Below are 72,089 nucleotides of genomic sequence, written 5' to 3' on the forward strand. Positions count from 1 at the left end.
GGAACAGAAAAGACTTACAACATAAACCAAATGTTTATTTTTTGTAAATAGACTCATATCCAGAATATATAAAGAAGTTCTACAGTGGTGTTGTTTGGTTGGTTGGTTGGTTTTTTTTTGGTTTTTTTTTTTTTTTTTACTGTTTTTTATTATTATTATACTTTAAGTTCTAGGGTACATGTGCATAACATGCAGGTTTGTTACATATGTATACTTGTGCCATGTTGGTGTGCTGCACCCATCAACTCGTCAGCACCCATCAACTCATCATTTACATCAGATATAACTCCCAGTGCAATCCCTCCCCCCTCCTCCCTCCCCATAATAGACCCCGGTGTGTGATGTTCCCCTTCCCGAGTCCAAGTGATCTCATTGTTCAGTTCCCACCTATGAGTGAGAACATGCGGTGTTTGGTTTTCTGTTCTTGCGATAGTTTGCTGAGAATGATGGTTTCCAGTTGCATCCATGTCCCTACAAAGGACACAAACTCATCCTTTTTTATGGCTGCATAGTATTCCATGGTATATATGTGCCACATTTTCTTAATCCAGTCTGTCACTGATGGACATTTGGGTTGATTCCAAGTCTTTGCTATTGTGAATAGTGCCGCAATAAACATACGTGTGCATGTGTCTTTATAGCAGCATGATTTATAATCCTTTGGATATATACCCAGTAATGGGATGGCTGGGTCATATAGTACTTCTAGTTCTAGATCCTTGAGGAATCGCCATACTGTTTTCCATAATGGTTGAACTAGTTTACAATCCCACCAACAGTGTAAAAGTGTTCCTATTTCTCCACATCCTCTCCAGCACCTGTTGTTTCCTGACTTTTTAATGATTGCCATTCTAACTGGTGTGAGATGGTATCTCATTGTGGTTTTGATTTGCATTTCTCTGATGGCCAGTGATGATGAGCATTTTTTGATGTGTCTGTTGGCTGTATGCATGTCTTCTTTTGAGAAATGTCTGTTCATATCCTTCACCCACTTTTTGATGGGGTTGTTTGTTTTTTTCTTGTAAATTTGTTTGAGTTCTTTGTAGGTTCTGGATATTAGCCCTTTGTCAGATGAGTAGATTGCAAAAATTTTCTCCCATTCTGTAGGTTGCCTGTTCACTCTGATGGTAGCTTCTTTTGCTGTGCAGAAGCTCTTTAGTTTAATTAGATCCCATTTGTCAATTTTGGCTTCTGTTGCCGTTGCTTTTGGTGTTTTAGACATGAAGTCCTTGCCCATGCCTATGTCCTGAATGGTATTACCTAGGTTTTCTTCTAGGGTTTTTATGGTATTAGGTCTAACATTTAAGTCTCTAATCCATCTTGAACTAATTTTTGTATAAGGAGTAAGGAAAGGATCCAGTTTCAACTTTCTACTTATGGCTAGCCAATTTTCCCAGCACCATTTATTAAATAGGGAATCCTTTCCCCATTTCTTGTTTTTGTCAGGTCTGTCAAAGATCAGATGGCTCTAGATGTGTGGTATTATTTCTGAGGACTCTGTTCTGTTCCATCGGTCTATAACTCTATTTTGGTACCAGTGCCATGCTGTTTTGGTTACTGTAGCCTTGTAGTATAGTTTGAAGTCAGGTAGCGTGATGCCTCCAGCTTTGTTCTTTTGACTTAGGATTGTCTTGGCAATGCAGGCTCTTTTTTGGTTCCATATGAACTTTAAAGCAGTTTTTTCCAATTCTATGAAGAAACTCATTGGTAGCTTGATGGGGATGGCATTGAATCTATAAATTACTTTGGGCAGTATGGCCATTTTCACGATATTGATTCTTCCTATCCATAAGCATGGTATGTTCTTCCATTCGTTTGTGTCCTCTTTTATTTCACTGAGCAGTGGTTTGTAGTTCTCCTTGAAGAGGTCCTTTACATCCCTTGTGGTTGGTTGGTTTTTGAGACAGGGTCTCACTTTGTCACCTAGGCTGGAGTGCAGGACTGCCATTACAACTCACTGCTGCCTCTACCTCCTGGGTTCAAGGGATCCTCCCCCTCAGCCTCCTAAGTAGCTGGAACTATAGGTGCATGCCACCACACCTGGCTATTTAAAAAAAATTTTTTTTAGTAGAGACGAGGTCTTACTAAAGGTTGCCCAAGCTGGTCTCAAATTCCTGCGCTCAAGCAATCTGCCCACCTCAGTCTCCCGAAGTGCTGGGATTACAGACATGAGCCACCCCGCCCAGCCGAAAAGTTTTTAATAGAGTCATTATATTCTAATTTTCTCTCTTACATGCTATATGTAACTGTGTGCATTTAAAACTTCGGAGGAAAACAGTTTTAAGATAGGTTTATGGGACTTTTTTATTAAAGACAATACTGTACTCCTAAAAATTAAAAACCTGTCCATTTTTCTTTCGACGTAATTTAACCCAAAGCCTCCCAAATTGGATGGGTACAAAAGTTTCACAATTTAGAACTTTTAAAAAGTCGTTTATTTGGCGTGGATGGGCCAGGACTGCAGGTATAATTTCCTGCCACTAGATGTCTCTGAGTCTTAAAGCAGCAGACTCGTGGGGTTTTGTCTATTTATACATACAGATCACCTACCTCCCTGTTAACAGAGTTTCATAATCCTCTTATGTAACGCTGGGTTGTCAGCTACAGTTAATCATCAGCTGGGAGATGGGCAGGCGGGGACCCCAAGGACTTCATGTCCTCGAGACAGGGCTGGACGTGTTGAGAGAAGGGTCTGACCAGGTGTGACCAAGTAAAACCCCATGACTCTGAAATTCATCCCTGCCTAGGCCAGGGAATGATGGAAAACAAAGAGCTCGCTGCTGCAGCACGTGACGGCTGGATGCGGAGACCACGGCATCCACTTCTTACAGTTGGGAGCCAGCAGAGGAGCTAGTGGGCCGGGAAAGCCCTCAGTCCTGCGTTTCGCCTTGGCTGGCTGCGGGCGCCACTTGAAAACACGCCAGTCACGCCTCTCCCAACCCTACCCCCATCCGCTGGAACCTAACGGCCGGCAGAAGCCACGAATTCTCTCCGGAATCCTGGAGCACATCTCCAGGGCATCTAATCAGTCTGTTTTCCATGGTGTTTTCTTGTATGCGTCTGTCTGCCAGACTAGACAGAGACGCCCAGAGGACACAAACCTCGTCTTTCAGCACCGCATCCAATTATTTTTGTACACAGTAGGCAAGTGTTCATTGAAATCAATGTGTGATTAGAAAAACTGTCTGAAAGACTGATGAAATAATCACTGATAAGTTATTGAATCTTAAGAAATCCTGGCCGGGCACGACGGCTCACGCCTGTAATTCCAGCACTTTGGGAGTTCGAGGCCCACAGATCACCTGAGGTCAGGAGTTCGAGACCAGCCCCGACCAACATGGTGAAACCCTGTCTCTACTAAAAGTACAAAAATTAGCCGGGTGTGGTGGCAGGCACCTGTAATTGCAGCTACTTGGGAGGCTGAGGTAGGAGAATCGCTTGAACCTGGGAAGTGGAGGTTGCAGTGAGCCGAGATCTCGCCACTGCACTCCAGTCTAGGCAACAGAGTAAGGTTCCATCTCAAAAAAAAAAAAAAAAAATCTTGTATCCTCTGATAAGAGAAATGGCCTCTCATTAATGGCCCCAAATTGTTATTTGGAGGCTGGTTTATGCAGCTCCTTAAATCCTGTGCATTTCAGTGGAAAAGCGAAGGGGATGAACTCTGGAGTAAAACTGTGTGGGTAAAACCGCAGCTCCAACATTTATCAGCTATGTGACTTTGGGCAAGCAATTTAATCTTTCTCCATCTCAATGGAGAACGGGAACAATAATAGTATTTATTTCATGGGTTTGTCATGGGGATTAAATAAGTTAAATACTCATAGCAGACTTCACACAGCTTCTGGCACATAGTGGTGTCTCAACAATGGTTCAGAATTAGGGTCCTAACAAGAATGCCTCCAGTTCAAACCCTTGTGCGTAATTGACAAGTTATCTAACCTCTTTAGGCCCCAGTTTATTCATCTGTAAGTTGGGCGTAACAGTACTCACTTCATAGGGTTGGTATGGGCAGTAAGTGAGACAGGAAGCTTCTAGTCGGGCCACTGCTGTCATTGCCCTGAAGCACTTAGGCCATGATGTGAACAGCCCGTGGATAGTCAGGCAGGCACTTAGTAATCAGTCATCAAATTAACTTTCCCAACACTGGCACCCCCTGACTTTTCTTTAACTCTTTACTTTTGTAGAATTTTAGAAGGTATTTTTATGTTTATTATTTTACTTGGATCATAAAGCCCTTTTTAATCCCAAGGTTGGTTAGTGATGAGTGAAGCAATTGGGTCTCAGTATAGTGAGGCATCAGGCTATGTGGGGAGCCAAGAAGAGGGAAGATGCTTGTGCAGGGGGAAGGAGGGGAGGAAGGAGAGTTTGGAAGGGGCCTGTGAGCTTCATCTAAGCCTCTAAGCTTCTTGCCCTTTTATGGTTGGTGGGGTTGTTTTAGAGCTCTTTTGAACATGCAGCCAAAGCTATGAACATTCACCCAGAAAACTGTACATGCACACAACAGCCTCATTCGTTTTCATAGACTTCATGCAGTGTCAGATTGAGAATTGTGGCAGGCCACAATTTGGTAACCCTTTCAAATTGATTTTTTTAATTTAATATTTGTAGTAGTGTCAGTGAGAAACCAATTGTATACTAATAAAAATCACGCACCCCTTTGTGTCTGAGATTACAATTGATCACATACAAGCAGTTTTCTGAAACTCTTGAATCCATTTAAAAGTTAGGTAAATAGCTGACTGATTTCTAGTAGTCAGCACAACCCCATGAATTACTCTATTGATTGTGAATATCAAGTAGCTGTCCATGCAAAGTGTTCAGCAGAAAGAGCCCCAGTGAGGGGTATTCTCTTTCTCTCACTCGAGGCTGAGAGTGAAAGCAATTTAGATTTTTCTACTCTGGAAGGGTTGTGTGGGAGCCTTAGTTAGCTGACACCATCCTTCTGATTTACTCTAATGCTGTCTGTGAGCACTTCACAGATGAATGCCTCAGCACCTGCTGACCTGCCCACCCTTCAGTCCCCATCTGGATTCAGGTCCCAGGTTAAGATATGTGGACTAGACAGTCCATGTTTAAACACCGACGAGGCCATTAGCAGCTCTGAACATGCAAATGCCTTACTCTGCACCTGAAGTACATAGGATAGGAAGAAGTGGCCAAGGAGGGAAAGAGGACAAAAGAAAAAGAGACTGCCTGAAAGTCAAGGAGTCCATGGAAGCTTTGAGAAGGGGCACCTTAATGCATTTTCTGGAAGGCTGGTGTTCTAGAATCCCCAGCCAAAGCATCTTCTCTTTGCCAGTCAGGGCACTTGTCTCAGGTTTTTGGTTTACTTTTTGGGACAAGGTCTCACTCTCACCCAGGCTGGGGTGCAGTGATGCAATCATGGTTTACTTCAGCTTCTACCTCCTGGGCTTAAGTGATCCTCCCACCTCAGCCTGCTGAGAAGCTGGAACTATAGGTACACCACCACATCCAGCTAATTTTATTTTTTGTAGAAACAGGGGTCTTGCTATGTTGCCCAGGCTGGTCTCAAACTCCTGGACTCAAGTGATCCTCCCACCTCGGCTTCCCAAAGTCCTGGGATTACAAGTGAGTCACTGGGCCCAACTCTGGTTTTTGAATACAAGGCTGGGGGACAGACTCTTTATGGCTGAAAGGACTCCTGTGGAATATATTTATTCATACCTCAACTGCCAGGCCCTAGGGGTCTTGATATCAGTTGGCAGGGAAAGCCGTTCTCAGACCTTCTGCTGGGTCATGTCCCAGTTCGGGGCCTTCCACAGCAGGTCTGAAAGAGGGTGTCCCTGGGGTGGGTTGGTCAGGAGATCAGGGGAGCTTTTGCATCTGTTTTCAGAGCCAGGAATCCATGGGTCTAATGGTTGTAATGATTTGGTTCATCCCCAACACAGTGGGGTGCTTGTCAGCAAGTTTGCGCCACAGCGAACACTTTGTGTGGGGAATCAGGACAGCAGTGAGAGGGCTGCGGCCACGGGGTGTCTGTCTTCTGGCCTCCAGGCAGCTTTTGCTGATGCTGACCAACTCAGCGCTAGGAGAGGCAGAATGGATGGCCCCCCTGGCCTGGCTGGCAGTGAAAATTTAGCAGTCAGTACTGGAACAGTGTCATGCCTCAGAGGCCTCAGAGAGGAGAAGGCAGTGTTACAGAAAGCAGTGGCTGTCAAAATGCAGCTCCTTTTGCAGCAGTAGCCACATCATCTGGGAGAGCTTGTAAGCAATGCACAGTTTCCTCAGGTGCTGATACTTTGGGAAGCTGAGGCCGGAGGATTGCTTGAGTGCAGGAGTTCGAGATCAGCCTGGAGAATATACCAAGACCTCATTTCTACTAAAAAACAAACAAACAGACAAAAAGACAGGCATGGTGGTGCACACCTTGTAGTCCCAACTACTTGGGAGGCTGATGTGGAAGGATTGCTTGAGTCTAGGAATTTGTGATTACAGTGAGCTATGATGACGCCACAGCAATCCAGCCTTGGCAAGAGGGTGAGACCCTGTCTCTAAGAAAAAAGAAAAAAAAAGAAGTACACATTCTCAGGCTCCACTCCAGACCCTTGGAATCAGAAGCTCTGGGGTGGGGCCTGGTGCAATGAGCCCTACGAGGGAGGCAGGCTGGGGAGCAGGCAACGGTCTGGTTGTGCAATTCCAACACTGCCTTCACCCTTGAGCCAGCCAGGATTCAGTCTTGGGGATCCGTGCAGGGAAGCTGCCGCTCTGCCACAGCCGGAAGTCTTCTCTGCTAAATCCTGCACTGCCCACAGCAGCCCCAGTGGCCAGACCCAGGAATCTGCAAAGCCCTGTGCCACGTGCCCCGAATGCCATGGGTCCCTGACTCCTGAAAGGTGCTGAGGAGGCTGGGCCCCCACACTCACATCCTTTCTAGGGAACGGCCAGAGCTGCAGCAGACATGGATGAGGGGCTTCTGAGCAGGAGGGCCAGTGTGTACAAAATGCTGGGAGGTGAGTGGGCTGCCCAGGTCCCTTCTAATGGCCGAGCCACTCCATGGTAAACGAGCTGGAGAGGTGGCCTGCCATCTCTGTGACTCCCCATGACTGAGGCAGGATGAATGCTCCCTGTGGAGGACCTCCACGCTGTGGCTACATGGGGAAGGCTACTGTGCGTTCTCCCATAAGCCAAGGGAAGAGTACTGGGGCAAAGCAGATTATCTCATACTGAGAAGTACAGAGAGGCACAGGACACAGAAGCTTCTCCAGGGCTAGTCCCAGCCTGGGGGCCTCAGCTCCCAGGAGCACAGAGCCTGCAGAGAGACATGAGGAGGCCACCCCCGCTCCCGGGAGCCTTCCTCATCTGCTCTGCTGGCAGGAACTGCACCTGTGAAGTTAAAGCAGGGAGCCCAGGCAATGCAGAATGCGGATCTTCAAGCAGTGCACTTTATGTTGACCCTCTGTTTACTAGAACATAGATTCCTGAGTGCAATATAGATTCATCAACCCGCTTCCTTTGGGAGAGTCCAAAATTTTTTTAAAAAAATCCAATAAACAAACAGTTCTCAAATAAGAGCTGTGCAGTGCACCAGTTTTCACTATTAAACATCCACTTGGCCAGGGACAATACTTCTTTTGCATGGTGTGGTGGTGGAGCATATAAGCCCCGGGGGCGGACTCTCTGGGTTTAAATCTCAGCTCTGCCATTTAGTGGCTCTGTGTCTTTAGGTAAGTGGCCTCACCTCTCTGTTCTCAGTTTCCACATCTGTAAAATAGGGTTATTAATAATAATAGCTACCTCATAGGAGCATTACAAAAATTAAATAAGTTAATATACATAAACTGCTTAGGACAGTAGCTGGCACTCAGTTATAGGTGCATTATGAATGTTAAATGTGCTATATGAGTGTTAAGCAAGATCTCAAAGGAAGCTGTGGTGGCTTTGTAATGTGTCATCCTGGCCAGGCTGAACTACATTTCCCAGAATTTCGTTCCTTGTATATTTCAGTTAGGGCAGGCTACAAAAGAGATTCTTGGGAGATTTGGAGGGTAGAAATGAAGCAGTAGCCAATTTGCAGCTCAAATGATCTGATGGCTTATCTGGTGTGCAGGGCCACCAGGACTGCCACTGCTCCATCTTCCCCTGTGTCCTCCTTCATCTGCTCTGACTACTGGGACAGGTGTGTATTTAGCCCCCATGACCAAAGGCAGCCACCCACACCACACCACCCAGGGCAGAGGAACTGGCAGGGGTCTCGGTCCATCCCTGGGGGTCTCTGGCCTGTGCTCGTGGCTCTACCTGGTCCTTGATCTTCTCACGTTACCCTCCATCTTCCCTCACCAACTTCCTGCCTTCTGGACTGCAAGCTGATTAATAAGAGTTCCACAGACAGCAAACATGAAAAATACGGGTAGAAAATCATCAAAGAAATAACAAAATAATTTTCTTAAGCTGAAGCACACAAATCTTCAAAGTGAAATATTTATAATATGAATAATTATATTTATAATACACAGAGAACCCTTTATAATTGACAAGAAGGCACAAAAGAGAATGAAAGAAAAAGGCCACACACAGTGGCTCATGCCTGTAATCCCAGCACTTTGGGAGGTTGAGGTGGGCGGATTGCTTGAGGCCAGGAGTTTGAGACCAGCCTGGGCAATGTAGTGAGACCCTGTCTCTACAACTTAAAAGAAGACGACAAAAAAGAAAGAGAAAATGAAAGAAAAGAAGACAAGAAAATGACAGTTGAGAGACAGGCAGCTCTTGATAGCCACAAACATCTGAAAAGATACCCAAACTCACCAAACATCAGAGAAATGCAAATTAAAGTAACTTTATGTCTACTAGACTGGAAAAAAAATGAAAATAGCTATGACACCTTTATTGGCAGTGATGCAAAGAAAAGGGAACTCTCACGCACTGTTGGAATTGCAAATGGCTATAGGCATTTGGGAAAGCAATCTGGCAACATCTATTACAATAAAAAATTTTAATTTTTGATTTGACAGTTCTACTCCTGGGAGTCTACCCAACAGAAGCTGAAGCACCCAAGCTGAATGTACAGGGATGTTTACAGCCACATTATTTGTAATGGCAGACACCTGGGGGAGGGGTGAGGCCAAAGGAGGCAGAATAAATGATGGGGCATCGCGTGGTGGCTCAGCGTGTGGCAGGGAGGCTGGCATAGGCTGAGCTGTGCTTAGTAGGTAGCCCTTTGCCCTCGAAGGCCAGGGTCTGCAGCTTGCACCCCAGTTACAGGCTGCTCACAAGTCTCTCCATGTCTCCATCCCATGGAACCAAGGAGCTGGTGGTAACTCCTGCCACTCTGTCCTCATGGCCAGCAGTGGTGGCCTTCCTGCCCATGTCCCCCACTCCCCCACTTCTTGTTGGTGTATCAGGGAGAAGGATGTTGAGTCCTGGATCTCTCCCTGACTAGGGCAAGGCTGCTCCCCTTCCACCAGAAGCACCTGGACTTCTACTCATACCCCTAGAAGTAGCCCCTCTTGCTTTCGGAGGTCTTTATCTTTGCTAGTTCTAGCTCCCAGCTGTGGTTCCTGAGAGAGGGGCAGCAGTACAGCAGACAAACATCCATATAATGTGTCCACACACATCGATGTGCACTGTGAATGCTGTCCCCACCTCTGTCTTATCTGTATTCCCATCTGTCCATCAGGGTAGGCAGCAGCGACTCGTCTCTCTCTCTTTCTCAAGAACAGGGAAGCTCCACGGGGCGGGGAGCCTGCCCTGCGAGCCATTTTGTCCTCAGGTTGCTGGCTGGGTGAAATTTAGATAGCAACGAACTTAGGAACATCCTTTTCCTGCTTTCCTCGCCCTCTCTTTTCCTCTCCCATCCCCTAAAGCAGTGTCTTTGATAACGCAGAATGAGTAGAGAGAGAATAAGATGGAAGAAAAGAGGAAAGACTTTAGCCAGTGAGACCGATTCCATTCACAACAAAGAGCTGGTAACTGAGGAGAAAGAAAGGCAGGAAAACCACCTGAATTGGGCTGGAGCTAGCCTGTAATTTAGGATGCCAGAGAATGAAGGAACTTTGGGAATTTGAGAACCAGCGAGCAGAGAAAAAAAGCATTGCAGACGTGTTGCTGTGGGTTATTATTCCCTTGAATGTTCTTTGAGTAAAGAGTGGAATTTCTTCACAGTTACTACGGTGGTCAGAGGATGCTTCTTTGACGGAAACTCCATATAGAACCGACTAGGCAGAGCATTCGAATCAAAAGAATCTGGAAGCCAGATTGCTCCCAGAGAGTTTGACTGTGAAGTACAAATCATCACGGCTGTGCACAGATGTGGGCAACTTCACCCTTAAAGAGAATGGTTTGGTCTTAGCTGGGAAGAGCTGGCAGGGAGCTGCCTGAAGGCATGCACATGTTCAAAAAAGGGATGTGTAAATCAGGTGAGAAAAATGCTTAGACAAGGAAGCCGAGTGATGTAAGCATCTGCAGGGTGGGTCCCCAGCCCTGCCAAACAAGTTCCCGGTCTGTTTGCCAGGTACTGCAGAGCTTGGCAACATCTGCACTTAGGATCCACTTAGGATCCACTAGCTCACTACCCATCCATCTTGGATCCCAGGCTGAACAGGCAGCCTCCTGGTTATAACCTAGTTTTCCATGTACGTGCACCTCCAAGCCTCAAGGAGGAGCAAGTATCAACCAACAAATGCACGTGTATTCCAAACGGTCTGAGAGTTCCTCTTTTCATCAACTTTCTGGGTTTTGTGAGACAGGTGCCTCAAGCTCACTCAGCCTGGGAGTAAGCAGCAACTGAATTTCTCAGCCTACACAACAGGGGCCAGACTTGGAACGGTGGGGTTATATCAAGGAGCTGCCGCATGGCAGGGACCCATCTGGTGGTGCAGGGGAGATGGCCTTCCCAGGGTGATTTCTCCCTCCCCCCAGCCGTCTCACCACAAGCTTTTCTGGTAAAATTACACAACTTCCTTGGTGGTGGCCTCTGAAATGTTAAGAATGAGAAAGAATATTCCCCAGACACAACTGTTGTTTTGGTCGCTTGTTTAATAAATATTGAATGTCCTGGATGCCGTGTAAGGACACTTTGATGAAAAAGCACAGCTTCTCCACTCCCCTTAAAACCACAGCCTGGAGAGGAGACAGATGAGAGAGAAAATAAAACAACATAGCGTGCAAGTCCCCCAACAGAGCTATAACGTTAGCAGCAGGGCCACCAAGTGAGGGACTAGTCAACTCTGCATACACAGCCATTTCCTCATTATTTTTTATTTAAAAGAAAGCCCAGAAGGTATAAAAGATTAAGGGAAACTCAGACTTTTTCTTTTTTTTTTTTTTTTTTTTTTGAGACAGAATCTCACTCTGTCCCCCAGGCTGGAGTGCAGTGGTGTGACCTCAGCTCACTGCAACCTAGCTCCAGGGTTCAAGACAGTCTTGTGCCTCAGCCACCAGAGTAGCTGGAACTACAGGTGTGCGCCACCATGCCCAGTTAATTTCTGTGTTTTCAGTAGAGATGGGGTTTTGACGTGTGGGCCAGGCTGGTCTCAAACTCCTGACCTCAAGCGATCCCCCTGCCTTGGCCTCCCAAAGTGTTGGGATTATAGGAGTGACCTACCACATCCAGCCTGGAAACTCAGACTTTAAAAAGGGGGGAAAAAAATCAGATTTCACATTATCAAAAAAAAAAAAAAAAAATTGTCCACAAAAAAGGTAATTCAAAAATACAATATGTGTGGATTCGTGTAAATTGAATTTGCTATATAACTCTAATTCACTTAATTAGTTCTTATTTTGGTTTTGTCACTGATGGGTTAAGCCAGTTCATCTTTAGGGGCTCTGTGAGGAATTTTCTCTCTACTTTTAGTTGAGCATGGTATTTATTGGTAAAGTTTTTGGTTAGAAAGGAATAGAATCTCGTAGTTATAAGAGACAAAGGTAGATGCGGGAAGGAAGGAGAATTAATTGACTTGCATAACTGAGTTACCTCTTGGAAGAGTTAAGAGAATTGAAGGACTATCTTTCATTGAAGGAGTATTCTCAGATTAACATCTCATGGTCTGATATAATTCTTAATATTTTAATTATCTCATTCCCATTCCACCCATCAGGACAAAGGAAGAAACTGAAATGAAGAAAAGAGGTGAAGGATGATCATTCCATCTTTTAAGGACGTTTTCAGGAAACTGGCCCACAGCACTTTTCTTATATTTCATTGGCCAGCATTTACTCACATGACCACCCCTCAATGCAAAGGAGACTGGGATATGTAGTCTTCACTCTGTGAAGCCATGTGCCCAACCAATAATTGGGAGTTCTGCTGCTATAAAAAAAAAAAAAAAAAAAAAAAGACAGATGTAAATTAAGACAGCCACCAGTTTCTGACACACTTCTGCAGGCTGCTAACTTTTCTGTATCTTTTCTACTTCTCCTCCTCTTAATGTTATACTATTGTCTTTTCTCCCTCAATGTTAAGTTCTTGCTGGTGTAATTTCCCATCCCTACTCAGGATCCCCCTCCACTTATTAGCCTTAATTTATGAAAAGCCCCAGGATGGGAAGTGCATTAATGGGTGAGGACAACAAGAAGGGGATAGTGAACAAGTTATACTAGATTTTTCCTTCTGAATAAGAAGAAAGAGTCTCTATATAAGCATACATGAATTTTTGACACCTTTGGATAGATAGAATAAATAGATTTATGTTAAAAATAAAACGACAAACTATATTACATTCTTTTCCTCTAAAATTTTTTTTAAGAAACAAAGTCTTGCTCTGTTGCCAAGGCTGATCTCTCTATCCTGCTAGTCTCAAGTGATCCTCCTGCTGAGCTGAGATTACAGGCACAAGCCACCATGTCTTACCAATAATGATTTCTTTTTCTTTTTGAAACGGGTTTCTCTCTGTTCCCCAGGCTGGAATACAGTGGCATGATCACAGCTCACTGCAGCCTCCACCTCCCCAGCTGAAGGGATCCTCCCACCTCAGACCCCAACCTCCTCTCACTAGCTGGGACTACAGCGGTGCACCATCAATTTTTTAAATTTTTGGTAGAGATGAGATCTCACTATGTTGCCCAGGCTGGTCTCCAACTCCTTTTGGGAGGATTGAACTCAAGCAATCCTCCCAAAATGTTGGGATTACAGGTGCAAGCCACTGTGCCCAGTCCAATAATGGTATTCATAAAATGTACCAAATGGCTTTGCAGGCATTCTAGATTTCAACTAGTGGTTGAAGGAGCCAGATCCAGGCAGTACCACACCCACCACAGTACACCCACCCAGTACACCCACCACACATCTGAACGTGTGGTAGGTGTTCTGGGATTCTGGAAATGCCCCAGAAACAATTGAGAGAGAGAAGAATGAACAGGTCTGAAGGAGAAGACAGAGCTTTTCTGTTAAAAAGACAAAAGGCAATTAGGGGTGGGGTGCCTAACCGCCATAGGTGCGTTTCCCCGGAAGCAGACTCTCCGAGTAGAAGGGTCATTGGGGAGTGCTCTCGGGAACAATCAATGCCTGAGAGAGGGAGGCAAGCAGGTTTGGCAGAAGAGAAACAGAGCTCCACGGAGAGCTTGGGGCTGGGGTGCACTTTCAGCATTATTCCATTTTGAGGCAAGGAGACTGGGCTTTTGCACACCTCCATTGGCCATTGGGTGAAGGCTGCCCACAGGGAGGAGCCATAACCTGATGAAGAAGTTTTCTTGCACGGAGGGTAGTTCCTGAAGAACTCAGCTGAGAGTCTTCAACTCTCAACCTGAAGCGGGAGGATCTGGGTTAGCACACCACAGTATCCACTACACTCACCCTCTTGAGATTAAGGGATATAGACATGTATTCCTGCTATTCTTTACATAAGACTCCAGAAAGCAGAGATTTAAAGGAGAATCAGGGATGAATACCTGAAGTGGTGGGATCTAACTGTGCTGGAAGCATCTGAGACAACTAGGCTGTCAGAAAATCTAAGGCAGTGACCACAGGTATTAGCACCTGAAAATGGTGCAAGAGCCTAGATCCCCATTTTGGAATTCAATATGGATTTTACCTCCCAACACCAGCTGCTTCATCCTTTTCTCACCATTCTTTTTTTTTTTTTTTTTTTTTTTGAGATGGAGTTTTGCTCTGTTACCCAGGCTGGAGTACAGTGGCACAATCTTGGCTCATTGCAACCTCCACCTCCTGGGTTCAAGCAATTCTTCTGCCTCTGCCTCCGGAGTAGTTGGGATTACAGGCATGCACCACCACACCCAGCTAATTTTTGTGTTTTTAGTAGAGACAGGGTTTCTCCATGTTGGCCAGGCTGATCTCAAACTCCTGACCTCAGGTGATCCACCTGCCTCGGCCTCCCAAAGTGTTGGGATTACAGACATAAGCCACCACGCCCGGCCTCATCATTCTTTTAAAAGTGCCCTTGGGCTGGCACCCTTTTAGAGCCACTCTGTGGGGGTAGTGTGAGAGCAGGAGGAACTTTGAGAGCCCCTAGACATTAGAGTTTGACCCTAACAAACAATACTCACCTTTTATTTTATTTTTTAGAAATGTGTCTTGCTGTGTTGCCCAGGCTGGTCTCAGACTCCTGGCCTCAAGCAATTTTCCCACCTCAGCCTCCTGGATATCTGGGATTATAGGCATCCTGCCACACCCAAGGATACTCACCTTTTAAATAGCAATTCAGAGAAAGAATATTTATGAAAGGGCCAGCACAGTGCCCAGCACATATCAGTACCTTATATGTGTTAGCTGAGTTTAATTTTTAATCTGCTGCCACAGCCAACAAGGTTAAGAAAATACTGGCTGCGGCCAGGTGCAGTGGCTCAGGCCTGTAATCCCAGCACTTTGGAAGGCTGAGGCAGGCAGATCACTTGAACCCAGGAGTTTGAGACCAGCCTGGCCAACATGGCGAAACCCCATCTTCACTAAAAATACAAAAATTAGCTGGGCGTGGTGGCACATGACTGTAGTCCCAGCTACTTGGGAGGTTGAGGCACGAGAATCACTTGAACCCAGGAGGTGGAAGCTGGAGTGAGCCGAGATCACACCACTGCACTCCAGCCTGGGGGACAGAGCGAGACTCTGTGTCAAACAAAAGAAGGAAGAAAGGAAGGAAGGAAGGAAGGAAGGAAGGAAGGAAGGAAGGAAGGAAGGAAGGAAGGAAGGAAGGAAGGAAGGGAGGGAGGGAGGGAGGGAGGGAAGGAGGGAGGGAGGGAAAATGCTGGCTGCTATCAGGAAAAATGCGTGCCGCAAAGCTGACCCCCAGTTCCCCTCTAGGTGAGCCACAGAGCACCTGCGCAGCATAAATCCTGACCAACACTAAGTGTGAAGAATGCCTAGATAGCAAAGCCAAAGGGGTAAGGAATGGAATAAAAATTGGTGTGGAGATGTCGGATTTCTGAATGAGAACAGAGTAAATGTAAGAACTCTTATGCAGAAAGGACATGTTACACAAAACATCTATTGTTTGTAGAATCATATCCATGCTACAAATATGTACAAATATGCATGGGAAGGATGTACATTGGCTTCAGGATAGTGGTTTCCTCTGAAGAAGGAAGGAGGGAAATGAAATTAAGGAGACACTAAACTTGACAGGTTTTTTTTTGTTTTTTTGTTTTTTAAATTTCTTTAAAAGACATGAGGTTAGGTATGGTGGCTCATGCCTGTAATCCCATCACTTTGGGAAGCCAAGGCAGGAGGACTGCTTGAGCCCAGGAGTTCAAGTCCAGCCTGGGCAATGTAGCAAGACTTTATCTCTACAAAAAATACAAACTGGGCATGGTCGTGCATGCCTGTAGTCCCAGCTACTTGGGAGGCTGAGGTGGGTGGATCACTTGAGCCCAGGAGTTGGAGGCTGCAGTGAGCTGTGATAGTGCTACTACACCCCAGCCTGAGTGGCAGCATGAGACCCAATCTCCTAAAAAAAGAAAGAAAGAAAGAAAGAGAAAAAAGAAATCTGAGGGGGAGAGGAATCTTTGTAGGTAATGTCTGGGTGGTCTGGGTAAGGATGATTTAATCAACTGTACAAAAATCATCAAGTGGCCAGTAAGATAAACATGGATATTGCCATCATATCCCAGGATAACAGTACTAAGGAGCATCTCCTGAAATGTGATAGACATCATTTTCAGACTAAGTGATACAAAGAATTATTATCATTTACTGAAGACATGCTCTGTGTACTACAGTTCCATAAGATCAATGCTAGTGTTCTCATTTTACAGACAGAGAAACCAAGGCTGAGAGTCTGGTTGCACGGTTAGGAAGTGATGGAGCTGGGATTTTAATTCAGGCCTGCTAGACTCAAAGTTTTTTTCCGTCATACCACACTGCCTTTATATAGCGGTTCAGTAAAAATTTAAAGCAAAGCAGTGGGTTGTGAAATTAATTTCCATAAACAAGATTAAAATAGAAATAGCTTCGGTAAAGGTTTAGATCAGTTGCTGGGTGAAGGATCCATTCTGGCTTTTTAGGGAATCCGGGCATTTCGACTTTTTGTAGTTGGAATAGTGGAAAGCAAATGCCCTTGGGTGGTCCTGCCTGTTAGACAGGGACTATGGACTAAGCAGCCAGGATGAATACAAAGAAAAGGCTAAGAATGAAACAATTTGTATTCTAGTTCAGGCCAGAGGTGGGTCTATTTTTGTGTTTTGTTGTTTTGTTTTGTTTTTGAGACAGGGTCTCATTCTATCACCCAGGCTGGAGTGCAGTGGTACAATCGTGGCTTACTACAGCCTCAATCTCTGGGGCTCGAGCGATCTTCCCACCTCAGCCTCCTGAGTAGCTGGCACTACATGCATGTGCCATCATTCCTGCTGATTGTTTTTTTATTTTTTGTAGAGGTGATATCTCACTATGTTACCCAGGCTGGTCTTGAACTCCCGGGCTCAAGCAATCTGCCAACCTCATCCTCCCAAAATACTGGGATTATATGCATGAGCCACTGCGCCAGGCCAGAGATGGGTTTAAATCCTAGCTTTACTACTTGCTAGTTTCATGAGCTTGAATAAGTTCTTCAGAATTTCCAAGTCTTGGTTTACTTACCTGAGAAGTGGGGATAACAAGAGTACCTCCCTCTAAGGTTTTGAGAAGAGCAAATATGATGAGCATAAATTGTTCAGTGCAGTGCTTGACACATAGCACTCAATGCCATCATCATTATTATTACTTAATCCTTTGAACCCAAGACTGTATCATTTAGGATTTATTCAGCTGCAAGTAACAGAAAAACTAATCAATCAGGGCATCCATGAGAGACATTTAACTGTCTCGTAATGAAACATCTAGAGGGGGCCAACTCCAGGTTTGGTGCAGTGCAGCTCACTAGTACCATTAGGGACTCAGGCTGTTCGTCTTCTCGTTGGCTTCTTGCCTCATGGTTGCAAGATGGCTGCCACAGTGCCAGGTGTTAAGGCAGGGAGAAAGGGAATGAACAAAAGGTCATGAGCCACTGTTTTTTATTCAGGGATAAATTTTTCTTAGAGACCTCCCTGCAGACTTCCCATTACTCAGGGGTAAAGTTCAAGATATTTAACAACCAGTGTGGCATGGATATTGGATAATCACAACAGATCAAATGCTAGTTACAGCCCTGGAACAAAGTCTTGGGATGCCCTTCTATGCCAGATGTAACCTGTAGATGCTGGACTGTGGGGAGATGCAGGGGGTCCGGGGCAAGGGACAGGGAGACCAGAGACCAGGGAAGCAGTATTAATCACCTGCTATAGAAATATTTCAATATTTTAACTACAGCCACTATTCTCCTGTGTTCCAGCTCAATGTCAGTCCTGCTCTTATGTCTCATTGGCCAGAACAGGGCTACACACCCACTCCTAGGGCAATCACTACAGAGAGAAATGGAATTGCCCTACCTGGTTTGGACCAATTATGATTCATTCCTGGAGATAAAGAAATGTCTAACTGCTAACCAAATACAAGTGGGTTCCTATTAGCAGGCACTCATTCATTTGTTCATCTAACAGTGATTTCCTGAGCACTACATGCTGGGTATGGCATGGAGGATGGTGGGGGTGTGGCAGAGGGAACATGATGGGAGGTAAGTGCTGCCATCATTCACATCAAGGTTCACTCTTGGTAGGTGGTGCAGATTTGGGCAAATCTGCAATGGCATGTATTCACCACTGCAGTATCACACGGAGTAGTTTCACTGTTCTAAAAATCCTATGTGCTTGGCCTATTCGTTCATCACTCCTCCCAACCCTTGGCAACCACTGATCATTCTTACTGTCTCCATAGTTTTGCCTTTTCCAGAATGTCCCATAGTTGAAATCATATAGTATGTAGCTTTTTGAGATTGGCCTCTTTCACTTTCACCTAACAATATCCATTTAGTCTTCCTCCATGCCTTTTATTTTTTTTTATTTTTTATTTTTTTTTTTGAGACAGCATCTCACTCTGTCATCCAGGCTGGAGTGCAGTGGCCTGATCTTGGCTCATTGCAGCCCTGACCTCCTAGCTTCAAGCAATCCTTCCACCTCAGCCTCCTGAGTAGCTGGTACTACAGGTATGTGTCACCATGCCCGGCTAATTTTTATAATTTTTTTGGTAGAGATGGGATTTTGCCATGTTTCCCAGGCTGGTCTTGAACTCCTGGGCTCAAATGATTCACCCACCTCGGCCTCCCAAAGTGCTGGACCAGCCTCCCTCCCTGTCTTTTTCTGATTTGATAGCTCCTTTCTTTTTAGCACTGAATAATATTCTATTGTATGGATATACCACAGTTTGTTTACCTATTCAGTTTCTAAAGGACACTGCCACGGTTTTTGCACCTGTAAAAGGGGGGTGATTAAAATAGTATCTACCTCATGGAGGTATTACTAGAATCAAACAGGAGGATGCTGGAGCTTAGTAAACGCATCAGACTATGCATATAAAACTTCTTAGCTGCAGATTCCATCAGTTGGCCCACAGGATCTCCCTTTTGTTAACTTTGTTCAGTTGCTTGTCTTTAGGAGGAGCTATCCTTAAGTCACCCCGGGCTGGTGAGAATTTAGCCCACTACTGAAGGCTGCCAGGGAGGAGGTGCCACTCCCTGCCCAAGCAACCCATCGTGTGTCTCTCTGCCCTCCCATGGAACACAGATTCTTATCGAGAAGTCGTCACTGGAAATGTGAGCTGCTTGCTTTTTCTTTTCTTCCCAGGCGAAAGTTTATTTTTAAATAAATTGTTCCTTTCAGAACAAGGCTTGGATCTTACTGTGTAGTCATTTTATTCCAAAGTAGATACAATAGTTTGCCTTAACTCACCCCAGGACTTGTGGGCGCTCAACAGAGTGACAGCAGGAGGCCGTGCGCATCCGCTGGCCTTGTCTGTCCTCCTGCTGAATGTGATCGGCGGGGTTACGGTGCCCACTGACTGCAGAAACCCTCCGCTTTGTAGGAAGAGTAAGCATTGAATGAAAATCCTTCTGTGAACCGACCTGTAGTCATTTGATCTCACCTGCGCTTGTCTCTCTATCGCCCGAGTAAAAATAAAGCCTTCCTAATTTAACTCACTTCTCGGGGAGGGGAACGTCCATCTGATCCCAAAATTAACTTCGTGATTCTGAGCAGACTCTGCTTTGTGACTGTGTCCAACGCCCTGAGCTTGGTTTCACCTGGTGTTGGTCAGCCTCTTTCTCTTGGGGAAGACAGCCTGGGGGCAGGCCGAGAGGTCAAGATTTGGTCCTGTGCTTTTACTGTGCATAGCAACAGGATCTCCCCTTCCACTTTTCCTGTCTACAGAGCCTCTGGGTGGGGACTGGTGAGCACGAAACAGTGAGTGTTTCTGCGGTCACAAGAGTGGTCTTGCCAGCAGAGAAAAATTTCTCACAGGCGCACACAGTGCTGAGTGCTCCTGCAAACTCTGGGAGGCCGAGGCCGTGCACAGCCCCTCTCGCTGAGGGGAGGAGGAGCCCCCGTTGCAGACAACTCAGGACAGGCAGCCTATAGGTGGAACCCGGCCACGCTGCAGCGAAGGCCACCTACTGCAGCAAAGCCCACCTGCCTCTCCTCGTACTCATGCTACTCACTGAAGGCTCAAAGGCAGGTCTTGTTAATCCTAACAGAGGGTGAAACTGAGGCACTGACAGCTTGAATGGCTTGTCCCGGGTGACTTGCTGTTAAATCGTAACACTGGGGTTCAAATCCAAAGTTATGTGACTAGAGAGCCTCAGGCTTTTGTTTTTCCTGCTATGCTGCTTTGCTAAACAAGTGTCACTGACTGACTGACAGGGATCATCGCCAGTTTTTAAGTTCTTAATAATTTGAAAAAAAAAAAAAAAAAGTAAAAGAACCAAAATGCATTTCTCCTCAGAAGTCAGGGAGGAATATGTCTTCTGGACCTGGAAAATGAATACGTGAATGAATGAATGAATGAATGAATGAATGAATGAATGAATGCAGTAAATGTATCCTCCTTATTCTAACTAGAACCATGCTCCAGGGCCTCCCTGGCTTTCCGGCCTCCCTCGCACCTGTTTCACGAGGCGGTTGGGTGTATGGATCCCCGTCCTGGGCTGTGTCCGTCTTTCCCCTTCTTGGGCCATGTGGTGGGAAAGCCTTGAACAGGGAGTGAGGAACCCGGCTCCTGAGTCGCTGAGACTTGCAGAGCTTCAGGGGCCTCCATTCTAACAAGGGACGAGAAGCGCCCTTCAGTGCTGCCTCGAGGCTCTAAGAAGGTGAAGCTGCTGCGGGCAGCTGGCCAAGCGCACCAGCGCGGGGCAGGGGCGGCTTTGGAATGAGGCGGCTCCACATCTCGCCATAGCAGGGCCAGGCAGGACCCAGGGGCTAAACCTCCTCTACTGTGGAGCCGGAGACCCCTGGAGTCAGGCTGTCAGTTCCCAGAAGACAGCCGGGAGACTGGGCTGCAGGGAGGCCGGGCTGCAGACGGGGCGGGGCAGTCCAGCTGTGGCCGTGCCCTCCATTGCCTGAGCTGGGACTCAAGTGACATCTGTTGTACTATCCCGTTGATGTCTAAAAAGACAACCCACAGCCCGCTTTCACTCCAGGGGAATTACCTGTCTACACTGTGCACAGTCTGGTGGGACAGTTAAGCTGATGTTCTCTTTCTCTGCCGTTTGGATTCTAGAGCAGAAGAACAGAAAGTTGGAAACAGTGAGCCCTTGGGCACCCCCTCAGAGTGCCCTGAAAGAACCCCAGCCTGGAGTTCCCTGGTTGCCTCCTGCATTTGCTTCCTGGGGCTGCCTTAACATAGTACCAGAAACTGAAGAGGCTTAAACCATCAGTCCCCAACGCTTTTGGCACTGTCTTCATAGAAGGCAATTTTTCCATGGATGGAGGTCGGTTTGGGGATGAAACTGTTCCACTTCAGATCATCAGGCATTAGATTCTCATAAGGAGAGCACAACCTAGATCCCTGGCCTGCACAGTTCACGACAGGTTCACACTCTGGGCTGATCTCACAGGAGGCCAAGCTCAGGCGGTAATGCTTGCTCTCTGCTCACCTTCTGCTGTGCAGCCTGGTTCTAACAGGCCACTGACTGGTAATGGTCTGCAGCCCAAGGGTTGGGGCCCCCTGGCTTAAACAACAGGAATGGTATCATCTCACAGTTCTGGAGGCTGGAAGTCTAAAATCAAGGTGCCAGCAGGGTGGTTCCTCCTGAGGCCTGTCTCCTTGGCTTGTAGACATCTTCGTGCTCATACAGCATTTCCCTCTGTATTTATGAGTCTGTCTCTAAATTTTTGCTTTTTATAAGAACACCAATCATACTGGATTAGGGCCCACCCTAATGACATCATCTTAACTAATTATTTCTTCAACAACCTTATTTCCAAAGAAGGCCACATTCTGAGCTATTGAAGGTTAAGACTTCAGCATATGGACTTTTGGGGGCCACAATTCAGCTCATAACATCCTCCTTTCTCAGTCCAGTTCCCCTGCCTCCTTGTCAGTTCTGTGACTTCATATCATGCCAGTCAATTCTTTTTTCACTTAAGTTCTCTGAAGTCTATTTCTGTTGCTGGCAACCCAAGAACTCTGATGAAACATGGGCTCCTATCAGCCAGAAGGAGGGCTCTGTCTTCAGACACACTCCGGATTTCCCGACTAGAACTCAGACTGCTGAAGAACACCTCCACCTCAAAGGAGTTGGATGCCACCTTGACCCTCTGAGGTTCCCCTAAGGAGTAACTGTGAGTTGTCGGGCAGCAGCCCACAGAGGGCAGCTTTAGCTCAATGCCACAGGGGAGCCCTAGTGACACACTGAGTCAGCCTCAGAGCTGGCTCAGTCAGGGGCAAGGGAGCTGGCGTTCTTATACCCCACACTAGACACCACGGCCCAGGGCTTAGTGTGTACATTCTCAGGCAGCCTGGAACAGCCCTCCAACAAAGAAACAAGCATGCTGCCACCGGAATGAAAACCCCCAGAATGTTAAAGAACCAGCCTGAGGGGAGATCTGCAGAGCTCTGAGGGTCTGCCATGATCTTCCACATTTTGAGTCTGTGTCCTCACTTCCCATAACAAACCCTGCTGTGTGCTTTCTGGATTTGACCTGTGTGAGGCTGGCTCAGCCAGGTTGGGGCCCTGACACCCAGAGCGACTCTAGACACCTCTGCCCTCTTAGGCTTAGGCCAAGCAGGCGCCTCCCACTGCCTCTTCCCATCCACTGCCAAATGGGACACATAGACTGTCCTGAGCTGTATTACTTCTTCATATCAGCAGCCAAAATGTACTGACCTCTGCACCAAGCTCTTTAAACCCATTGTCTTATTTAATCTTTATATATATATTTATTATTTTTTGAGACGGAGTCCCATTCCATTGCCCAGGCTGGAGTGCAGTGGTGCCATCTCGGCTCACTGCAACCTCCACCTCCCAGGTTCAAGTCATTCTGCTGCCTCAGCCTCCTGAGTAGCTGGGATTACAAGTGTGCACCACCACACCCAGCTAATTTTTGTATTTTAGCAGAGAAGGGTTTCACCATGTTGACCAGGCTGGTCTCAAACTCCTGACCTCAAGTGATCCACCTGCCTCAGCCTCCCAAAGTGCTGAGATTATAGGCGTGAACCACCACACTCAGCCTCATTTAATGTATATAGCAACCAGACGACACAGGAATAGCATTAATCTCATCCTCAGATGAGGCACTAGAGGTTTAATAACTAGCTCAAGATCATGCTGCTAGAAAATGGCAGAACCAGGACATATCCCATGTATGTCCACCTCCCGTGCCCTCCTCCTAGCCCATTCCCCACCTCTAGGCTGGACCAGGGAATATGCTCAGGTTCAAGGACAGGTGAACCTGATGGTGGCGTAGACTCAATAGAAGTTCCTTTTACTTTGATTTACTTCCTAAGTAAATGCGAAGGATACAAATGCAATTCTAGTGCAGGTGAGTAGATGAGCTCCCCATTACTTCTTTTCGGTTTCATGAAGGCCCATCCAAAGTTTAGTGGTCTTAGAGGCCGCACAGGTGTAATGAGACATTGGCTATACTGGAGAAGCACAGAACTGTGGGCTGGCTGCCTTTAATACCCTGAGCTACTCACTACCCAGAAACAACAACTGCCTTATAAAGCAATGATCCTGCTCCTTGGTGAGTCATGTCACCAAATCTCATCTGAAGGTGGGGGTTCCAGGCTGGACTGGAAGTTCTTGCAGTGTCAACACCAGGGCAGCTGCCCCTTATTGGTGCCAGTGTTACATAGGCCTCAGAGTTTCCCATTCATATCCACTTGAGGGCTTTCCATGGGCAGGGCTGGATACACCTATCCACCATGCTGTCCCTCAGGCCTGGGGCTGGAGCTGTGGCCCTTCCATGGAGGCTCTGTGAGTAAGGCAACCCATTCTGTCCTACATCAGCTTCACATGTGTCACTCTGCAATGGCCTCTGCATTTGCGAAATTCCTCCTCAGAAGGAGGCCCAGCTTCTGATGGCTTTGGGAAGTGATCATGGTTAATTTCACGTGTCAACTTAACTGGGCTAAGGGATGCCCCCATAGCTGGTAAAACATGATTTCTTGGTGTGTTTGTGAGGGCATTTCTGGAAGAGATTGGCATTTGGATTGGTAGACTGAGTGAAGAAGAGCCCCCCTCGCTGATATCGGCAGGCATCATCCAATCCTTTGAGGACCTAAACGGCACAGAAGAGGTGGAGGAAGGACAGATTTGCTCTCTGCCTGACCTGGGACATCCATTTCCTCCTGCCTTGGACATCAGCACTCCCGGTTCTCTGGCTGGCGGCTGGCAGATCACAGAACTTCTCTGCCTCCACAATCATGGGAGCCAATCCTCACAAATCTCTTTCTGTAGATCCATGTCTATCCTATTGATTCTATGTCTCTGGAGAACCCTGACTTAGGCAGCCCCTTAGCACATTTCACCTCAGAGATGCTTGCAGGCCCAGGCAGGCAGTGGTGACTGCCCTCAAGGTCTCTCTCAGGACTCCTAGCTGGAAAAGGGGTCTGGGAGGCTTTGTTCTGGGCTGTGTGCTATATCGACTTTTCCAGGATCACTTCCAGACTCCAGCCACTGTATACGGCTGTGCACAGCCCGACTCTTGGAGGTGCCCTTTTTATCACACACCCTTGGCAATGTGAGGAGTGCCCCTGGCAGGGTGCAGGGCACAGGGTGCATGGCTGTACAGGGCAGCCCTGCTCCAACCTGCCCATTGTTACGTCCCATTTCCCCCAAGGTTGCTCTGGCCTAGAGTCCGAGCTGTGTGGTCAGGAATCTTTGACTCCGTCCTCTTCCTCATCCTCCATAGCCAATCAGTGTTCAAGTCCATTCAAGACTTTCCTCCTAACTACCCCGCACCCCACCCACATCAGACGCTTCCTTTGATTTCCACTTCTCCAGGCACCATCCATACCTCTCGGGCTCACACCTGGTTGGCTGCAGGGGCATCTGACCTGCCTCCAGTCTCATGCCCGCCATCCATTCATTGTCCAGCATACATTTACTAAGCACCTACTCTGTGCTGGGCACCCCATCAGGCACTGGGCATGCAAAGAAGTAGGACAACTGGGTACGTGGGCTCACGCCTGTAATCCCAGCACTTTGGGAGGCTGAGGCAGGCAGTTCATAAGGTCAGGAGATCGAGACCACCTGGCCAACATGGTGAAACTCCGTCTCCACTAAAAATACAAAAATTAGCTGGGTGTGGTGGCACGTGCCTGTAATCCCAGCTACTCAGGAGGCTGAGGCAGGAGAATTGCTTGAACCAGGGAGTCAGAGATGGTGGTGAGCCAAGATCATGCCACTGCAGTCCAGCCTAACAACAGAGCGAGACTCCACCTCAAAAAAAGAAAGAAAGAAAGAAAGAAAGAGGACAGACACACCCACACAATTCTATCATCCAAGTATTCCCTTTCTACATCTGTACACACACCCTCTAAGAAGGTTTTTAAGTTTTCATTCTCAGCCTTTAGGACTTTTGTTAGGCTGAGCAGGGTGAGGCCCAGAGAAATGAATTGGAAGGAGCCAGGAAAACAAAAACAAAAACAAAACAAAACTAACAAGCCTAGAGAAGCCAGGAGAGCCTAGAGGGGCCAGGAGAGCCTAGAGAGGCCAGGTTGCTTTAGACTGGAAAAAGCAGAACAAGTTAGAACCAGGAAGGAGAGGAAAGAGTATTAAGTGCTGACTGTCATGGTAAATGCTTTGGGAGTTGAGGGAGGAAAACCGGAGAACAGGGACAGCTGTCCCGCAGTGATAAGCAGGGCTTTCATGAGGTAGCTGTTTTAGAAATTCCATCCTTCAAAAAACTTCAGTAGAGATATATTTTTTAAAAATGGCATCAGACTGATGTTTTTAAAAAAATGTGGCCCAGTGCTTACATGGGCCACGACATGACCCAGGTTATAGAGGAGTAAGGCATGGGTCTTTGTTAAGAGCACAGTCTAGTTGGCAGAGACAGCTATATTAAGAAAACAATTTCAATCCACTCTACTCAGGCTTCACTCTCTTTTCATCGTTAAGATCCCTCTTTGCAAAGCCTCCCACGGCTTACCATGACCTGTAGGAGAGAGTCCCGCATGCTTAGCCCTACGATGAATCATCCACTCACTCAACCAGATACTTTGTCTATTCCCTGAAACCCACTGACTAGCCACATGCTAGTTCCTTCACAGTTCTGAGCCTCAGGTGTGCATCTGAAAAAGGGACATACTACCTGTTTATTGTGTCTGAAATTAAATATACAGAGAGATACATGAATATAGCCTATACCAGTGTTTTGCACAGAAGAGGTTCTCAATAAAAAAAATGGGAGTTCATCTTCCCATAACCCAACAGAACTTTGCTCTTATCCTCATTCCTGTGCTAAGAGTTGTTTCATCATAACTTTAATGATTTCCTTCTTTCTCACCAGCTGGTAGAATGTTCACTCCTCTCCTTTCTCAGAGATGGGGAAAGACTGCTCTTCTAGCGCCACCCCTCGCTCTGTTGCCCCTGATTTTACTTACTCCATGGTTTATGGCAAGGGCTGGCAGACTTCTTCTATAAAGGGCCAGATAGTAGATATTTTTTGTTTTGTAGAACATTCTGTCTTTGGGGCAACTACTGAACTGTGCCGTTGTGGCTGGAAAGCGGCCTATACAATATGTAAATGAATGGGTGTGACTGTGTTTCAATAAATCTTTATTTACAAAACAGGTAGCAGACCCTAGTTTGCTGACCCCTGGTTTATGGTATTAGCACTATGATCTCAGTCTTGGAGACTTTAGCTTTTAAAACCCACAAGACCCTTTTCTACCTCAAGCCTTGGTCCCTGCATTTGTAAATCACAGCTTTTATTAGTTATTAGTTATTGCCTCTCTGATAGAGATTTATGAAAGTCTCCTTAACAGACAGGGGCCAAGAATCCGACTCTTTGTTCCTTAAGTATCTACTCTTGCCCCTAAACCTGCTGAGTGTAGCAGGAGAGTCCCTGGTGTAGCCCTAATAGGTCTGTTGCCCAGTGCACATGGCAAGTCAACATGCCAAAAAACCAGGTTGCAGCAGAGAAAGGAGTTTAATCATTTGGTCACCTAACGAGGATATGGGAGGAGACCTCAAATCCATCTCCTCAATGAATTTTGGTTTAGAATTTTCAAGGGTTTTGGAGTGAACCAAAGTATGCAAATCATTGACTGGTCAAAGAGTTCAGGGTGAAGTCAGGGACAGAGAGACGAAGAAGCTGTATTCTCAGGCTGATCCTGTTCCTCTGTTGGGGTCTCCAAACTGGTTGCTGGAATTCAGGGTCTGAAAAACATCTTAAGCGATCCTTAAACAAAAGCCTTCTGGTTCTAATGTCAGAGATGCTGTCTGTAGGAACAATGAGGATGCAAATCAATTCTTAAACACATCATTAGAAATGCAAAAATGGAACTTCATTCTCCTATAACTGAGCACAACTTTGCTGCTATCCTCATTCAAGTCAGAAATCCTATCTGTAGGAACAACAGAGATGCAGATGCTTAGTATCTAGTGCTATATGACTTTTAGCAGTAAGGAAGTGGGCCAGAGTGCAGCCAGATTCATGCTTAATTACAGCTATATTTCTGTACAGAGCCCAGCATGCAATTTTCGTCAACCCTGTAGGGATGGTTTCTCTGGGAAATAACAATTTTTCTTCTCTCAAGTCTTATTCCACTACAGCAGTGGTTCTTAAAGAGTGATTCCCAGGCCAGCAGCACCAGGTCCCCAGACAGCGTGTTAGAAATGCAGATTCTTGGGCCTTACTCCAAATCTATGGGATGGAAGACTCGGAGTGGGGCCAGCTGTCCTGACGTGGGATTCCCACATCTGCTGAAGGCTAAGAGCCCTGCGCCGAAACCTCACATCTCGCATCCTGTTTTCCTTGCCCTCATATTTTGTCTGTGCTTTTCCCTCCACTCCAAATGCTTCTCATGAGTCTCTTCCATCCTCCGTCAAACCTTCTGCCTCTAAAAGTCAGCTGAGAATTGTGTGCTACCTTGAGACAGCCCCATGTGATCGCCATCGTTAATTACCTCCTATCCTGTTAATGTTTCGCATATTAAGGTTTTGCCTCTGTAATGGGCCAGAAAGCATTTTCCGACAAAGAATCTGGCCTTCAATGTTTTTGTGCTGCTCACATCACCTAGCAAACTTCCTGTCTCAGGTCATTTTCTTGGAAGGGATTCTAAGAAAGGACTTCAGAGCCTGTGACCTTCTGAGCCAGTGCCCTGTGAGAATCCTTGTGAGGGAGTAGGGGAGGCAGAGAACAGGGAAGGGGGAAATATGACAGGGAAGTGGTTCCATCAATGCTAGAATTGAAATGGTTTATTTTTTGCTTTGTAGAGATGGCGGTTGGCGGGGCGTTCACTTTGTTTCCCAGGCTGGTCTTGAATGCCTGGCCTCGAGTGATCCTCTTGCCTCAGCCGCCCAAAGTAGCTTTGATTTTGAAGAGCATAAGCCACACCCCATGTGAGGCAAGGGGCTGGCATTCTGTTCTCCCTGTCAGCAACTCATGGGCTGTGAGTCACCCTGAGGAGCGCCCGTTTTTGGGGAAGGAGTGCCCATTGACTGAGGCTCTCCTCCCCAGAGGACGGGAGCTGAGAGCCATCTGCAGCCACCATAGCAGAGCAGTGGCGGGACAGGCATCCCAGCTACAGAAAGGGGATCTGGGCAGGGCTCTAGCACTATCTCTGTCTTATACAAAGCAGGTGTTCAATAAACATTTGGTGATTAATTGATTCCTTCTACCCTCTCATTCCCTGTCTATATAAGTTAATTCTACCATAAGAGTACTGGGTCAATGAGTGCTCTAGCCCTCACAAAGCATTTTATAGACACACTCTGTTGAAGAAATACCAAGTTCACTTTGTGAACTGGAATAGGAGCAGCCTCATGCCTCACTGTCTACGGGGAGAATTCATGCCTCACTGTCTACGGGGGTGAGTGTGGACACGCGGGTGTAGAGAAAACGCACCATCTGGAACCATTGAGAAGCAAGAGGAAAAGTTGCAGCCCCAAGCACCACAGACCTATGTGAACAAATACAATTTTGTGTTTCATCTGGCGTGTGAGTCATTTCCCACTTTCTTCTCCTCGTCCTCCCTAAAGTCCAAGTCAACCCAGGAGGAGCTCCAGATGGCTCACCCACAATTAGGTCTTCTTTGATTGTTCTAGGAGGATTGATTAGTCACCACCATGAGTATAAAGACCAAATCAAGAGGCAATATGGCAGAGGACGAGAGAGGGAGGGAGAGACCCGCCTGCTGCTGAGGCAGGCACAGAAGGGCCTGTGGATTACACAGATGGTGTGTCATTCAAGCTCTCTTCTGGAGAACACTAACGTGGGGATGGGCTACGTGTGTTAAACACTCCTGTTCAATGATTCGTAGTCCTGGCTACACCCTAGAATCACCTGGGGAGCTTTAAAAAATACTGACGCCCAGGCCCTGCCCTGAGCTTCTGGTGTAAGTGGTGCATTGGAGCCTGGGGATTAATATTTCCTTTTTAAAAGCTCCCTGACTGGATCAATGTACACTTAGTGTTGAAGAACAATGTTGCAGTGCTTGCAATTTATTTGAACTGCAGTCAGTTTTTTTGCATTTCCCAAAGTATTTGTCATCTATCTGCCCAGTCCTGTGTTTGGCACTACAGAGAAAACAAGACAATAGAAACCAGAAATAGCAAAGGATGTGGAGAGTCAAAAGGTTTGGGTTCAAAGTCCAAGTCTGCCATTTTCCTGCTGTGTGACTTTGGGGAAGCCAAGTCCTTGAGGGGGTGGCACGATTGTGAAGTTGAAAGAGAACAGAACTAGGGCCAAGGGCCCTGGGCTCTAATCCTTCCACCTTTGCTGTTAACTTTTGGTGTCATTGAGCCAGTCACACCACCACCTCTCTAGGCTTCTGTTTTTCTGTGGATAAAAGGAAAGGATGAGACTAGATCAGTGGTTTCCAAATTTGGATTTGACAGACAGAACCTTCATGGAGCAGGTGTTTTTTGGTTGAAGTGTGGGAGGGCAAGGAGACCCATCTTAGGGACTCCTGCTTCTCCTTCCAGAAAATCCCTGCTGTTACTCGAGGGGACTCATTTGAAATCCACTGGACTAGAAGATGTGCTCCCAGGCCCCTGGCTGTGAAGTCCTGTGGTCCTGTCTCTCACTTGCTCTGGACAAACACTCTGAGCAGTACTTTCTGCACTTAGATGCTTATGAATACTTTCACATGATGAGCGGGAATGGGTCCTGGACCTTGTCCACTGGGCACATTTTCCTCCTAAGTGCATTGCTACTTCCTCCTCCCTGACTTCCTCTTGCATCCTATTATTGATTAGTTCTACTTGGTAAGTTTGTCTTAATTTCCAATTCTCTCTGCCAAGTTCCTCATTCCTTGAAGGATGAGCTGGCTTTGAAGACAATGATGCATATGTTCATTGTGGATTCTAGAAAAAGGGGAAACTTCCCAGAATATTTGTTCCTGTGATTTCCATGACACTTCTCTACCAGGGGCTGTGGGCCGCCTCCCTCAGCTCTGATCTGGGAGAGCAATATCTATTCCAATAGTCAAGCTTGCTCCAGACTGCATTAAAGGAGGAGGAGACAGGGTGTTTCTTAATCGATGATGCCCTTATTAAAATTGTATACGTTGCAAACTCCTACAGGGCCTGAATCAGAACCAGGAGGCTGTGGCCACAGGGGACCATCAGAGTTGTTTTCAACCCCTCCGTGCCAGTTTAAGTCTTCTGAGAAGCAGATACCAAAATGGGGTTAGATGTTCCAGAGACATATGGAGGGAAATGCCTGTCCAGGTTGCAGGGGAGAAATTGGGAGGATGCAGGGGAAGAATTGGGAGGAGGCAGGGAGAGGCTTCTGGCCGCAGTGCAGATCTGACATCTGTGAAAGGTGATTAGGAAGGAGAGTACAAGACAGGAAGAATCTCAGAATTCAGGGCCATTCTGAGGGAGCCTCCTCAGACAACCAGGAATCCCCAGGCAAAGTCTGCCCACCTCGAGCAGAAACACCCAGCTCGCAGCCTCTGTCGTGTGAGCCATGACTGGGAGCAGCCCTGGGGGAGCATCATCTCAGTGTGAACATGCATGGTGAGGACAAAGGCGCACAGCTGGAGGTTGGCAGAAGGTTGGAGGAGAGCACCTCCTTCCCCACCACACCTCTGCTCTCAGTTCAACTGGTGTAGATTTCACCAGGAGGCCCAAAGAAATCACAGCACCCTTGTCTTGGCTGATACAACCTCTGCTGGAAGGTGGCGCACTGGCTGGTTCTGTATAACTGGAGATGGCAGTGTCCTAGGGGACAGTATTTGAAGACCTGGAAGCAATCTCTTTGGAATATCCACCTTCACTAGACCTGCTATTGAACATGTAAGCCACTTCACAAGTTAAGGCCCTTTTGCAGACACGAGGATAGTAGCCTCCACATTAAAGAGCACACTTCAGATGAAATCCATCAAAATTCAATTGGACTATGATAGCAGCTCTGGAAGAAAGCCTGGGAGGGTCTAAATTTCTCCCACTGACAGATGGGAAAATTGAGGCTCAGAGAGGCTGAAGTGAATGACCCTGAGTCACAGACTCAGTAGATGATGGAGGGAGAGAGCTAGATTAAGAGCCAAGGGTTGATTCACTCAACATGAGCACATAGTACTTCAACTTTCAAGCATTGAGGATGCAGCTGTGTCTGTTGACAGACATCCCTGCCCTCAGGAAGCTTACACAGCTTTTGGGGGAGAGAAGTGATAAATGTATAAACATAATAATTTCAAATCATGATAAGTGCAATGAAGAAAACAAGATAGACCAATAGGACAGGAGAGGAAGAGGAGGAGAAAAAAGCCCCCAAGAGTGGTCAGGGGAGGTTTCACTGGGGTGTGGATTTGCTCTGAGTCGTGAGTGAGGAGAACATGCTGAAAGGTCCACTGAAAGAACCACTGAAAGGTCTGGGAGCAAGGCCAGGCGCAGTGGCTCATGCCTCTAATCCCAGCACTTTGGGAGGCCGAGGCAGGAAGATTACTTGAGCTCAAGAGTTTGAGACTAGCCTGGGCAGCATGCCGAGACCTCGTCTCTTCAAAAAAATACAAAAACTAGCGAGGTGTGGTGGCACATGCCTGTAGTCTCAGCTTCTCAGGAGGCTGAGATGGGAGCTCAGGATGTCGAGGCTGCAGTGAGCTGAGATCCATGCCATTGCACCCCAGCCTGGGCAACAGAGAGACCCTCTCAAAAAAAAAAAAAAAAAAAAAAAAAAAGGCCTGGAAGCAGAGCATGGTAGATGGGAAGGACCACAGGCCCTGTGGCAGGAATGGGCTGAGCTTAGGACTCAAGCCAGAGGGTGGACACACCTGGGAAAAGGGTCAGGAGACTGGTTGGAGAATTGCAGGGGTTTTGTTGGTCCTCTAGTGAGTTTAGATTTTTATTCTAATTTCAACGGAAGCCAATCCATGAGAAGTGCTGGAATGGCATTGAGAGGTTAATGAGATGGGGAATGAACTCCTGGAGGGGCAAAATCCACCAGCTGTCATGTCACAGTCTCGATGAGCTTCTGCGCTGGGGGCAGGAACCCATCTTCTAGAGGTGCCTTCAGTGACAGAGATAGTCCCGAACCCACAAGGTGAGGTGGGTGGGTGACTTCACCCTGGGGACTCATTCCTGCGGAAAAGAGAGCAGGGAGGAGCACCACCACTGCCTCCTTCCTCCCCTCCCCACCTCCACCTCCAGCCTCCTTCTCCAGAGCGCTCGCCCTCAGAATCATGGTTCCTAACCTGGGCTCCATGGGGGGCATTTGGGGAACTTTATTTTTATTTATTTATTTATTTATTTATTTAGGGACACGGTCTCGCTGTGTCACCCAGGCTGGGGTGCAGTGGCGAGATCTCAGCTCACTACAACCTCCACCTCGCGGGTTCAAGTGATTCTCTGCAAAGGTACTTGCGGTTTTTGTAAGTACTTTTAATTGCAAAAATAGGTGATTCCGATGCATGCCACAGTTGGAGGATCACTGTTCTAAACAAACTTTGAGCAGACATTTAGTAATATTGGTTTGAAAGGTCAGCAATCATTAGCCTCCTTGGGATGCCCATGTGTCTTCCCATTTGAGACGTGTTGTGTCCATCCATGAATAACGACTCACTGAGCACATACTTGAGCTCCTGGTGCTATTCTAAGTGCTTCACATGCATTATCTTTCGTAACAATCCTAGGAGGTAGGAACCATTATTGCTGCTACTTAGTATTCCTGTCCCTAGCCAGGATTCAAGCCCAGGCAGTCTGGCACTAGAGCCTGGCACATAATCTTGCCCTTCTAGTTGGCACAAAATCTCAGTGACCATTTAGCTCATTGTCTGGCAGTGTGGAGTAAATGCTCATTAATTCCGAATATGCACAGATATAGGTTGGGAAGGAGAATTCTTAGGGCATGGAATTTGCAGGGAATAGGGAACGTCAGGGGTGGGGTGGGAGGCCGCAGGGGAAAGGACAGAAGAGAAGAGAGAGCCAGGAGGCACTGTGGATTTAGCAGATGCCTGCAAGAGGACCCTGAAAGAAGGAAAGAGGGGAAGCCACTCATTGCCAGATCAGCCATGAGCCCCACCTGTCCTGGGGCCATGTCAATCTACCAGCCAGAAAGGAGGCCAACATCAAGCCAGGGCCTCTTCTGTGCTTTGGGAGCTTCCAGAATGAGGGAGTGCAGTTTCAATTCCTCAAGGCGCTTATCTTCCCTCTCCTGCAACTCTCCCATCTTGGCCACTTCTGAAGGCATCTCCAGCCCCGCATATCCTGTCTATACAGGGAATGCATAATTGGGATGACAAACCAAGAATTTTGAGCCACAAACCTTCATTTCTCCCGCATACTCAGGAAGCTGTACAGACTGGGCTTTGGACAATGGAATTAAGGAAATTAGAAAGATGGAGTCCTGTCCTTAAGGAGCTTGCAGTCTAGTGGGGAAGATAGATAAACACACACAAAGTCAAGAGAATAAGAACTTGATAGGGGTGCAAACAAAACCTCGCTTGAGTTCTAGCACTCTGGAAGAAAAAAAAAAAAACTCTTGAAGCCACCAAGGAAGGAATAGTGAAAAACTTCAGAAGAAAAGTAATATACGAACAGAGCCTTCAAGGGCAAGTAAGAGTTTCTCAGGCCAATTATGTAGTAGGAAGGGTATTCCAGGCAGAAGGAACAGCATAAGCTAAGGCATAGAGTGAAGAAAGTTTAAGAAGTGTTCGCCGGGTGCGGTGGCTTACACCTGTAATCACAGCACTTTGGGAGGCTGAGGCTGGAGGATTGCTTGAGCCCAGGAGTTTGAGACCAGCCTGGGCAACATAGTGAGACTCTGTCTCTATAAAAATAAATAAATAAACAAAGAAGAGAAAGTTTAACAAATGTTAAGGAGAAATAATGAATGATTTTGTGGCTGAAGCAAAAGATGGGTGCACAGAGAAGACAGGGGGAAGGCAAAAGATCCAGTATGAGATGTGGGGAGGAAAAGTAGGATCTTATTAGCTGCATCTTCGGTGGCAGGTAAAAACTCACTGTAGTTGGTTTACACCAAAAAGAAGAATTTGCTATAAAGAAATAGGAAATCTCTCAGAGCCCAAAGACAGAGACACACTGGGGTGTCAGGAAGTATTAAAAATTGAAAGCATCAGGCCAGGGTGAGCCCAGGCAGTGTTCGCGCTCCATCTTTTTACCTGTTTCTCTCTGCAGGCAGGACTCTATTCCCTCCTCTCTCTGTCCACAGGGGAATTTTGCACAATCCAGTTCACATGACAGACACATGACCTGCTCATAGCTCTAGGGTTTATATGATACAGATTGAGACACGTGGAGAAAATAGTTCTGTGATTCCAATTCCAATCCTTAGGGAGGGATCTCTGAGTGGTACAGCTCAGGTCCTATAACTGCTCCTCGTCCAGTCAGCTATGGCTGAGAGGCGAGGTCACATTTTGCAAATATGATACCCTGGAGGGTAAAGGGAACAGTTCCCGAAGGAAGCAGGGATCTGTAACACATAGACTGAGTGGGTACCCTAGAAATTCTCAACCATACCCTCATAAGCCACGGTAGGGAATTTAGACTTTATCCAATAACCAATTGGAGGGACTGGAAGGCATGACAAGATGGAATTTGTCTTTAGAACTGTTGTAGACAATGTAAAGGATGAATTACGGAGAGGGCATGAAGGCTAGGAGGCCACTTCAGAAAGTCCTGAAATAATCAGGCCGCGGAATGATGAGACTCAAATAGGACAAAGGCAGTGAGAGTGGAGAGGCATTTCAAGGATGGAAATAAGGCCTTGGTGATGACTGAAAGTGGGGGCTGAGGATGAAAGAGCTGAATGGCTCCTTGTTTCCTGCCGATGTGACAGGGGACAGTGATGCTGCTAAGTGCAACAGCGGCTACAGAAAGGGGGAGAATTGGGGAGGGGGGCACAGAACATACATAGTACCTGGGAAAGCGAGGCTAGCTTGCAGCATGCTGAGCTGGAGAGGTGACCAGATGGAGAAATGGATGGATCTCATCTGCTGTTGCTTTCCTCAGACGCCTTGACACAAGCTGCATTGCCAATAAAGGGGAATTGGGTGGCATTACAAAATTCTTCTCATCTTACTGGTTGAGAATTGAGAAATCAGGAAGAAGCCAAGTCTAGAAGAGAGAGTGGGGGTATTGGAGTCTGCCAGACAGTGTGTGTGCCAGTCAACTGTGTGACCTTGAGAAAATTACTCAACCTCTCTGAGTCTCAATTTTCCCAAAGGTGAAATGGTATACTAGGCTAACCTCATGACGGAGGTTAAGTGTGGTAATATTTGTAGTGTCCTTACAATATAAAGAAGCTCTCAGTAAGTGGTCATTGGGATTATTATTGTGTTTTTTATTTTTTTCCCAAGAAATGCTGCATTCATAGTCTTGGCTCTGAGGCTGGGTTTCCCTGGCAAATGTATCTACTCCCTGGGCTCCTTCTAAAATGATTACTCCACTAAATTATTACTTCACTGAGTTCTTCTCTACCATAGCAATAGTATCCTAAATTAATTCAAAATTTGGGTCTGGACCAGCAGTCAACTGACTCTGAACGAACTGACAAATTTGACTATGTAGTGGATCAAATCACTGGGGAAGATAATAACAATAGCTTCTGTTGGCTGTTTACTATATGTTGGGCACTGTTCTGAGGGCTTGACAAAGTATTTACTCCAAAAATTCTCACACATAACCCTACAAAGTCAGTGCCATTATTCTCATCCCATTTTACAGATGAGGAAACTGAGGCCCAGAGATGTGAAGTAACCTACCAAGATTGTACAGCTAGGATGCTATAGAGCCAAGATTTGCATCCAGGGAGTCGGCCCCAGAGCCCACAGTCTCATCCAGTCATACATACTACATAATTCACTCTTATTTTTCACTGTTCCTCCAGAGAACGTCTCACTGTTCCACGGAACATTGATTCTCAAGTCTGTCTCAACCCAACATGAGGCATTTTGAAAACAATTTATTTGGAACTGATTTTCTCTTTAAAATAAATTGAGAGCAATTAGCTCTTTCACCCATCCTCACTTGCATTCAAATATTCTCTTTAAGAAGGAAAAGGAAAGTAGGCCGGGCATGGTGGCTCATGCCTGTAATCCCAGCACTTTGGGAGGCCGAGGCGAGTGGATCATTTGAGGTCAGGAGTTCGAGACCAACCTGGACAACATGGTGAAACCCCATCTCTACTAAGAATACAAAACCACTGGCCAGGAGTGGTGGCTTGTGCCTGTAGTCCTAGCTACTTGGGAGGCTGAGGCAGGAGGATTGCTTGAACGCAGAAGGTGGAGGTTGCAGTGAGCCAAGATTGTGCCACTGCACTACAGCCTGGGCAACAGAGCAAGACACTGTTAAAAAAAAAAAAAGAAGAAGAAGAAGAAGGAAAGTAACCCCTACTAAGGGAGCAGAGATAGTGTCTTCGTCTGTTTGAGCTGTTATAACAAGATACTTAAACTGGGTAGTTTATAAACAACAGAGATTTATTGCTCACAGGTCTGGAGGCTGGGAAGTCCACTATCAAGGTCCTGGCAGATTCAGTGTAGTGAGGCCCTGCCCCTCAAAGATGGTGCCTCCCAAGGTCCTCATACAGTGGGACAGTCAAGGGGGCCAAGAAGCTCCCTCAGGCCTTTTACAAGAGCATGAATCCCACTCATCTTCATGATCACCTCCCCGACACCACTGCACAGGGGATTAAGGTTCAGCCTATGAATTCTGGGGAGACACGCACATTCAGCCCTTAGCTGATAGTCATGGCAATTGTAAGTTGTCACGGTGCTCTACTCTCTGTCACAATTTGAGCAGGTGGTGGTGTCAAAATTTGAGCATGCCTATGAGAAGATGGCCACTTTCCATGGTTGGCTCAGGAGACAGTTTCAGAAATGTTCATTCAGATCAAGATTTTAACTTTCAAGGACTCCCTTGAAAATCTAAAGAAAGTTACTTGACAACACATGTAGATGAGGGGGAAAAAAGTTACTGACATTTTCCTCATAAAAATGTACAAGGTCAGGCATGGCAGCTCACACCTGTAATCCTAACATTTTGGGAGGCCAAAGTGGGAAGATTGCTTGAGCATTCAAGACCAGCCTGGGCAACATAGAGAGACCCCACTGCTATGAAAAAAAATTTTTTTTTAATTAACTGGGCATGGTGACACATACCTGTGGTCCCAGCTACTCAGAAAACTGAGACAGAAGGATTGCTTGAGCCCTGGAGGTCAAGGCTACAATGAGCCGTGATCATACCACTGCACTCCAGCCTAAGCATCAGAGTGAGAACCTGTCTCAAAAGAAAAGAAAAAAAAAAAAGGCCAGGTGTGGTGGCTCATATCTATAATTCCAGCACTTTGAGAGGCCAAGGCAAGAAAATTGCTTGAGCCCAAGAGTTCGAGACTGGCCTGGGAGACATAATGAGACCCTGTCTCTCTAAAAATAGTAATAATAAATGTGTAAACATGGCTCTAAATAAAATCCCTGCCTCAGAAAAAGATAAATAAATAAAACCCCACGTAATTTTGGAGAGAGGCATGGATCTTCTGAAACCCATCCCTGAACCTCAAGAAGGTCTGCAATGGGAGATAGGCTAGCCAGATACTCTAACCATCCCTCCGAATTCAGTCTTGGCTTACTAATTTTTAATGTAACTTCCTGAGAATATCTCCATAAAACTGAAATTCATTTTGCTCACTTATCATGCTCTGCCCTTGAAACACTTGTGAAATTAGCTGCAGAGAACAATTCGGACGGGCAGGCACCATTTCTCACTGGATATGGCTTTATATCAGGAATTGTGCCCTGCCTTCCCCAGTCTGGGGTACAAAATAAAGTTGTGCCTCTTTGAAAATTCAAATCAAATGACTCTAAACCCTCTTCTTGATTGTAAAGGAAGTACTGTTCTTATTATAAGGTTCTGCTCCCCTAAATATGTTTTGAAAACCCAGAGGAATTGCTCCATTGTCAGCGAGGAATCCCTCCAGCTGCTTTTGAAGCCCACTCCACTGCCCTCTGGGCACCTTCCATCCGGGTCAAGGCACGCAATGCCCCATGCACCAGAGCTGGTCAGCAGCTCAATGAGGCATTCTCTTCAAACGCCTCCGTCTGAAGAGTCAGAGCTATTATTTCGCCCTGTGGTGACGACGGTGGCGCGTGGGGGTATTGTTATAGTTTCCATTGACCAGTTCTTCCAGCTAACACATGGCTTCATGTATTGCTCAAGTGGTGGACATTCATTGAATCAAGAGCTATAGAAATGTAACTACACATGCACTTACCAGTTTGCATATAAATTTAATGTATTTACTTATGTATTAAACCATTCAAGCGATAAAGACCTGTAATAGATTTCAAGCCAGTGTACATTATGTGGATTTCCTCTAGCTCCTCCCAGCAGGACAATTCTAGCCCACAGATTAAGTAGGCAGGGGACATGGGTCAGGATAGGAGGTGTTGTGCAAAGAAATCTCCCTCCACCCTTCCCCAGGGCCTGAGTTTAATTACGTGCAGTACACAAGTACCCTAGAAAAGGTACCTGACTGGTTGGCTCATAGTCTCACCCTTCATTTTGAATTTAACTGGGCAGCTATCCTCCCCTGCATTCACAAGTCATTCACAGCTGAGAGACTGGAAAGCTTAATGGAGTATTGGCAGAAAGACCTAGGTAGAGCTGGGAAACCATAGTAGACTGTTCTGGGTAGCCACAAAGCACTAAGTATCTGAGCAGTGAGAGATGAGAACGATGGAGAAATAAGAAAGATGAGATGTCTAAGACAAACACACTTGATTCATAATTAGGCTGAAGGCCAGCACTACCCTTCCCAGATTCACCCAAGAAGTAACTTATATAATAAATGCCTATTGCTGTATGGGTCAGATGAAACTTATTTTCCCATAGCCTAATGTCATTTAGGTCCTGCCTGATTTCTTTTTCACAATGGACCTGTGATAAATACTAATTTGCAAAGTCATTTTATTGTCCTTTGCAAAATAAACCACTCCAAAACTTAATGGCTTGGAATAAAACTATAATTACCTTGAGTAACATTTTTTTTTTTCTGATACAGGGTTTCACTCCCATTGCCCAGGCTGGAGTGCAATGTCATGATCATGGCTCATTGCAGCCTTGACCTCCCAGGCTCAAGTGATCCTTCCACCTCTCAGCCTCTGGAGTAGCTGGGATCATAGGCATGCACCATGATACCTGGCTAATTTTTAGGTTTTCTGTAGACAGGACCTTGCCATGTTGCCTAGGCTGCTCTCAAACTGCTGGACTCAAGTGATCCTCCTGCTTCGGCCTCCCAGTGTGCTGGAATTACAGGCATGAGCCACCATGTCCAGGTTGAGCAACTTTTAAAGAAAGTATTCGGACTTTGCCTTGAGGCTAGACCCAAAAACTGTAAACATGGAATGCAAGTCAGTAGTTTTGGTTTGCTGTTTCTCCTGCAGAAGTATGGGTTAACAATTTTGAAAGCATTCTCTGTATATTTTAGGATTAAGAAAATAAGACAATATGTCATAGATAATAGGAGCCATGTTTTTAACTGTTAGAAAAGGAAGTTAACAAATATGAAAAGGGAGGGAGCTAGAATGAAACCTTATGGATTTATTCCATAAGGTTGGATTAGAATTGGAAGTGTCAGTATGAACTCATGGTTTGAACTAATCATTTTTAATATAGACAGATAGATATAAAAATAGACAGAGTGTGGGTATATATGTATGTGTGCACATGGACACATATATATATTTCCTGGGTCTGGCCATTAAGAAGGCCTAAAAGCAATGGTGCTTAGTAGCAATGAGCATGCCTACCACCAAGATCTTGGTTTCTAAATACCTTTCCTCACTAAAAAGAACCAAAACTCCTTAGGAAAATGATTGATTCAAAGGCTGGAGCAGGGACAATACAAGATGAGCCTGGAACATCTTGTGCCAGAAAAGTATGTAAGTGCTCAGAGAATCATGGGCACATATGAAAAGGACTTGCGACCAGTTGGAAGAGGCTCTCAAAGGCTAAATCTGGGAATTTAAGCATCAGAATAAATCATGATATTAACAGATTATAACCCACTGACTCAAATGGAAATCACTTAGTTAAAACTGTTACAACTAAGTAAGTGGGGGGAAAGGGAAAGCTCTTTCTTGCAGTAGAATGCTAATTAATAAGTATAGAAGAAGTGATGAAATTAGAAAATCACCATTTGCAATCATCGTGGTAGAAACTGATTAATCAATTGAATCATCAATGGATACTAAAGCTAGTGGCTCAAAAAGTCATGAACAACAGGATCATTACATGGTCTCAAAGCATCACTCTGTAAAATACTTATTAATTACAAGCAAAAAACTCATAACCTTACACTGAGTAAATTTATAAAACTGTCAGATGCCATCATAACCTAACATTTAAGTTCAATATCACCTGTGATGGGATGAATCAACATTGCTTACTTCCTGATATTATGCACTGAGAAAATACAAAATCTCCTTTGTTGTATTTCTGCCAAAAAATGTGTAACCTGAATCTAATTGTGAAAAAATACCAGATAAATTCACGTTGAGGGACATTCTATAAACTAACCAACCAGTACTCTTCAAAAGTGTTAATGTCATGCAAAGCAAAGAAAACCTGGGAACTGGCCCAGGTTAAAGGAGGTTATAGAAACATGACAAGTGAATGCAATGCGTGATCCAGGATTTTCTTTTGCTAAAAAGGTCATTTTGGGGACAATTGGCAAAATTTGAACAAGGTCTGTAGATTAGATAATAGCATTATAAAATGTAATTTTCTGGCTTTTATAATTATATTGTGTTTATGTAGAGAATTTTCTTGCTTTTAGGAGACACACACTGCCTTATATAGGGGTATGCAACTTACTTTTAACTTTTAGCATTTGCCCTGTCCTCCTGCAATTGTTTAACATTTGGGCAATTTGGGTGAAAGACATGGGATTTTTTTTGGTGCTATTTTTATATCTTCTCCGTAAGTTTATAATTATATCAAAATAGAAAGGGCTTACAAACAACTTTTTTTTTTTTTTAAAGACAGAGTTTCCCTCTGTCACTCAGGCTAGAGTGCAGTGATGCCATCTTGGCTCACCGCAACCTCCACCTGCCGGATTCAAGCAATCCTCATGCCTCAGCCTCACAAATAGCTGGTATTACAAGTGCGCACCACTATGCTTAGCTAATTTTTGTATTTTTAGTAGAGACAGTTTCTCTGTGTTGCCCAGGCTGGTCTTTAACTCCTGTGCCCAAGCGATCCACCCGCCTTGGCTTCCCAAAGTTCTGGGATTACAGGCGTGAGCCACTGCACCCAGTCAAACAACTATTTTCTTGCTTCTCCTGTGTCAGGTTCAAGTCCAGGTTCCAGCACATACTGAGGTCCAAAGGAAGTGGGTGGATGAATGGCAGATAGCTGAAAGAACACTCGGGGCCATCAGTAGGGGAAATAAGGCTTTATTCAGCAGCTCGCTCATCAGCAGGTCTCCTACACTGTCTGTTCTGTCTCAGCTGCTTGCTGCAGCTGCCCCGCTGTGCCGCCAGCTCTTCCTTCAGGGTCAGCAGCTTATCTCCTTCTATCTCTGGGCATGAGTACAAGAGCCATGTCAAGCCATGCCCAAGAGCCAAGCCAAACCATGTCCCCCATTGACAGTGTCAGCAGGGCAGTTATACCTTTTACAGATAATACTGGCTCCAAGGCAAGTATGAGCTTACACAAACAGGTTATACAACAAGTGGAGTATGCACCCTAAACTTGCTAAGTCATGCAGGCTCAGATGTCTGCCTTGCCTACTGTTAACCAAAGGTACTGTGGGTCATCTGGGGCTCAGCTGGTCAGCTTTTCTTCTGTCCTTACTCATGATCTCTTGCATGTGCCATCAAATGCTGGGGCAGAAACATTCCAGAAGGCTCCATGTGCATGTCCTCTCCTGTTCTTTGGAGAAGGTGGCTGGGAGGCTGGGCTCAGCCCCGATACTAGGACAGCAGGCCCCTCTCTCCATAGTCTTGGGGCTTCTTCCCCTCCAGGCTTCTCCACATGGTATCTCCAGCAGGGTGGCAGGATTTGTTACATGGTGGCTTAGGGTTCCTGAAAGTACTGAAGCAGAAGTCACCAGGCCTTCTTGAATCTTAGAGCCAGGAGAGGCATGTGTTACTTCCCCTGTATTCTGTTCATTCAAAAGACCTACAGGGTCAGCCAGATTCAATGTTGAGAGGAACTTTACCAAGATGTGATGATCAGGAGGTATGGCTCACGAATGGCCATTGTTTGGAGACCAGTTACGACGACAACAATCGAGGTTCCATCTGGGAAGCATAAACACTATGCGTAGTGCAGAATAAGAGGTTTGTTAAATGTCCAGGACCTCACAGAATTGTGGGAGGAACGGAGAAAGAGGGGTTGATAAGGAGGGGCTAGAAGCTCAGCCAAAGCAGTGACATGGATGGGCAAGTCAGAGCTTGCAGGAAACCTGGGGAGCCAGGTACATCCGGCTGCTGGAGTAGGACGACAGGAAGGCTGGTAGGGATCAAGTGGGCACTGTGGCCTCTGTGTGTGGCAGTGTGGGTTGGAGTTGCTGTTGGTCAGCAAGGCCAATGATCAGGAGGAAGAGGTGGTCACAGAGCCAGAGAGAGTGAGGACAAACTGGAATCTGACAGCACCTCTGCATTGGTCTTTCTCTGCACTGAAATCACAATGACTTTCTGAAAACATTGGTCGCTGTTTTCCTTCTACCCTCCAAATCTCACACACTGTTTCTCTTTGGCTGAGTCTAAGCTGGAACCACAGAGAGAAGGGGATCGTGACAAACCTCGTTCTAGCTTAGCCAATGTAACATAGTATAAAACCATCATAAGAGGAAAAGAGAAAGGACCATAACCGAGTGCTTGCAACTTGGCTGGAATCTGTGAGCACATTTTTTTTGTAACCAGAAAAGAACCCCAATACAAAAGGTCATAATTGAGAGCTTTTTCTAAGCCTCAAAAATACAATGAAATAATAAGCGAAAGCATCGCTTTCCCACGGACTGTGTTGAACTGAATCTCCTTTGTACCAATGGTTTCCAATAAAACCTCGATGAACGTGAAAAAAATGGTTGAAGTTTAAAGCTTAAGTTAAATTCCTTAAAAAGAACAAAAGAGTCTCAAATTCAATTCAGGAATTTATCCAAAACCATTTTCTAGCTTGAACGAGCAACAATGATGATGATAGCCAGCATTCTTATACTCACGGGTACTTACCAGGCACTGTTCTAAGAGTGTTAATTCATTCAACCTTTGTTACAACCCTATAAATAGGCATTATTATCTCCACTTTATACATGAGGACACTGAGGCACTGAGAGGTTAGAAGCCTGCCCAAGGTCACATGCTGTTAAGTATCAAAGACAGGGTTTGAACCCCAGGAGTGCAGTGCTCAAGGCTGATCCACACCAGCAAGCTAAATTGCCTGTCATACCCTGCCTTCCACAGCATGGCATCCAAGGATTGGTCTATAAGAACATATGTTCCCAATAAGAGCCTTGGGCATTGTCAGATACTTTTGTTTGTAATAAACTTGTTTATTCATTCAGTCAGTCAAGATGAACTCAAAACTTATCATGTACCAGATATGCTAAGCTCAGGGGTCACTACAGTGAGCAAACCCTGACCTGGCCCCTTTTCTCCTGGAGCCTACTGGTCAGTGGAAAAAGAAGTCACTCCAGTGATCTCACAAATGAGAGTGCACTTGCTGGCTGGTGTATATGTTCTAAGGAGGATGAGTCAACCAACCTCGGTTCTATTATTTTCTGCCCATTGCAGCAGGAAAGTGGAAAGTGTATATTCTGGAGAACTTTTTGCTAAAAGGGTTGATATGGTTTGGCTGTGTCCCCACCCAAATCTCACCTTGAATTGTAATAATCCCCGTGTGTCAAGGACAGGGCCAGGTGGAGATAATTGAATCATAGGGGCGGTTTCTCTCATACTGTTCTTGTGGTAGTGAATAAGTGTCAACAGATCTGATGGTTTTATAAATGGGAGTCCCCCTGCACATGCCCTCTTGCCTGCTGCCATGTAAGACGTGTCTTGCTTTGCCTTCGCTTTCCACCATGACTGTGAGGCCTCCCCAGTCATGCAGTACTGTGAGTCAATTAAACTTCTTACTTTATAAATTACCCAGTCTTGGGTACATCTTTATTAGCAACATGAGAACAGACTAATACAAGGGTTCAATTCCTTCTTAATTTTTACTTAAACAGAAACGCCGATTCTCTGAGTATTCCTACTCCCCGACTCCCTCTCACTCCTTCAAGTTCCTCCTGCCCGTGCCTGTGGGCTGAGCTCATACTTAGCTCCCTGTGTCTGCCTTTCCTATCAGTCTTTCTCTGATTGGCGAATTTTCCCTTCTCTTCCTAATATTGCTTTTACCTGTTGGGTTTGTTTGTCTACCAGCCCTCTTCCTACCTCTGCTGAAGAAATGTAATTACAGAGAGCAAAGCGAAAATTATCAGTTGGCTAATTATTAAGTAGCCTTTCCCAAGAACACTGAGGACATTTTAAAATTGCACACAGCAGGGTGCAATAGCCCGTGACTGTAATCTCAGCACTTTGGGAGGTTGAGGTGGGAGGATCACTTGAGGCCAGCAGTTCAAGACCAGCCTGGGCAACATAGTGAGACCTTGTCCTTGTCTCTCTAAAAAAAAAATTGTCAAAAAAAATTGGCTGAGCATAGTGGTTCACCCCTATAGTCCTAGCTACCAGAAGGCTGAAGCAGGAGGATACCATGAGCACAAGGAGTTGGAGGTTGCAGTGAGCTATGATCATGCCACTGAGGAAGACAGAGAAAGATCCTATCTCTAAAATAAAATTTAAAAAATAATAGATTACAGATTTATCCCTCCATTAGATCAGGTAGGCCTGGAAAACAATGAGTGGTTTTAAATCTCTCCAAGAAGGGTATGAATGGAAAATGTGCAATTTAAACCAAAACAACCTCTCTCGTGCCCTGAGAGCTGAATATGGTTGGAATGTCTCTTCATCCTAATATCCTTCTAGGGACAACTGAAACTAGCTTGACAGCTAGTGCAAAGGCTCTAAACATGAGGAAAGGGATTTTCACCAGTGTCTGTTGTGTTACACATTAAAGCACAGTGCTGTTTGGGGTTACTGTTTTGCTCTAGGGGTTGCAGCTAGAAGGTAGCATGGACTGAATGTCCCCCCAAAAAAACTCATATGTTGAAGTCTAATCCCCAATGTGATGGTATTTGGAGGTGGCATCTTCAAATTAGGGTGGAGCCCTCATGAATGAGATTAATACCCTTATAAAAGGAGACATGAGAGAGAGAATCTCCCTCTCCCCGGTGTGAGAACACAGTGAGATGGTAGTCACCTGCCAGCCACCTGCCAGCCAGGAAAGCAGCCCTCACTAATAGCCAGATCATGCTGGCACCCTGATCTCAGACTTCTAGCCTCCAGAATTGTGAGGAATATATGTCATTTACACCACCCAGTTTATGATAGTTTTGCTATAGCAACCTGAACAGACTAAGACAGAAGGAGTGAAAATACAAAGGAACGGAAACACAAATTTTCATAGACTTTATAAGTTGTCTGAAGTCATTATGTGTATTCATTTCACATACAGAGAATTTTTGTATTCTCAAATGTAAAACTTGAATCTCAAATCCTGAAGGATGACATGGAAGTACCAAAACCTGCAGTAACTAATGACTCACCAGTTGTAGTTGTGTCCCCGCGGCTGGTGGGCAGGAGTTAGTCACTTAGTGTAAGTGGGGCTAACTGACCTCCTAGCAGTCTCCGCTCAGTATGGCTGTGTGGTTCTCAAGAATTACTCAATCCCATTTACTCATCACGTCCACCCTCTGGGATAGCAGAGTGACACACTGCTGCTTACCAACACGTCAGGTTCTCCTGTGTTTCCAGCAGGGAGGATAGTGCTTCCTTGCCCCTTTGAAATTAGGTTTCTCCATCTAACTTGCTTTGACCAGTGAAATGTAAATGGAAGGGACACATTTTATGTCTGCATGGAAGCATTTAAACGTCATCTTCTCCTGTTGCAGCGATCTTGGAAGCACATGTTGATATCAAGGTGCCTTAAGACCAAAGGCCCCTGGAAAGCTAAAACAATCCATGGAGAACAGCTGCCCTGGAGAATTAACTGGACCCACGGTGGGCATTTTGCATGAGTGAGAGACACATGTTAGTGGTTTTCTTTAAATTTAAATTTAAATTTTCAATTTTTGAGACAGAGTCTCGCTCTGTTACCTAGGCTGGAGTGCAACGGCATGATCTCGGCTCACTGCAACCTCCACCTTCTGGATTCAAGCAATTCTCCTGCCTCAGCCTCCCGAGTAGCTGAGATTACAGGCACCCGCCATCATGCCTGGCTAAGTTTTGTATTTTTGTAGAAATGGGGGTTTCACCATGTTGGCCAGGCTGGTCTTGAACTCCTGACCTCAGGTTATCCACCCGCCTTGGCCTCCCAAAATGCTGGGATTATAGGCGTGAGCCACTGTGCCCAGCCAAATGTTAGTGTTATTAAACAACTGAGATTTAGGGGGTCTTTGTTACTAAAGCATAAAATAGCCTATGCTGTCTGATGCAAGCAAATACTATTACCTGATTTTAAAGATAAGGAAACTGCAGAATTGATATATGATGGTTAAAAACTAAAAATTCAAAGATCTTTAAGAACTTTGATGTCTCCCTCCCATAACTTATGATGACATCTATCTCTTTTTTTCATTCTTTTTCTTTTATCTCTTTTACAACTTCTCAGCATCTCAACTCTGGCCAAATTCCAACTCCTCCTTCCATTGTTCCCCATGTTACTAAGTAAGGTTGTTGAGGGCAGAGACTGTACCACTAAGTGTTGTGCACATAGCAGATGCTTAAAAAAGATTCGTTTATTTGAGTGATTTCCAACAATGTCATGCTCGCATTATTTTTAAAGATACAAAACAGCCCATTCTATAATGATTTTTCTTTTGGAAAGGCAAGCATTTTGAGAAAAATAAAATTATTTGTTAGAGAAAACCACCATGGCACATGTATACCTATGTAACAAACCTGCACATTCTGCACATGTATTCCAGAACTTAAAGTAAAATAAAATTTGTAAAAAAAATATTATACATTTAAAAATTATGATTAGCAGCCAGGTGCGGTGGCTCACATCTGTAATCCCACCACTTTGGGAAGCCAAGGCGGGTAGATCACGAGGTCAAGAGAGTGAGACTATCCTGGGCAACATGATGAAACCCCATCTGTACTAAAAATACGACAATTAGCTGGGCATGGTGGCGTGTGCTTGTAGTCCCAGCTACTCGGGAGGCTGAGGCAGGAGAATCGCTTGAACCCGGGAGGTGGAGGTTGCAGTGAGCCGAGATCATGCCACTGCACTCCAGCCTGGGCGACAGAGCAAGACTCTGTCTCAAAAAAGAAAAGAAAAAGTTTAGCAAGAATACATTGAATGCCAGACACTGTGCTATGCATTTACATAAATTATCTGATTGGATCCTGGTATGGCAGGTAGTTTCCAACTGTGGCTGCCAGTAAGTCCTCCCTTCCCTGTGTGCACATGCTGCCACTCCTCCCACCAAGAGGTGGAGTCCATTTTCCTACCCTTGGACCTGGGCTGGCCTTGTGACTTGCTTTGATCAATAGACTAAGGTGGAAGTGGTGCTGTGCCAGTTCTGGACCTCTTAACAGGTCTACCTCTTAAGAGACCTGATAACTTTCACTTTCACTTTGAGGAAGCCAGGAACCACGCCATAAAGAAGCTCAGGCTAGATGAATGAATAATAGAGAGACCAGGTGGAGAGACAGGCCACTGGGAGGAGCATTGAGAAACCTGACATGTGAGTGAAGCCTTCTTGGACCTTCCAGCCAAGGTGAATGGCCAACTAAATGCAGCCATGAGAACAGCCCCTGCCCATGCCAGGTGAAGCAGAAGAACCACCCACCTGAGCCTTTCCTGAATTCCTGACCTACAGAATCATAATAAAATTGCTCTTCTAAGACACTGTTTCGAGGTAGTTGCTGCACAGCAATAATCAATGAGACTACCTGATACCAACTTTATAATATAAGGACTACTGAGGCTGGGAGAGGTTAAGGATCTTCCTCTAAAGTCACATAGTTAATAACTCAGGATAAGAACCTGAGACAGAGTCAGGATAAGAACCCAGTTTTGTGTGATTGTGCACACCTGTAATCCTGGCTACTCTGGTGGCCAGCAGGCAGGAGGTGCAAGAATTGCTTGAAGCCAGAAGGCAGAAGTTCAGTGAGCCAAGATTGTGCCACTGTACTCGAGCCTGGTAACAGAGTGAGACTCTGTTTCAAAACAAAACAAAACAAACAAACAAAAAAACCCACTTTTATTGCTCATTGGACTCCAAAGCCTAAAGTCTTAATTATTCCCTGTATTGCCTCTGAAGTTAAGTCATTAGTTTAGGAACTTTAAAATATATTAGGTATTACATGGCCTTTTCACTGACTCAACACAAGTAACATACAAAGAAATTCAATAAGAATTGTAAACTTTCCAAAGTTTATTGCTTAGTAACCTCTCTGTAGGTGGCACAACATGAACTTCATGTTTATGCCACGCTTCCTCAAAGCCTTAAGAAAATGAAGGATGCATCATGGCTGTCATTTCAACCATTGACAATGGCATCCTCCAGGGAGTCTGGAATGAATAGGACCATTGGATTAACGTGTGCCACATGACATAAGGTGTGCATATGGAGCATTTGTAAGATTATAGAAACGATTGTTTTCTTGCACAGTTTTTTGTTTTGCTTTGTTTTTTTTTTGTTTGTTTTTTGTTTTGTTTTGTTTTTTGGAGACAGAGTCTCGCTCTGTCACCCAGGCTGGAGTGCAGAGGTGCAATCTTAGCTCACCGCAACCTCCGCCTCCTGGGTTCAATCAATTCTCCTGCCTCAGCCTCCCGAGTAGCTGGGACTACAGGTGCATGCCACCCCGCCCATCAAATTTTTTTGTATTTTAATAGAGACAGGGTTTCACCACGTTGCCCAGGCTGGTCTTGAACTCCTGAGCTCAGGCAGTCTGCCCACCTCAGCCTCCCAAAGTGCTAGGATTACAGGTGTGAGCCACCACAACTGGCCTGCAAATTAGTTTTAACTATGTTATATATTCATACATGACGTAGTTATTCAGTGTGGCAGACTTGAGTGTGGATACAGATATGTATCTCCCATTTCACATGTTCTTCTGCAATGCAGATTTGCCATTCTGCCATCAAGTGGGGAGTCTATTTCTCCATTCCTTCGGCCTTGGAGGACTCCATGCCTACTTTCGCCAATATTCTATGGTGGAAATGATCCAATGCCGCTTCATGTCATAACCCTTAATTGGCCTGGCTCCTGGAAGCAGCTACCCTGAGAATGAAGCATCACATGGGGGAAGAGAGAGAGACACCAAGGAGCACCAAAGGGGCCAGACGTGTGAGTGAAAATCCATCTTAGAAGTGGGTCTTTCAGTGGCCCCAGATGTAGAACAGAGATAAACCATTCAACTGAACCTCCCAAAATTCCCGACCTACGAAATCACAAGTAAAATAAAGGATTGTTTTAAGCCATTAAATGTTGGACCATTTTGTTTCAAAACTAGATAACCAGAACACTGAATAATAAATACTTGAAAGTAACTGATGATTAATTTTTAATCCCTTTGTATTTCAGACATACATCATATGTTGCAGGCTTCCATAGCCCATGAGGTCCAGAGAGATCATATGAAAATTAATGCCAAAATTCAGTGGCTCTGAGCCCCTGCCCCACTGATGGGAACATCATAGACCCTGCCACCATCATCACCATTCAATACTTCTAGGAGCTCATATGTCCCCTAAACCAATCTGCCAGTTGCAGTTGCCATGGAGTGCCCCCACATTACTCCTCTTCTGCTCCAAATCCCACTCATTCATGTCCACTTCCTGAGATGCCACCTAAACCTGTCTCATTATCACCACTGCTAACTGGTCTTGTCACATGCTGTCCCTGGATGCTCTCTCTGCCACCAATCCCAGGCCTGTCCGGGGAGTGTGAGATGAGTCCAGGGTCTCGCAAAGTCTCTTGTCAAACCAGTACCTTCAGCTCTGGCCCTCTAATTCCGAGCAATGGCTTCTGTACAGTTCAAGGTGTCAGGTGGGGGACAGTCAGCCCACCGTTGAGCCCGTCATCCCTGATCCCAACCTCCCAACCCTGCTTCTTGCTGGTGGCCACTCTGCAGCACTACCTCCTTAATCCCACACAACACTGCAGCTCCCAGACAATTACCAGGTACAAAGGAGGCATCAGAAGGCATGCTGCTAGTCCCTGTCATCAGCTACCTTGTTTTAAGAATTTGCAAGGATTTGGGGGAAAAATTAAGCAACAAACAAATAAAAACCTACGCATATTCCTACACACAAATAGAAACCTTTTTGGGCACAGCAGAGAACTAAGAGTTCTTAAATACATTTTTCCTTTTAGACTTTCACATCTCTGCTTGTGTTGGACAGCAAGATACAGATGTGGGGAATTCTACAAAATTTGGAAGGTATCCACACAGGATGACATAGACCAGCCTTAGAGAAAGAGTAGAAAGAGAAGATGGGGGCTGGGCGTGGTGGCTCCTGCCTGTAATCCCAGCACTTCAGGAGGCCGAGGCAGGTGGATCATGAGTTCAGGAGATCGAGACCATCCTGGCCAACATGGTGAAACCCCGTCTCCAGTACAAAACAAAAAACATAGCTGGGAGTGGTGGTGGGCGCCTGTAGTCCCACCTGCCTGGGAGGCTGAGGTAGGAGAATCGCTTGAACCAGGGAGGCGGAGGTTGCAGTGAGCTGAGATCATGGCACTACACCCCAGCCTGGTGACAGAGCAAGATTCTGTAAGGAAGAAAGAAAGAAAGAGAGAAAAAGAGAAAGGAAGGAAGGAAGGAAGGAAGGAAGGAAGGAAGGGAGGGAGGGAGGGAGGGAGGGAGGGAGGAAGGGAGGGAGGAGGGGAAGGAAGGAAGGAAGGAAGGAAGGAAGGAAGGAAAGAAAGAAAGAAAGAAAGAAAGAAAGAAGAGAGAAAGAGAGAAAGACAGAGAGAGAGAAAGAGAGAGACAGAGAGAGAGACAAAGAGAAAGAGAGAGAGAAAAAGAGAGAGAGAGAAAAAGAGAGAGAGACAGAGAGAGAAAGAGAGAGAGAAAGAGAGAAAAAGAGAGAAAAAGAGAAAGAGAGAGAGAAAGAAAGACAGAAAGAGAGAAAGAAAGTGAGAAGGAAAGAAAGAAAGATAAAGAGAGAGAAAAAGAGAAAGAAAGAGAGAAAGAGAGAAAGAGAGAAAGAAAGAAAGAAAGAAAGAGGAAGGAAGGAAAGAAGGAAGGAAAGAGAGAGAGAGGAGAAGGAAAGGAAGGAAGGAAGGAAGGAAGGAAGGAAGGAAGAAAGAAAGAAAGAAAGAAAGAAAGAAAGAAAGAAAGAAAGAAAGAAAGAAAGAAAGAAAGAAAGAGAAAGAAAGGAAGGAAGGAAGGAGAGAGGGAGGGGGGAGGGAAGGAAGGAAGGAAGGAGGGGAAGGAAGGAAAGAGAAAGAAAGAAAAGAGAGAGAGAAAGAAAGAGACAGAGCGAGAAAGAGAGAGACAGAGAGAGAGAGAACGAGAGAAACAGAGCAAGAGAAAAAGAGAGACAGAGAGAGAGAAAGAAAGAGAGAGAGAGAGAAAGAGTGAAAGAGAGAGAGAAGGAAAGAAAGAGAAAGAGAGAAAAAGAGAAAGAAAGAAAGAGAGAAAGAAAGAGGAAGGAAGGAAGGAAGGAAGGAAAGAAGGAAGGAAAGAGAGAGAGAGGAGAAAGAAAGGAAGGAAGAAAGAAAGAAAGGTGGAATGAAGTGCAGAGAGAGGAAGGGAGAAGTAGTGGGGGAAGGCATTGCCTAGAGCAGAAACCCCTAGCACTCAGGGCAAGGCTGTAAGTACCCAGTTAATAATGAATGCAGCTAGTCCACTCCTTGGGGACCACGCTGGAGCCTCTATTCCTGAGACAGTTACATAATTGATGGAAAATATATAATGTTATGGCCTGAGCTGACAGTTGGAAGACAAGCTGACAGCACTTTAAATTTATTCTGCCCCCAGTAAAGTAGCGGCCACTCTCTGATTTTCAGAGGCGCTTGAGGCCCCAGCAGGTGACGATGCTGAAGAGGTCAAGGTTTTCGAAAGGTCTATGGCTCTCCCTCGCCAGGTCTAGAGGCAGGAGACCTTGGACAGAAGGGTGGGCTTACCTGCTGATGTTCTTTATTTATGTGTGAATCCCCAGGAGCTGTGAATTGTTCCTCCAGGTCTTCATGCAAACGAGCCAGCCCTGGGCACTTCCCAAGCAACACCCATTCTCCACTCTCATCTGCCCGGTCTTGCTGACTTCAGGTTGGAGCCTCTAGTAGCCTGCTAGGGCTGCCGTAACAAAGTATGGCAATCTGGGTGGCTTAACCAACAGATATCTATGATCTCACAGCTCTGGAGGCTGAAGTCCGAGACCAAGTAGCTGGCAGGGTTGGTTCCTCCTGAGGGCTGTGAGAGAAGACCTGTTCCACGCCTCTCTCCCAGCTGCTGGTGGTTTCTTTTGTGTTCTTTGGCTTGTAGATGCATCCCTGTGATCTCTGCATCTTTATGTTCTGCATGGCATCTCCCTGTGTGTGTGTTTGTGTCTCTGGGTGAAATGTTCCCTTTTTATAAGGACACAGTCATATTGAATTAGGACCCATTCTAATAACCTCATCTTAACTTGATTATATTGCAAAGACCCTATTTCCAAATAAGGTCACATTCACAGGTACTAGGGGTTAGGACTTCAACATCTTTTGGGGGAACACAATTCAACCTTGTTACTAAACCAGGCTTTCTTTTGTCTGCACTGACTCCTGGCCCCCATCGTAGAGAAGGCTCTGCATTCTAACTGTTTCTGGGGCCCAACCTCAGGGAAAGGAATGGCCCAGAGAATGATTATCAAGTTTCTGGAGATTTTTTTTTTCCCTCACCAGAAAATGGAGAAAAGTATGTGCAACCTACATTTCATCAAAAGAGAACTGGAAATCTCTCTCTCCTACTCTGCCAAGCCTTTGCAGAACTGCCCAAGGCACTCTGTTTGCCTTTCAGAATTACTTTATCTGGCCATAAGCCCAGATCTCCCTGCTTACCTAGACAACTCCAGGGCTGGCTCAGGGGAATGGGTAAAGGGGGTGCAGCTTCATTTAGGGAACAGATTCCGGAAGGCTGAGGGCCAGGTATGGTGCTACATAGCGGAGCTGCAAAGATAAGGCAGGGTCACTACCTGTCAGAAAAAAGCTGTAACAGAAGCCCCACAGGCACTATGGGGGCCCATAGGAACGAGTTCTGAAGTCTACATGGAGGCATCAGGAAGCCTTCACAGAAGAGCTAAGACTCAAAGGATATAAGGTGCCTGCCAAGTAGAAAAACAAAGTGAGGGTGTTCCAAGCAAAGGGCGGAGCATGCATGAAGGCAGAGAGGTGTGGCGGGGCCTGGGGATCCTGTCACCCAGAAGCAGTTAAGTGTTGCTGGATCCCAAGCTCAAGGTGGGAGGAGCAGAAAATGAGGTGAGTCGGGCTGAGAGGCTTGGACTGCTACTTGAGGTGCTACAGGAGTGTATAGGAAAGGGATTCAATGAGATCTGGGATCCAGATGGTGCACCACCCAAGGTTCTGTAGCCAGGGAGAGGGGGCACCAGGAATGTAGGCCTAGAAGCAGCATGGCAAGTGGAGGTCAGGGGACTGGGCAGGAGGGAAGACCTGGCACTGGACAAGTTCTTTAACCTGTCCTGGTCTCTGCTGGGATGTGGGCATAATAGAATCTGCACTTCAACGTGTTGTGATTATGAGAAATCATGCAGATGAGATTGTGGTAAGTGGTGCCTGGCTTAGAGGAGGCCCTCAATACACAGAAGTCATGAGACTTAGTCACAGTGAGATTATGCAAATTGAACCAGCCATACTTAGTAACCACCTCATCAAAACAAAGTGCAAGAAATTGCAAAGATATGGAACCAACCTAAGTGCCCATCTACCAACAAGTGGATAAAGAAAACGTGATATATATACACCATGAACTATTACTTAGCCATAAAAAGGAACAAAATTATGTCCTTTGCAGCAACTCAGATGGAGCTAGAGGCCATTATTCTTTTTCTTTTCTTTTCTTTTCTTTCTTTTTTTTTTTTTTTTTTTTTTTTTGAGACAGAGTCTTGCTCTTGTCAACCAGGCTGGAGTGCAATGGCACAATCTCGGCTCACTGCAAACTCCACCTCCTGGGTACAAACGATTCTCCTGCCTCAGCCTCCTGAGTAGCTGGGATTATAGGCACCTGCCACCACGCCCAGCTAATTTTGGTATTTTTAGTAGAGATGGGGTTTCGCCATGTAGGTAAGGCTGGTCTCGAACTCCTGACCTCGTGATCCTCCTGCCTCGGCCTCCCAAAGTGCTAAGATTACAGGCATGAGCCACCACACCCGGCCTGGAGGCCATTATTCTAAGGAGGTAACTCAGAAATGAAAAACAAATACTGTTATGTTCTCACTTATAAGTAGGAGCTACGCTATGAAGACTCAAAGACATACAGAGTGATACAATGGACTTTGGGGACTGATGAAGGGGAAGCTAGGAAGGGGGTGAGTGATAAAAGACTACATTTTGGGTACAGTGTACACTGCTCAGGTGACAGGTGCACTAAAATCTCAGAATACACCACTAAAGAACTAATCCATGTCACCAAAACCACGTGCACCCCAAAAACTATTGAAATAAAAATATAAAATATATTTAGCATTCAAAAGAAGACAAGGGTTTCATTTTACTTATCGTGGTGCATTAAAGATGGCTGCAAATTCTTTGACACTCCTCCCATAGATAGGTGGGGTTTGTGTCACTTTCCCTTGACTTTAGAAGGCTTTGTGACTACTTCGACCAATAGAATACAGTAAAAACGGATCTCTTCAGTGTCCAGGGCTAGGCATCAAGAAACAATCAGCTCCCACTTTCTGTCTCTTGGAACACCCTCTGAAAGCCTAGGGCCACCATAGCAGAGGTCCTACTACCCTGAGGCCCCATGTTTGAGAAACCACAGATAGGAGCTCTAGCAGGCAGTCCCACCTGCACCCGACCTTGCAGCTGTCCCAGCCAATGCACAAGGCATATGAGTGAAGCCATCATGGAGCCTCTAGACCAGCTCATTACCAGCTGAATGCCACGGAGTGACCTCAGTCAATGCCATAAGGGGCAGAAGAGCCATCCATCTGAGCCCTGCCTGAACTCCTGCCCCACTGAATCTGAGATATAATCAATGGCTGTGTTTTAAACTAATAAATTTAGGGCTAATTTGTTACACAGCAACAAGAGTAGATAACTGGAAATATACATATTCTTCTATTCTCACAACAATTTGGTGAGATAGGAATTATTATTATGTTCATTTTACAGATGAGGAAACTAAGGTAAAGACAGTTGAAGTCATTTTCCTAAGTCACACAGCTGGAAAGCAGTGGAGCCAGGCTCCAGCCCTGAGTTCAAATCTCCATGCTGAGAAGTCCTTGGTCTTCTTGCCATACCACAGCATGTCTGTTCCTTCCCGACTTCTACCCAGGGTGTAAAAGGGGATAGGAAGGGAGAACAGAGACCGCCAGACAGAGCTAGGCAAACTCAGGGTTGGTAGAGTGTGCTTCTCCCTATGCGTGCAATGCTCAGTCCCTATTCCATGGCCTGGGCCACGTGGAAGGTGGATGGTAGGCCTCCTACACAGGCTGACAAAGTTGGTAACAGCGTCCCTGGGGAAACAGGTAGACTCTCTTGCCCCACTTATCAACCTCAGTGCCTGTCAGAGTAGTATCAATACACCACAATTCTTGTGTTGAAGTACTTTAAGTGACAAGGACAAAGCAGATGCCCTTGGAAGGGACCTGGTTTAAGGTAAGATGGTGACCAGTGGTCCCCCAGAGGCCATTAGTGAACCATTGGATGTGAGCCAGGTCCAGAGCACACAGGATAAGCTGTCTTCTCACAAGCTTTGCTTTATTTTGTCTAATTGTTTTGTCTTCACTACAACTCTATTTTGAAGTAAATATTGTTATTTCCAAAAACGATAATGGAGAAACTGAGTCTCAGAAAGGAAAAAAATAATCTGCCAAGTAATCATTTGGCATTGGATCCCAACCCAAGTCTTCTGACTCCATATAGGGGAGAGGTGTCACAAAACAGGGGACTCCAAAAGAGTGTCCCTTGGTTTATGGAGTTGCCGAGGGCAGTCCTGAAATAGTCAAGGATGCTGTAGGCTCTGCTGCTTGGTCTCAATTTGCCTGTCTTCACTCCTGAACAGATTCATTCCTTATGTCAAAATGAAGTTTAAAAACAAACCTAGAAAACAGTGCAACTTATCATTTTGGAATCTTAGAGCGAAAAGAATGGGGCATGAACGAGGTCATGGACAATGTCACAGACTGCTGACAGTGGGAGGGGAGTATTGATTACGTTGTCAAATGGAGCACAGAGTCAAGACTCAGTCATTACGGCCTAGAGCCAGGCTGGCCTGGAGTGGAACAAATGTCCCTGACGGAGGTCAGGGAAGTGGGGCTTTTTAATTCTAGCACTGCCCAGCTAGGGGCCACTCACTACCCGCTCTGGAACTCAGTTTTCTTGACCCTAGTGTGCAGGTTTGGACTTAGATGATTGTAAAGATCATTTTTAGCTCAAACTTCCTGCTTCTCTGCTTTGGGGACTAGGGAATTATTTTCCCTCTCTCTGCCTGCCAGGAGGTGAACCTTTGCAATTCTCCCAAAGCAAGGTTTTAAATGGATGATCTGATCAGACTGAGCACAGTAGGAAGGCTAAAATCCAGGTGCTGGAATCAGGCAGACCCAATTTCAAATTCCAACTTGGCTGGTTATTAGTGGTGTGACCTTGGGCAGTTATTTCACCTCTTCATGGTTTCAGTTTCCCTATTTACTGGGAATATACATTGTTAATGTGTGTCATGGACTGAGTGTGCCCCCTCTAAAACTTGTATGTTGAAGCTCTAACATCCAATGTGATTGTATTTGGAGGCAGGACCTTTGGGAGGTGATTAGGGCTAGGTAAAGTCATGAGGATGGGGCCTCCATGGTGGGATAAGTGTCCCTGTACGAAGAGGAAGAGAGACTAGAGTTTACTGTCTCTCTCTACCATGTGAGAACAGTGAGAAGATGGACATCTGTAAGTCAGAAAGAGGTCCCTCAACAGTCCCTGAGTCTGCCAGTACCTTGAACTTTCCAGCCTCCAGAACTGTGAGAAATAAATGTCTGTCATTTAAGCCACCCAGTCTGCAGTTTTTTGTTACAGCAGCCTGAGCTGTCATACTGTGATGAGGATAAAATGAAAAAACACACACCACAGTTGTTTGCACACATAGTCTGTTGAACAGTGAGCCCTCAATGCAGTCTCTCTATTGGTTTAATGGCCCCTCCCTTGATTTACTCTGATGTAATCCTGATTTTTTTCCAACAACTGGAGCATTTCCTGAGAAGTGGCTGGCCTCAGTAGTTGCATTTTGTGGAGGTATTTCTTTAGGGAAGACTGTCCTTGCAATGCATCACGGGACATTTAGCATCCCTGACCCCTCCCCTTTAATGCCAGTGCTGACTTTCTTCTTACCCCTGTCATTGTGATAACCAAAATGCCCCCTAACAAGGACAGTTCCACCTCTAGCTGAAAGCTGTAAAGAAAAAAATGCCCCTCCTTTGTTCCTACATTTCTGCAGGCCTGAGTCTCTGGGACTGACCTCTTGATGCATTGGTTGGATGGGCATTGTGATGTGCTTGGTTTCTAATAGCTGAATGAGCCACCAGAGACCTTGGTGGGCCAGGAGCTGAGGAAAGTCATTCAGTCAGACACTAAAGAAAAGATGGCGGCCGGGCGCGGTGGCTCAAGCCTGTAATCCCAGCACTTTGGGAGGCCGAGACGGGCAGATCACGAGGTCAGGAGATTGAGACCATCCTGGCTAACCCGGTGAAACCCCGTCTCTACTAAAAAAAACATACAGAAAACTAGCCAGGCGAGGTGGCGGGCACCTGTAGTCCCAGCTACTCGGGAGGATGAGGCAGGAGAACAGCATAAACCCAGGAGGCGGAACTTGCAGTGAGCCGAGATCCGGCCACTGCACGCCAGCCTGGGCGACAGAGCGAGACTCTGTTTCAAAAAGAAAAGAAAAGAAAAGAAAAGATGGCAAAGACTAGGCCAAGAATCCCCTCTGGTTTCCTGTTGTTTTCATGGAATTTATTAATTCATTCTTCTTTCATTAACCAGAACATATGTAGTACCAATAGCCATGAAGAAAATGCAAGTCAAAACCCCAATGAAGTATCACTTCACACTTAGGATGCCTATAATGAAAAATACAAGTAATTACAAGTGTTGGTGAGGATGTGGAGAAATTGAAACCCTCACCCATTGCTAGTGGGAATGAAAAAGGATGCAGCTGATTTGGAAAACAGTCTAGCAGTAACTCATGAGGTTAAACATGGAGTTACCATATGACCCAGTAAGTTCTCTCCTAAGTATACACCCAAGAGAAATGAAAACATCTATCCACACAAAACCTTAGGCACAAATGTTCATAACAGCATTATTTATAACAGCCAAAGAGTGGAAACAACCCAAATGTCCATCCATGGATGAATGGATAAACTGGTATATCCATAAAATGGAATATTATTTGGCAACGAAACGGAATGAAGCACTGATACATGCCACAACATGGATGAACCTTGACAACATTATGCTAGGTGAAAGAAGCCAGTCACAAAGATCACATACTGTGTGATTCCATTTATGTCAAATATCCAGAATAGGAAAAGACAAAGCCTGTAGGATTTCACTAATGTGAGGTATCTAAAGTAGTCACATTCATAGACATAGAAAGTATGTAGAATGGTGGTCACTGGGGGCTGAGAGGCGGAGGAAGGGGAGTTGTTTAATGGGTACAGAGTTTCAGTTCTGCAAGAAGTTCTGGAGATGTGTTTCACAATGTGAACACAGTACTGAACTGTATACTGAAAATGGTTAAGATAGTAAATTTTGTGATATATGATTCTTATTACAATTTTTTTAAATGTTTAAAAAAATAATTCAGAATAGGTAAATCCATAGAGACAGAATGCAGATGGGTTTCTGCTTGGGGCTGGGGGGACAAGCAATGGTCCCAGGGGATAATAGGAAATGGCTGCTTCATGGGTTTGGGGTTTCCTTTTGGGGTAATGAAATTATTTTGGAACAAGATAGAGGTGGTAGTTGCATAAATTGTGAATGTATTAAATGTCACTGAATTGTTCACTTTAAAATGTTTAATTTTCATATTGTATGAATTTCACCTCCATTAAAAAAATAAAGATAGTGACTTTTGTGGCACATAAAAAAGTACTTATTGTAATTTGATTATAATTTGAAGATTTCTTCCCCCTTAGATGGGAGCTTCAAGGAACAGTTTGCATTTGTCAAAAACGCTGCCTGCTGGAGCTGTCGTGGAGGTCTGAGTGCAGAATGACAGGATGAGCCATTCTTTTTGACAAACCTGGTAGCTTTCTGGGTTTTCCAAAATGCTAAGATGATTTTCAACGTATTAATTATTGGATTGTACCCAGAATATTTGTTTAATATATATGTTTCTAGTTTTCTAGATCTCCCCCTTTTTTTGAGAAGAGGTCTGTCTTTGTTGCCCAGGCTAGAGTGCAGTGGCGTGATCACAGCTCACTGCAGTCTCAACCTCCCGGGCTCAAGTGATCTTCCCACCACCTCAGCCTCTTGAGTAGGTGGGACTACAGGCGCACATTACCATGCCTAGCTCATTTTTAAATTTTTTTAGAGACAGGGTCTCATTATGTTGCCCAGGCTAGTCTTGAACTCCTGGGCTCAAGCGATTCTCCTGCCTCAGCCTCCCAAAGTGGTGGGATTACAGGCATGAGCCACTGTGCCCAGCCTATATCTCATACATAGAAAAAATCCAAATGCGAACGCTTAGAATTTGGGGATTCTACTTAAAATTCTGTAAAGAATTGTTCTCTTATTAGGAGCATACTGATTAAAGGGTAACATTTTGAGGAAAAGATATCCCACACATTAGTGCTTTAGAGGAAAATGTGGCTAGTATAATCAGAGAAGGAATGATGTGTGCTTCTAGACCTTGCTCGTTGCATGTAGCATTCTCAGTGGTGATGAGACATGATGGGAAATGCTTTGGGGAAGAAGAGAATAGGATGGCTGAGTCTGAGTTGAGCTCAGAGGCCTGACTCTATGGTTCTGTGAGAGGTACAGGCCCGGAAGAACAGCCAGGGAGACACCTGCTGATGTGAAGTTAAGACCTGGCAGTGCTGCCCTAGTTCCTAGAGAGACCATGTCCTTCAAGACCTTGTCCTGGATTCACTGTTTGGTCCCTGGTGCAATGTGAGGGCTCTCAGAGGTGGGACTAAAAACCTTCAAGGATTGTCTTACCATTTTGGAGGAACAACTGCAGCTCATTCATTAAGGTGGAGGCAAAAACATGGATGTAGATTATGGGCATTTCTTCATAATCTTAATGAAATACCAAATTCAAGGGCAAGAGATGATGTCATCAGCTGGTTGATGATAGGCAAGTAACTCGTCTTTTCTATTCCCCACTGCACTTACCTGTCGGGTGATGGACAGCGCCAGAAACACTTCCCAGCAGCTGGTTCAAATTTGAATCATTCTAACAAAATAAAAATGTATATATCAAGGTTGATCAGGTAACCTATACATTTAAAGCCTGGGCCATAAAGGCCACACAAAGGTAAGGACTTTTGAGTGGAGATTTACGACACCAGTGCACTTCATTTTCTCAATCAACACTCATCTGTGGGGCAACTAATACTTTAGTGAGTGCTGTCCTGGGTGCTGGGAATACAAGGCAAGACATACCTGTACCCTTGCCTTGAAGGAGCTGAGAACCCAGAGAGAGAGAGACAGTTAAGTGAAGCGATGATTGTGGGGACAGTGGGGCAGTGGCAAGGGCTTGTGCAGGTGCAGAGGAGCCCCGGGTAGACCTGGTGTCTCCTCCTGCAGAGGCATTCAATCTGAGGCTTGGAGGATGATAATCTAGACATGGCTTTTTTTGGCTTCAAGTAATAAACATCTCTTCAAACTAGCAAAGGTGAAAAAGAAGCTTTTACTGACAGGACTGAGGGATCTTATAGCGCCCAAGATCAGGAAATGAGTTGTGGAGCCCAGGGTCACTAAACTGCCACGGGACACTGAGAAGTCTAGAATCTTCTACCTCTGCAGTCGGGCCTTCCCCCTCCCCTCCCTCAGCCCCCCACCCCGATTCCCTCTGTGAGTCTCTGCTGTTCCAGTCTCTGTACATCAGCCCCTTCCATGCACTCATCAGTTTGTAAGTGATCCCAAAACGGTGGCCACAGCCCCCAGACCTACAATTCAGATAAACTTCTAATGTCCTTCATTTTGTTTTTGTCTCTTTGTTTGATCACTCCCTGGCCATTTGTAGAGTTAATTCAAATTCTAGAGAGAAACAGCACTCGGATTGATCCAGCTCAGTTCTTCAATCCAGGCCACCTAGTCACTAGTCAGCCAGTGAGCAATGCCATCTTGGCTCAGGCGACTGTTCCCTGTCAGGCCAGCAGAGTGAGAGTCTAACGGGGTCCTTCTTCCCAGGGTGCAGGCCAGGCAAGTTATAGGGGAAGGCTGTTTTGCTTAGTTTCTAATCTGGTGGAGAAGAGACAAGAGGAGAAATGGGAAGGAAAACAGGGGCCTGTCTGGCAAGCAAGTCGCAGGTGTGAGGCCCAGAAGCCTGAACGGTAACAGCGCATTGGAGGCACCTGAGAGGCTCAGTGAGGGCGTCTTCACCCAGAGGCATTATTCAAATAGCAACTGTGTGGCGTGGGCACAGCCACTCAGAACAGGCAGCAGCAGGGACAGCGGGATAGCAGGAAGGCCTGACCATCTGACTTGACCTGATGTGTCATGATGTTTCCTCGTGTGTGTGCATTTTTCCTGACGCGTGTGGCCATCTCTTATCAGCCTCTGTGACCTCACTTCCTCCTTTTCCAAATGAACACTTCGAGGAGCCCAGGAGAAGGGTTGGCTTTGGAGGATTTGGCCAGGGTTGAGGGGCCAGGCCCCTGTGGAGTGGGCAGTGCAGTTGTGCCTTCCAGCTGCTGCTTGGGTCTTAGGGAAACTCATCTGCCCAAGGGGGCTTAGGAAATCTGATTTGCTTTTCCTTTACTCAGCCTTTCTGGGCATAAGGGGAAGGAGGAAGCAGTTCGAATCCCATTTCGGGCTGCAGAGAGTTCTGGATGAGTAAGCACCAAAAACGTGGGAAGTTTCTGAAAAAGGTTTCTCAGCCGGCAGTGCTTTCACGCCTTGCTGGGGCGAGTCACTGCCATGCCGTGCAGATGACTCATATGGGTAACTCCCTCGACAGAAGGAGCCAGTCAAGCTGCAGCGAATGTGGGTTGGGGGGATGGGGAAGAAAGGAATGAACACAGAGCATTCCCTGTCACCAGACACTATACTAGACACAATGTGTATCATCTTATTTAATGATCCCAAATACCCTGTGATGAGTCCATCCCAGATACTCTGACCCCACTGCACACCTTGAGATCCACTACGTGAACACTTCCCTTCCTGACATCCCCAAGGCCCACCTATTTCACATGAAGCTCTGGATACTGTCAGAAAAAACATTCAACACCTGGAGATAAGGCCGAGAAGGGGGCCGGCACATCCTTTCAATATCGTAGCTGGTAAAAGGCCACCTTTGTGAATCTCACAGTCTAATACAATAGCCACTAGCCAAGTGTGGTTACAGAGCTCCTGACATACGCCAGTCTGAGTTGAGATGTGCTGTACATGTATGATCTACATTGGGTTTCAAAGACTTAGTATGACAAAAATTTTAATGTACCTTGTTAACATTTTAAATGTCGAGTTCATGTTGAAATAATATTTTTGATATATTGGGTTAAAGAAAACATACCATTTAAATTAATTTCAGGTCAGGTGAGGTGGCTCATGCCTGTAATCCTTGCACTTTGGGAGGCCAAGGCAGGAGGACTGCTTGAGCCTAGGAGTTTGAAACCAACCTGGGCAATACAGAGAGACCCTGTCTCTACAAACAAAAACAAAACAAATAGCCAGGTGTGGTGGTGGAGATATTTTACATTCTTTTTTCATAGTAAGTCTTCAAAATCTAGCACATCTCAATTTGGACCAGCCACATTTCAACATCTTAATAGTCACATACAGTGAGTAGCTACCATGTTGAGCAGTGCAGGTTTCGATCCTATGCTTAGACGGATGATGACCAACAAATAAAGGCAGTTCAAGTCCTCTAGCATTCCAGTGTGAGCTGGAAGGCAATTGTCTCCTCAAAGGGATCTTTTTCTATCCAAGGCAACCACAGGGCTGGGGATGGTAGGTGTGGAGCTGTACCTTAAAGTATATGTCAATGCTCTGGAAATCCATGTCTTTCCTTCAGACATTTCCCTCCTCTCTGTTCATGAGCTACATGACCTTGAGCCAATCACCTCCTCTCTTGGGTTCTCAGGTTCCTCATTTGCAAAATGATAGGGTTGAACTTGAAGATGAGGCCCCTTCTGTCTTTGATGTGTCATCATTCTCTGAACCACCACTCGGGCAGCATCCTCTGGGGAGCAGCCACCCACTCTTGGGAGCTCTCAGGCACGTCCCAGAGCCGCCACCTGCTCTCAGCCATCTCTAGAATAAGTGGGGCTTGGAGGCTGGGAAACGAACATTAAGCTGCCTTCCCGACCTAAGAGTGGCTGCTCCCTTTGGAGAGGTGGGGAGATAAGACTTTGGATGTGTAGAATTCTAGGCGTACCTTTCCTTTTGGCCTATGCGTGTATTTTTAAGGGGCATCTCTTGCTTCCTGGAGCTGCTGTGGTTAATCATTAGCAACAGAAGATAAAGAAAGTTTAGCAGTAGAATTATCTTCTGAGGATCCCCAAGAGACTGTGAAGGAAAGTCGGAGTCTGAGTGTAACAAAGGAAAAAGGGAAGCTACACGCTGATTGCTCACTGAAGGAGCTATAAGCTATAAGGAAGCCTTAATTTCTGTAGCTAAAAGTCAGTGGAGCCTTTAATTAAACAAGGGGTTTGACTGTGAATATTTCTTTTAAATAAATAAACGAGGGGAAACCAAAGTGGATATGCCTTCCCCAACCCAAGAAAATGTCTGTCCCCTGGGGACCCACAACCAAATAACAAAAAGAGGCCTGACTGGATGGTGCCCCCGAAGCACACCTATGGGACAGAAGCTACAGGAACCACTTTCTGTCTGTAAGTGGAGGGAAACTCTGAAGGTTAGAAAGCCCTGCAAATCAACGGACAGGAGATGCAGGTCCCGGAGGTCCAGGCAGAGTCCAAATGACAACCTGGGAAAAATGGTACATGTGGTGGTTTAGAACCCTCCATCTGTACCTTGCTGTTGAAATTACCTTAAGATATTGTTTCTCTATCTCTTTTTAAAATCTGACACCCTGCAATCTACTGTTAAATAATAGTTGTGTTTGTCCTGATCAAGTGATAAGGTTCTGTACCTTTTATTCAACTTTTCTGCACTGCCTAGGCCAGAGTAAGCACTCATTAGACATTGAAAGAATGAATGAGCCAATCAATCAAACAAAAAACTGATGGAGGCCGGGTGCGGTGGCTCACGCCTATAATCCCAGCACTTTGGGAGGCCAAGGTGGGCGGATCACGAGGTCAAGAGATCAAGACCATCCTGGCTAACACGGTGAAACCCCATCTCTACTAAAAAATACAAAAAAAAAAAAAAAAAAAAAAATTAGCCGTGCGTGGTGGCAGGCACCTGTAGTCCCAGCTACTTGGGAGGCTGAGGCAGGACAATGGCGTGAACCCAGGAGGCAGAGCTTGCAGTAAGCTGAGATGGCGCCACTGCACTCCAGCCTGGGCGAAAGAGCGAGACTCTGTCTCAAGAAAAAAAAAAAACAAAAAACTGATGGATAAATCAATGAATGAATGAGTGAATTCATGAATGAATGAACATGTGATTCTTACATCAGATGGGTGGTTGGACTAGGTCATTTTCTTCAACCCTGAGGTTCAGTGAAGTGTGAACAGAGAGGAGACCATGACTCCCTTCTCCGATGCTGAGGTCTGGCAGGTGACTGTCTTTTCTCCTGACCTTTCCTCCCAGCAGAACAGCCTGGAGTTCATGCAGCAGGGGTCCCTCTCCTCCTGGTGGTGACTTCTAAGAGAAAGGGGCTGAGGGAGAAGCAGGGGCAGAGATGCCTTCTGTCACCTTGGAGCTTTTCCATTCAGGACGGTTCCCATTTGTCACATTAAGCCACAAGACTGGCCTTATATACAAGGGCTCTAGAGAGCCCCTCAGTGGTATGATTCATGAACTGCTAGGGAGAGCACAAAATATCGCCTCCTCTGCTACCTGAAATCCCACCATTTTGGGGTGCACTGATAATTCCTTTGCATCTTGAAGGGTGGGAATTTTAGGAGTTATCTAGCATAGTACATGTAAATCTGGGAAAAGAGGCTTCTTTAGCCTTCTTAGTGCTTATCGGCTTTCCCCTTAGCTAGGAAGGAACCCAGCAAGGGGTGCTGGAGACCCACTCTGCTGCCTTCCTTGCCAGGCACTGCAAGACCTGGTTCCTCCCTCCCTAGAGCTTGGGGATATCGGTCACTCACCTATAGGAACAGCCAGTGCCTTGCATGTGTTCTGGGCTCTACTCCCGCCTGCTCCTCCATACCTATCACCCTCTGCTCCTCCACACAAACCTTGGCTTCATCCAGACATGCCTTCCTCATTCCACTCCCTGAGCTCTGTCCACCCCAGCTTTACCTGGCCTGCCTTCCTTCCAATCCAGGCTCCAGCGCTGCTTGGCCAGCCTTGGATGTCTGATTAGGGGCCAGCCGGTTAACTTGTCTAGGTTCTCCAGTATCAAAACAGAAAGATTTATATCAACCTTATCGATTTCACAGGGTGGTAGTAAGAAGTAAGGAATAATCCTGATTATGAAATTATTTTATTTTATCTATTTATTTTTTTTAGAAATGTGGTCTCAATATGTTGCCCTGGATGATTTTAAGCTTTAAGCCTTAAGCAGTCCTCTCACCTCTGCCTCCCAAAGTACTGGGATTACATGCGGGAGCTGCTATGCCCAGCCAATGAAAATGTTTGAAAATTTCAAAATGCTACACAAATACAGGGTTATTATAATGCTGATCCTAAAGGACCAGCAAACACAGGCACTCACATAAACTGGGGTTTTTAATGTCTGTCCTTATGTTTTAGAGGAAATTTGACTCATGGGCTTGCAAACTCTTTGTAAAAGTATGGGCTACAGGTGTGATATCACTTTCTCATGCTGCATGTGTTTTAAATGTGAGACGGGAAGATATTCTTTGATATTATACTTTTTCTCTGTATTATTTATTTATTTAGTTAGTTAGTTAGTTTTGTCAGACGGAGTCTCACTCTGTCCCCCAGGCTGGAGTGCAGTGGTGCAATCTTGGCTCACTGCAAGCTCTGCCTCCCAGATTCATGCCATTCTCCTGCCTCAGCCTCCCGAGTAGCTGGGACTACAGGCGCCCATCACCTCGCCTGGCTAATTTTTTGTATTTTTAGTAGAGACGGGTTTCACCGTATTAGCCAGGGTGGTCTCCAGCTCCTGAACTCGTGATCCACCCACCTCAGCCTCCCAAAGATCTGGGATTACAGGCATGAGCCACCGCGCCTGGCCCCTCTCTGATTTATTTTTATAGTGAAAGTCTAATGGTCCTCTGGACATTGGTGGATAAATCCACAGTGGATTTTTTTCTTTCTTCTAGGCTAAGAGTCTTCGTAGTGACAGACACTGGATTCCAAGGAAATAGAGATGACATGAATAAGTAAGTAAGGGTTTTCTCTTTCTTTCTCTCTCTCTCTCTTTTTTTTTTTTTTTTGACACAACTTCTGATCTCAAGCAATCGTCTCACTTTAGCCTCCAAGTAGCTGGGACCACAGGTGCACACCACTGAGCCCAGCTTTCATTCTCTTTTTATTCACATCTTCAACTTGGACACCTGATGAACAACAGGGACTCAGCAATAGCAAAAGCCATTACCAGCCTGGCTTCTGAAGCTCTGTCTTTGGAATCCCAGTTCCTTACAAATCTCCTTCCTGTTCTAGGAGGATGTCTGACTCCAAAGCCCATTATTAGAATCCTTTTAACAGGCCAGGCACGGTGGCTCACACCTGCAATTCCAAGACTTTGGGAGGCCAAGGTGGGAGGATCACTTGAGCCCAGGAGTTTGAGATAAGCCTGGGCAACATAGCTAGACCCAGTCTCTTCTACTACTACTACTACTACTACTACTACTACTACTACTACTATTACTACTACTACTAATAATAAATTAGCCTGGTGTAGTGTTGCATGTCTGTAGTCCCACCTACTTGGGAAGCTGACAGGTGACAGGATTGCTTGAGGCCAGGAGTTCAAGGCTGCTGTGATCACGACATTATATTCTACCCTAGGAGACGGAGTAAAAGAGTCTGTCTCAAAAAAAAAAAAAAAAAAAGAATCCTTTAAACAGATGAGGAAACCAAACTCAGAGGCAAGAAAGTTATCACTTGTGCAAACACACAAGTGAGCAGTGGGAGGTGAGACCAAGGCCTGACCCTGTCCAACGGCCCATAACGAGTGCATGCCATCACGTAATACATTATTTTCAAAGACTGTTTTAGCCACTTGTATTTATAATTTATAAACATGGGTCAAAAATACAAAATTTTCTTTTCTTTGTTTTCTTTTTTTTTGAGATGGAGTCTTGCTCTGTCGCCCAGGCAGGAGTGCAGTGGCACAATCTCGGCTCACTGCAAGCTCCACCTCCTGAGTTCACATCATTCTCCCGCCTCAGCCTCCCAAGTAGCTGGGACTACAGGTGCCTGCTACCATGCCTGGCTAATTTTGTTTTTGTATTTTTAGAAGAGACGGGGTTTCACTGTGTTAGCCAGGATGGTCTCGATCTCCTGACCTAGTGATCCACCCGCCTTGGCCTCCCAAAGTGCTGGGATTACAGGCGTGAGCCACTGCATCCGGCCAAAACTACAACATTTTCAAAAGACTGTTCCTCCCACCTTTTCCCCCCAAGTACCCAGTTCTTCTGAGAGGTAACAAAATATATCAGTTTCTTGTATATTTTTTCAGAGATATTTTATGTATATACAAGCAATTCTATTTGTTTTGCTTTTTGGAGCTTTTTTTTACAATTGATATACTCACTGTCCCTCACCTGGCTTCTTTTACTTAACAATATATTTTGTAGTTTTTTTTCATGTGAGAACTTCCTCTTTCTTTTTATGGCTTCCTCTTTCTTTTTATGGCTGTGTGGTATTCAGTAGACTGATGGAGATATAGGTGGTTTCCAGTCATGTGCTATTTAAACAAAGCTGCATTGAATAACTTTGGTATATGAGTATTTCTGCAGGATACTTTCCTAGAAGTAGATTGCTCGGGTACAGGGGTGTGTGCCTTTGAAATTGAAGGGATATTGCCAAATTGTCCTCTGAGTTAGCTGTACCAAGCGACACCCCACAGCAATGCCCAAATGCTTTCTCCTCACCACTGCAGAGGCTTTTCAAGCTCTGTGATCCTTGCTAAGGTCTCTACTCTCAGACCTGCACGCTAGGCCTGACAAGACTCATTTCTCATTTTGTATCCAGTATGACCTTCCAGTTTGTTTAGGACCAGATGTCACTCTTCTGGTGACTAATGCAATATAAACTTCCAGGAAAAACAAAAACACATCCTCCCTACGAGGTATATCATGATTCTATCCAAATGGCCATTATGTTTTCAGGGTATGATTTATTCCTTATTTAACCAAATCCCTTCCTGGCCAAGGCTACATGGCTCTGTGTAGGGAATGGCTCTGCCATGGTGCCTTAGCACCACTGCATGTTACCCATATGGACAAAGGCTTGTGTCACAGCTTCTCCGTGTCTTGGCAGAAGACCTCAGGATCCTCCCAGAACGCAGAGACAGGGAGACCTCTATGAAGCTGCTATGAGGCCATCCCCCACTCACCTCCCTATGTCCTCTGGAAGGCTGTCAGGAGACAGTTTTGTCACAGGATTCTTGGGGTGTCACTTTTTCAGCTGGAAACCTCTGTGGCCAGTGGCGTCTTTGCCTGAGTTTTGTTTGGGCCCCCTGGGATTGTTCTGCCCACTCAGCCCAGCAGGCTGTGCTTGGCTTACGCTACCAGCCCAGATCCCACACCTGCCAAGGGCAAGCCAGGTGCTGAGCAGCAAGGGAGGTGTGAGAAAGCACAGGGTCTGGCCAATGCGCACAGCCAGGTGTAAGGGCTGCCAGGTATATGGGCTGTGCCAGAGAGGACAGCTCCAGGTGCTGGCCCAGGTATCTGCTCCATGTGAGGCTGTAGCTGGATCAGGCGTATCACAAGTGCTTCTACTGCAGGCACTGGGCAACGTGGTGGCACCCAGAAGCTTGGAGACAATAGGAACTGCAGAGCCCCAAAGAGGGTGTCACAGCCCTGGCTTGGGGAGCTCCTAGATCTGGGCTCCCCAAAGGGTAGCAGTTCTTCTCTCCTAGTCACCTGCAACATGGTGAGTGGAGTGGGGGGCACGTTTCAGCCCTGTTTGTGTTACACAGCTCTTTCAGTCCCGCCATTCAGCGGGTCCCAGTTCTTGTCCTAAGTCCAGGAAGAATGAGGTACATGGACAACTGGAGGGTGAGCAAGGCAGACAGGAGCTTCATTGAGTGACAGAATAGCTCTCAGGAGACCTGAAGTGGGTAGCTCCTTGCTGCAGGCAGGTGGTCCTGAGGAGTGTCCAGCTCTCAGGGAAGAGGAGACCTGGAGTGAGAAGCTCTTATCCACAGGCAGGTCATCCTGACATCTGTCTGTGAGTCTAGCGGAGTCTGGGACTTTTATGGGTGTTGAAGGGAGGAAGTGCGTGTTGATTGGTCCATGGGTGGCCATGGGCGGGGCTGGAAAAAACACAGTAAGTTCTCACTCCAGCTGTGGACTCCACTGGGAACAGACGGGCCCCAGGCCTCAGGCCGTCCCTGTCTTCAAAGTGTGGCTTTGGCCGGGCGCGGTGGCTCACGCCTGTAATCCCCACTTTGGGAGGCCGAGGCGGGCGGATCACGAGGTCAGGAGATCGAGACCATCCTGGCTAACATGGTGAAACCCTGTCTCTACTAAAAATACAAAAAAAAAAAAAAAAAATAGCCGGGCATGGTGGCAGGCGCCTGTAGTCCCAGCTACTCGAGAGGCTGAGGCAGGAGAATGGTGGGAACCCGGGAGGCGGAGCTTGCAGTGAGCTGAGATGCGCCACTGCACTCCAGCCTGGTCAACAGAGCGAGACTCCTCAAAAAAAAAAAAAAAAAAAAAAAGTGGAGCTTCACCGGGACCACCCCTTTCCACCCAGGAACCTGTCTGTCTCCTGCTGCCATCGACAGGTTTATCTACCGCAGCGCCCTGGCTATCCGTGCCAAGGGGGGCCTGCAGGCCCCTTTCAGTCTTCCTCCCCGTGCTCGTTGGCACCCAAAGTTTGGAGGGGGCAGAGGCGGCAGGGGGCTGGCATGGGGCTGGCATGGCTGCGCTGCCCCAAGTCTACGCACACCCGGCCTGGTAGCAAAGCGCCCCGGACTTGGCCAAAACTTTGCGCTGTCCCAGAGCAGACACTGGGAGACGGGAGAAGCCAGGCATCTGGAGGAGGCACTTCTGAAACTGCAGAGGAAGGGGGACTTCCCGGGGCCCCAAGAACACAGGGATGCCGGGGTTGGGAGCGGTGACTGGGAAGCTGCAGCTGCGCAGGAGGGTGGGGCTTCCGCCCCGCCGACTCAGAACGGGGCGGGGCTCCGGCCTCTTCCCGTCTCCGGCCAGCTCCGCGGAGACTGGAGCCCCAGCCGCGCCTCCCTGGCTGCAGCTGGTGTATTCACAGTAGCCGCTTCAGGTGGGCCGCCACGGCCATCAGTTTTTCATGGCCTCCAGGTTCGGATGAAGCGTGGGATTTTCTGCCCAGTACCCCTCAGAACAAGAAACCACCTTGCTGCTGTCTGTAAGTGGCTCCTCAGTAACGGGGCACCCACAACTTTCATGGCATCCGCCCCTCTTACTTTTGCGTTCTCCCTTCTGTGTGTGGGACTAGGAAACTGTGGAGCTGGCTCTCAGCTTACTCCTCTTTGTGCTATGTAAGCGATCAACTGTCTGACTTTAAAAGTGACTCGTATTTTTCCTTGTTGAATCAGACAGACCTTGGTCTGGGTTTTGCTTTGTGTTTTATGTGTGAACTTTATACTCGGAAGTCACTTTATGTTTTTTCATTTGTTAACAAATATTTCTATAATATTTCCTATGGACCAAGCACTTTACAAGGTATTATTTAGTACTTGGTATAACTCTATAAAGTCAGTGCTATTATCACCGCCACTTTAAAAAATGAGGAAGCAAAGCCCAGAATGGTTAAGAAACTTGTCCAAGATTACACAGCCAGTGGCAGAGTCAGATGGGCTGCTCTGGAGTCAAGGCTCTTAACCACTGTGTTTTGCTGCCTTATGTTAATAGAATCTACACTTAGGGCACTTTTTCTCTAACACACATCAGAAGCACCTAGATTACCCATCTGAAATGTAGTTTCCTGGGTTCCATCTGGACCTATCCTGTGAGAATCCT

Source organism: Chlorocebus sabaeus, chromosome 8 (assembly GCF_047675955.1).
Source record: "Chlorocebus sabaeus isolate Y175 chromosome 8, mChlSab1.0.hap1, whole genome shotgun sequence".
Lineage (NCBI taxonomy): Eukaryota > Metazoa > Chordata > Mammalia > Primates > Cercopithecidae > Chlorocebus > Chlorocebus sabaeus.